Source organism: Nelumbo lutea, chromosome 3, assembly GCF_056320005.1.
Source record: "Nelumbo lutea isolate HS-2025 chromosome 3, American lotus-T2T, whole genome shotgun sequence".
NCBI lineage: Eukaryota > Viridiplantae > Streptophyta > Magnoliopsida > Proteales > Nelumbonaceae > Nelumbo > Nelumbo lutea.
The window spans coordinates 102,284,061-102,356,149 of record NC_142686.1 but is presented as its reverse complement, the minus strand read 5'-3'; the positions used below and the strand labels follow the sequence as shown (position 1 = coordinate 102,356,149).

General features: G+C 39.1%; 3 protein-coding genes across 6 annotated transcripts; 2 read left to right on the top strand and 1 right to left on the bottom strand.

The window, feature by feature from the left end:
• Positions 1-11,060: 11,060 nt before the first annotated feature.
• LOC148867246 (uncharacterized) lies at positions 11,061-13,970 on the bottom strand. 3 transcript variants are annotated; one of them, XM_088980049.1, is made up of 5 exons: positions 12,673-13,083; positions 12,023-12,525; positions 11,861-11,910; positions 11,656-11,730; positions 11,061-11,560 (listed from the first exon to the last, which is right to left on the bottom strand). In XM_088980049.1, exons 2-5 carry the CDS (start codon positions 12,284-12,286, stop codon positions 11,551-11,553), a joined length of 399 nt encoding a protein of 132 aa, XP_088836175.1. In that variant the 5' UTR covers positions 12,287-12,525; positions 12,673-13,083; the 3' UTR covers positions 11,061-11,550. The 3 variants fall into 3 exon arrangements, with proteins under 3 accessions (XP_088836175.1, XP_088836174.1, XP_088836173.1); XM_088980048.1 differs by having other exon boundaries at positions 12,023-12,598; positions 12,673-13,078; XM_088980047.1 differs by having other exon boundaries at positions 12,023-13,970.
• Positions 13,971-20,322: 6,352 nt separating this feature from the next.
• Positions 20,323-30,052, top strand: LOC148867245 (gamma-tocopherol methyltransferase, chloroplastic-like). 2 transcript variants are annotated; one of them, XM_088977954.1, is made up of 6 exons: positions 20,323-20,716; positions 25,398-25,567; positions 26,316-26,420; positions 26,896-27,099; positions 29,529-29,631; positions 29,728-30,052. In XM_088977954.1, exons 1-6 carry the CDS (start codon positions 20,488-20,490, stop codon positions 29,829-29,831), a joined length of 915 nt encoding a protein of 304 aa, XP_088834080.1. In that variant the 5' UTR covers positions 20,323-20,487; the 3' UTR covers positions 29,832-30,052. The 2 variants fall into 2 exon arrangements, with proteins under 2 accessions (XP_088834080.1, XP_088834081.1); XM_088977955.1 differs by lacking the exon at positions 26,316-26,420.
• Positions 30,053-43,683: 13,631 nt separating this feature from the next.
• On the top strand, positions 43,684-51,819 carry LOC148867244 (gamma-tocopherol methyltransferase, chloroplastic-like). The gene is made up of 7 exons (XM_088977953.1): positions 43,684-44,167; positions 46,589-46,758; positions 47,437-47,541; positions 48,318-48,521; positions 51,040-51,142; positions 51,239-51,389; positions 51,584-51,819. Exons 1-6 carry the CDS (start codon positions 43,960-43,962, stop codon positions 51,340-51,342), a joined length of 894 nt encoding a protein of 297 aa, XP_088834079.1. The 5' UTR covers positions 43,684-43,959; the 3' UTR covers positions 51,343-51,389; positions 51,584-51,819.
• Positions 51,820-72,089: the final 20,270 nt, after the last annotated feature.

The following is a 72,089-nucleotide window of genomic DNA, read 5'->3' as shown; positions in this document are numbered from 1 at the left end:
CAAAGGCTGGGCCGAACCCATGTGGCTGAAGTGTAGATCAATTCTTGGGTCCCACGCCATACAAGGAAGCCCAACTGGGCAGTAGTTAGGAAGGTTGAGTGAGCACATAAGCTTAATGGTCCTAAAGCCCATTTCGAACTGGGCTATTTATTTAGTTAATAAAAGGGGCGAATTCTGAGACAGGGAATGTGATTCCCTGTTGAAGGGAGAGAAAAAAAAATTTTGAAATTCGCCCCTTATTCCGCAATCTTTGGGTGTTGGTAATGTTACCACTACATTTCTATCTTAGTATTCTGTCTTATATGTTCCAAAGTTTCCTTTTAATCTTATGTTTGTTAGCAAATTAACCAAATCCCTCAATTGTTCTATCACATTTTATCCTTCTTCTTGTGTTTTTCAGGATCTAACAACAGGGAAGAAGATTGGTGGAGGGCATGAAGCTGGTGGATTTTATTATCTTGCTAATGGATATCTATCTTGTCTACGGTGTTGGTAATGTTACCCTTGCTAATGGATCTCTACATCAAATAATGTTACCCTTAATAAGGAATCTACTTCCCCCATCTACGGTATTGGTAATTTTACCACTACATCTCTATCTTTGTTTTCTGTCTTATATGTTCTCAAGTTTTCTTTTAATCTTATGTTTGTTAGCAAACTAACCAAATCCCTCAATTGTTCTATCACATTTTACACTTCTTCTTGTGTTTTTCAGGATCTAATGACGGAGAAGAAGATTAGTGGAGGGCATGAAGCTGGTGGATTGTATTATCTTGACGATGGAGGCTCAAGGATGGAAAACTCAATATTCTTCATGGAGGACGATGCACATGGGGTCCACTACCCCCACAATGATGCGCTCGTCATGAAGATAAGGATCAACAACTTCGAACTCAATTGTGTCCTCATCGATTCTGGCAGTTTGGCGGACATTCTTTTCACGGCGGCATTCGACAAGCTCAAGCTCCAAGAGAGCGACCTTAAGCCCGCAAATACTCCCTTGGTGAGTTTTAGTGGAGAGGAAGTCAGCCCCTGGGGAGAATTATTATACTTGTGGAGGTCGGCACTTGGCCTAGCATAGTGAGGCCCAACCATGACTTCTTGGTGGGCGCGACTCCCTCCCCGTACAACGCCATAATAGGTCAGCCCATCACCCACACCCTATGTGCGGTGGTCTTACTATCTGGCGATGAAGTTTCCTATGGATTTCGGAGTTGGGGTGGTGCGAGGCGATCAACTTGAGTCTCGCAAGTGCTATGTCGCCGCCCTCAAAGGGAAAGTCAATGTGGCAAACGACCTCGAGCTAGAGCAACTTACGGAGTAGTGCGAGGAGCAAGCTGCACCCACAGAAGAGACCATCTCCATCCCGACTTCAACAGAGAACCCAGCTTGGACACTCTAGATCGGCACTTTAATCGAGGAGCCTCTGTGATTCCAACTAGTAAGTTACTTACTTGAAAATTTAGATGTTTTTGCATGGTCTACGGTAGAGATGCCCAGCATAGACCCTAGCATCATCACTCACAAGCTGAATACTGATCTTGTAGTTAGGCCCGTTAGACAGAAGAAATGCAACTTAGCCCCGAAGCACTGGAGAGCAGTTGACGAGGTCAGGAAGCTCCTCGCAACCAACTTTATCAGGGAACTCCATTACCCGAGCTGGGTGGCCAACACCATTCTAGTAAGAAAGGCTAACAGTAAATGGGGCATGTGTGTCGATTATACCGACCTGAATCGAGCTTGCCCAAAGGACCGCTTCCCACTCCCCAGGATCGACTGTTTGGTGGACACGACCTCAGGGCATGAGTTGCTGAGTTTCTTAGATGCCTATTCGGGCTACAACCATATCAGGATGGACCCTGCTGACAAAGAAAAGACAGCCTTCATAACCGAGCTCAGCCTGTACTGCTACAATGTCATGCCCTTCGGACTGAAAAATGTCGAGGCAATATTCCAAAGACTTGTAAATAAATTATTTGAGCCATTAATTGGCAGAAAAGTAGAATGTTATGTAGACGACATGGTCGTCAAGACTCTGTTTTCAAATGATTTAATATAGGACTTGCATTCTGTTTTGAAATTTTGCGTAAGTTCAATATGAAACTAAATCCAAACAAGTGTGTCTTCGGTGTCACATCGGGTAAATTCCTAGGGTACATCGTCAACCAGCGTGGCATTGAGGCCAACCCGGAAAAATTTAAAGCCATTCTAGATATGAGACCACCCCAAAAATTGAAGGAGGTTTAGAGGCTGAATGGTTGCATAGCCGCTCTAAGCCAGTAGATCGTTGCCTATCTTTCTTTAAGGCAATTAAAAGCAAAGGCTTTGAATGGACTGAAGAATGCTAGCTCGCATTCGATGAGCTCAAAAAGTACCTCGCCAATATCCCGGTCTTAACCCGACCCGAGGAGGATGATGTTTTGGAGCTGTACCTCTCTACAAGTGACGAGGTGGTCAGATCAATACTAATAAGAGAGGTAGATAGAGTCCAACAACCTATCTACTATGTTAGCAAAGTGTTGCAGGGAGCAGAGGCGAGATATCTAGAGATTGAAAAGTTGGTGTATGCTCTAGTTATTGCAGCTCGGAAGCTTCACCCATATTTTCAAGCTCATACTGTCGTTGTCCTCACCAACAAACCTCTGAGGCAAGTCCTAGTCAAGCCCAAGGTCTCTGGTAGGTGAAGGGATAAGAAATCCAACACATGGATGCCCAAAAATTGCGGAATAAAGGGAGCGAATTTCAAAAAATTTTCTCTCCCTTCAACTGGGAATCGAATTCCCTATTTAGAAAATCATATTTTCAAGGATCATTCTTGAACCATAAACTGAACCAGATCTGAACCAAAAGGAGGAGAGAGAGATAATACCTAATACAAAGAAACAATATCTCTCAATGGAGGTGTTCACGCCCAAGGTAGAAACCAAAAACTGCTCCCACTGAAGATGGCGCAGTGCAAGGTTGAGCAGAATCAGCAGTGTCCTTCCTAAGAACTTGATTCTTCCCAAGAATCACCTAGATGGCTTGTGAATACAACTTTTACCAATCTTTTCTCCAAAAGATTGGAATCAAGATCTGATCTTGATTTCTCCCAAGCAATGGAGATCAAACTGCTATAGGCGGCGGCTGCAAGAAGGAGGCGGCTAGAGAGAATTTGTAGGGTGCAGAATTCTCTCCTCTGTGATCTCAACTCTGAAGAAAAAACTGTTGCCCAGTTGGGCTTCCTTGTATGGCGTGGGACCCAAATATTGATCTACACATCAGCCACATGGATTCAGCCCAACCTTTGTTACAAGGCCTGGCCGAATACACTATTATGGACAATGCACCCCCTAAAACCCATCAGATGGGCTCTATGGGCCCAACACTTACCCTAAGTGGTCCATGGGCCAAGCCACCTTGTAACACCCAGGGACTGTGGGCAGATGCAAGATTATCCCATCAGGTATCATCCTCAATGGTCTTACACTTAACCTCTCAGCCCATAATGATCATACACTGCCCGACAAGAGAGGACCTCTCCCTCGGCTGCAAGGAACAGTGTTGCACTCTCTCATATATGGATCCCGGGAATTAAAACCTATTTGCAAACATTTTGAAATCACAATATATATACTTTTATATCTCATATAAAATATATTGTGCAAAACAAATCTCAACGATTGAAATCGGCTATCGGCAGTCTTGGTTTCCATCAGTGAGAGTGCATCCCTGATCATTACCTTTGTCCGACAAAGGGGCTGATCCTGTCATTATGATCACCCACTCAGATGAATTCTCAGACTATCCCAACATACTTAGGTTTTGACCCCCGCTAAGGATCTCACTGATTGGTACATCAAAAACAGCCTAATCCAACACCTAGTGTAGTATCATAATCGAGTCTAGGGGTCGGGTGTAACTTTCCAGTTTTGCCCATCAATCTCCAAGGTCCAGGGCAATACTGAAAATCTAGTCCAGTTCAAAGATTCATTTAATCCCACACTGTATGTGCCTAGGGTCTCACCCTAGTAGCTGAGACAAGCCACCCTAACTGACTTAGTGGCACCACAGTGTCAGCCTTGTCAGGATAGGTCTCCCAAGACCAACCCACTGGTTGTGAACATTCTAAACTAACATGAGTCTCATTAAGTGTCCAGTTTAAGGGTATAACACAGAAACATACCAAGGGAACATGAATCAAATATGCACTTTTATTCATTTACAATAAATTCATAAAGTACATCATTTTGATTGAATCTAAGGGCATACAAAGCTGTCTAACAGTAGGTTGACGAAGTGGGCCATCGAACTCAGCGAGTACAACCTCCAGTACAAGTCGCGAGCTGCTATCAAGGCCCAAGCCTTAGCCAACTTTGTCGCAAAATGTACTTTCAGCACCGAAGTCCCCAGGCCGTTTGAGCCCGAGGTTACTAGGCAGGTTGAGCTCGAGTACCGTGAAGTAGCAACCAATGCAACTTCTCTCCTAGTTAGATCAAACCCGAGCTGGGATGAGGAGCCCTGGATCCTTCACGTAGATGGCTCATCCAACCAATAGGGAAGCGGAGCAGGAATCGTTCTATATGGGCCAAGTGAGGTGAAGCTAGAGTATGTGTTGCGCTTTGAGTTCGTGGCGTCCAACAATGAAACGGAATACGGGGCGTTACTAGCTGGGCTGGCTCTAGCAAACAAAGTGAAAACCAAACACATCGTCGTCTGCAGTGATTCCCAGCTCGTGATTAACCAAGTTACAGGTGAATACGAAGCCCGCGAGCCAACCATGATCACCTACTTAGCCAAAGTAAGAGAGACTCTACTCAACTTCCAGTCACACTTCATCAAGCAAATCTCGATATCAGAGAACGCTGAGGCCGAGCCAGCACCAGTGATAATACCATGAGGACCGTGTACATAGAGAACTTGCCTCAGTCTAGCATTCTCAAGGGGGCAAAGGAGGTCGCTCCTATCGTTCAAGCAGAGCCGAGCTAGATTGATCCGCTCACGAGCTTCCTGCTACACGGGACCCTCTCTGCAAATCGCAATGCCGCCAGAAGGGTAGAGCGTCAGGCAGCCAAATACGTCATAATAGACGAACGGCTATACCGAACATCTTACACACTCCCCTATCTGCGTTGTTTGTGACCTTTCGAAGCCAACCTCGTGTTCCGTGACACTCATGAGGGCCTGTGCGGTGGGCACTTGGGGGGTAGGACTCTCACCCAGAAAGTGCCACGATAGGGATATTACTGGCCAACAATGAAGGAAAATGTGATCGAGATCGTCAGAAGATGTGACAAGTGCCAGAAGTACACCAACATCCACCACCAGCCTGTCGCCACCTAAATTATCTCACCAGCCCGTGGCCTTTTGCACAGTGGGAGATCAATATACTCGAACCATTTCCACCAACGACAGGGCAGAGGAGGTTCTTAGTGGTGGCAGTTGATTATTTTACCAAGTGGGTAAAAGCCGAACCTCTCACGACGATCACAGCGTGGAATGTGCAAAACTTCTTTTGGAAGAGTATAGTGTGTCGTTTCGGACTACTCCAAGTACTAATCTCTGACAACGATAAGCAATTCGAGGATATTAAATTCCAGAACTGGTGTAAAGATATGGGGATTCAACAAAATTTCACCTCGATAGCACACCCTCAAGCAAACGGTCAGGCGGAGGTCACGAACAGAGACATTCTCCGCGGACTGAAGGCACGCCTTGACTGAGCTAAGGGACTCTAGGTAGACGAGCTACTCAGTGTACTATGGGCTTATCGGACCACGGTAAAGACCGCAACAGGCGAGACTCCCTTCAACCTCACTTATGGCACTGAAGCAGTCATCCCAGCCGAGATCGAAGTTCCCAAGCTACGTCTGAAAGTGTATGATGACAAGGCAAATGAAGACGAGCTACACACCAACCTCGACCTACTCGATGAAGTATGGGACCTCGCATACATTAGGACCGCGGCCTACCAGCAGAGAGTAGCTCGGTACTATAACACCAGGGTCAAGAAGCGGAACCTCTGTGTCGGTGACCTGGTCCTTCGTAATGTTATGGTGCCTGAGCCCGGTGTTGGTAAGCTTGGGCTAAATTGGGAAGGACCCTACCGAGTAAGTTGGTGACGCTTTCGTCCCTCCCCTCGGTAGGAAACTGCGGGAAGACAGTGGGGCCAGACTGCGAGGCTGAAGGGTACTGCTCCTAGGGTGGGACCTCTTCTTCTTCGCCGCCTCCCGCGGCTACTCCCACAAAGGGCACAGGTGGGACCTCCGACGGCGGAACAAAAGCAGGGTTTACAACCTCAAACTCGGTGACCCCATAAGTGGACGCCTGGTCGGGGCACGACCTCTTCGCCCTGCGCTTCTGGTTGCTCAACAAAAGGTGATGTGCATCCACACCAGACATGTTGGTGTTAGACAGTTTTGTATGCCCTTAGCTTCAATCAAATTGATGTACTTTATGAGTTTATTGTAAATGAATAAAAGTGCATATTTGATTCATGTTCCCTTGGTATGTTTTTGTGTAATACCCTTAAACTGGACACTTAATGAGACTCATGTTAGTTTAGAATGTTCACAGCCAGTGGGTCGGTCTGGGGAGACCTATCCTGACAAGGCTGACACTGTGGTGCCACCAAGTCGGTTGGGGTGGCTTGTCTCAGCTACCGGGGTGAGACCCTAGGCACATACAATGTGGGATTAATTGAATATTTGAACTGGACTAGATTTCCAGTATTGCTCTGGACCTTGGAGATTGATGGGCAAAATTGAAAAGTTACACCTGACCCCTAGACTCGATTATGATATTGCTCTAAGTGTCGGATTGGGTTGTCTTTGATATACCAATCAGTGAGATCCTTAGCGGGGGTCGAAACCTGGGTATGTTGGGACAGTCTGAGAATTCATCTGAGTGGGTGATCATAGTAACAGGATCAGCCCCTTTGTCGGACAAAGGTAATGATTGGGGATGCACTCTCACTGATGGAAACCAAGACTGCCGGCAGCTGATTTCAATCGTTGAGATTTGTTTTGCAAAATATATTTTATATGAGATATAAAAAGTATATATATTATGGTTTTGAAATGTTTGCAAAAGGTTTTAATTCCAGGGATCCATACTTGAGAGAGTGCAACACTGTTCCTTGCAGCCGAGGGAGAGGTCCTCTCTTGTCGGGCAGTGTATGATCATTATGGGCTGAGAGGTTAAGTGTATAGCCATTGAGGATAATACCTGATGGGCTAACCTTGCATCTGTCCACAGTCCCTGGGTGTTACAAGGTGGCTTGGCCCAGAGACCACTTAGGGTAAGTGTTGGGCCCATAGAGCCCATCTGATGGGTTTCAGGGGGTGCACTGTCCATAACAGTGTATTCGGCCAGGCTTTGTAACAAAGGCTGGGCTGAACCCATGTGGCTGATGTGTAGATCAATGTTTGGGTCCCACGCCATACAAGGAAGCCCAACTGGGTAGCAGTTTGGAAGGTTTAATGAATACATAACCCTAAATGGGCCTTAAGCCCATTTCGAACTTGGCTAATTTGATTAGTCTTTAAGGGGCGAATTCTGAGATAAGATCAGCTGATAGGATTGGGCCCACACCCTATCCACTCAGAGAGTCCAAGATCTAAATGAGATTTAGATTTGGAAACTTCCTAATTAGATTAGGAACTGGCTGATCTAATCTGCAGATAAGATAAGGTTTATCACTTATCTTAAAGGGACTTCTAATCCAAATATGATTTGGGTTAGCAACTCCTAATGGGATTAGGAGTTGATCCCTTTAAGTCTATAAAAGGAAGAGGGGGTGGCAGCCTTTAGACACACAATCACCAGCAACAGTCTTGTCTTCAGAGCTGAGATCATAGAGGAGAGAATTCTGCACCCTACAAATTCTCTCTAGCCGCATCCTTCCTGCAGCCGCCGCCTATAGCAGTTTGATCTCCATTGCTTGGGAGAAATCAAGATCAGATCTTGGTAGGAGTTGTATTCACAAGCCATCCAGGTGATTCTTGGGAAGAATCAAGTTCTTGGTAGGAGTTGTATTCACAATCTTGGGTGTCCATATGATGGTTTCCTATCCCTTCAGTTGGCTACAAGAATCACAAGGCATTAGTCCAGCTCGAAAAAAATAAAATAAAAGAAAAGAAAAGAAAATGTGACCTAAGGGTGACCTACCGAGGCTCAAGTCGGCCTACACGAGCTTGTCCTCAACCAAGTAGTCCCAACAGATGAAGCCTACCCCTGCCCAAGACTACAGTGTTTCCTGAACTTTCGGGTTCAGCTCAACACCCGAATCCTGAACAGCGGCCCTCTAGTGGGTTGGAAAGGGCCACCCCTCGGGGTTGCGAACTACAAAATAACCCCACTTCCAGGCTGGGATCCTATTTGGCAGATCGTGGAGGAGCTTGAAGCCAGGACGAGGGGAAAAGTAATATGAGCGCCTCTCTGGAGGGGCTCCGGGGGAGGCATTCTTAATTGAAAGGACAGTGGCAAAGATGTCAAGGGAAAGAGGAAGACACTACTCGAAAAATAGAGAAATTGTCCCAATCACATTCCGGATTGAGTTCGGATGGAGTTGGTCTATGGTGACATTAAAATGGGTGAGAACCTCCACTATCAAAGGATGTAGAGGGAGTCAGAGACCAGCCACGAGCTGCTCCTCAAAGACCACGATCTCGTTGTGGCCGTGTTCCTAGGGATAGTTACCAGATGGGAAGCTGTAGATGAGATCCCTGGGGAGGTTATAGTAAGAGACTAGGGCCCAAAGCCTCTCCATTGACATGGAGGAAGGGCCGAAACTATCAAGTTCCTGACCTCAGGAAGTGGAAGCCGAGTTACCGAAGGCCTCACAGACTTCTGGAGCCTGCCCTTCAGGGAACCCCCAAGCTCCCCCGAGCTCGAGGGGACCTCACCCTGATTACCTTCTTGGGAAAAGCCACCGTAGTACAGATACCCAGACATTGTTTGGACAGAATAGAGGACTCACCAGAAAAGTGAACTGAGGAAGCGACGAAAATGAAGGGAGCTCATGCAAACAAGGTGAAGGCGCGACCTCAAACTGATAACAAGGCAAATTGGCATAAAGAAAATGAGGCTTAGGGCCCTCCTATTTATAGCCACTATGCCCAAAAAACCAACGGTCTCGATTAAAGCGGATCCAACGGCTTGTAATAAAGCCAACTGCACATCCTTCGAGACTGAAATAAAGCTAACTACACATCTTTCGAAACTTAAGGCAGTTTGGCGCATTTTTTTGCGCCCAAGAAATCCAGAAGTTGCCTGACATCCACGCATATACATCATGCAATCGGTCAACCTAGTTTAAATTATGGGTTAAATCCACCCATCGTTTCATGAACTCCTCGAGCTAGGGTAAGACCCTTAACCCGAGGAGTGGGGGGCAATTGATAGAGGGTGATTTGACCCGACCTCCTAACTAAGGGACACGTGGATATGACTCGACGTAAGTGACAGCTCAGCGTGACAGCCTGGCCACAACTCGGCGTAATGAGCTTGTTGAAACTCCAACAGAACAACTTGCCATGAGATAGCTCGCTATAGAATGGCTTGCTGCAAGGCAGCTCGCTACGAGGGAGCTCTCTACAAAGGAGCTCGCTACTGAGTAACCCGGAGCCTTCAGGAAACTTCTTATCCGACAAGACCATGCTTGTCAGATTGCTCAGGTGACAGGAGCTCGCTACAAAGGAGCTCACACCAACTCTGCATAACGTCTCTCAGGTGACAGGACCGTACCCTGCGACGGATACCTGTGCCAATCAAACCAGCCTGACGAATAACGACTGTAGCAGAGAATCAGAGGCGGTTACACTCGATTTGGCAACACATTAATATATAAGGGCTCCGGCCCCCAAGAAAAAAAATAATTGAATTTTTGGTAATCGAGTAGTGGGCATCTCCAGTCTGCTCGTCATTACTCTCTAAGCTTTTTGCTAAGTTCTAATTTAAGCATTGAAGTGTTTCCGCCGGACGAACTCTCCGAAAATCCTTCATCTTCTCCTTCTCAGGTGTTGTCCGTTGCCAAGAGCGAAACCCCTTAGGAGGGGGCAGATCGCACTACATCAGCTACCATATTCTGGCATGTAGACAACTCTCGGCATCCAAGAGCGACTGGGATTCTTCGCCTTCACCATGTCGACGATTGCTAGTGTTCTGCATGAGCGATACATCTTCATGAGAGAGACAGCTTATAATGCATATCGTCCTCAATCTCAGTCTCTAGAAAAACAGGGGGAAGAGGGGATGATCTTATCTACCGCTCTAAGGGGACGGTGACGATACGGAGGGAGAGAGAAAAACTGGGGGATTAAGGGATGAAAAGAAAGAAAAATCTCGATACGTGTTTGTCATGCAGTGGGTACAGAAGGGATGGAAAGAAAGAAAAATCTCGATACGTGTCTGTCATGCAGTGGGTACAGAAGGGATGGAAAGAAAGAAAAATCTCCAAAAATTTTGGAAAGAAAGAAAAATCTCGATACGTGTCTGTCATGCAATAGGTATACGTACGAACTGAGACAATAAGGAAAAATGGTGAATGAGGCACACATTTGTGAGAGACGGGGAGAGATGTTCACAGTGTTGAACAGTAAAATTCCATTTAGCGAAAAGGGCTACTATAGAATAAAGAAAAAATCTCGAAAAAGGTCTAAGCAATATAGAATAAAGAAAAAATAATTTATATATAAAGAAGTGTCAATAAAGAAGATTATTTATTGGAAAAAGAAAAAACTGCATCCTATTTCTTCTCATTTTCCTCAGAATCAGAACCATAAGCACCATTGAAACAACTACAATTCTTCTCATTTTCCTCAGAATCAGAACCATAAGCACCAGCTTGACTTTTCCTATCAAATGCAGATTTTGCCTCTTCAGTGGATTTGGAGTCCAAAACTGCCTTGTAGCCCTTGTAGATGTGATTATCTGGTGAGTGAGTTTTGTTTCCCCCATCTTGAAAGTATTCATTAACACAATTTGCATTATTCACCCTCATAAGCTGACAAAGAATGGTCTATGACGATGGTGACACAAGGATGCACAAATAGACACACAGAAGTTGAAATACTGGTGGGTGAACTCAAACTGCCTAGCTTCAAATTCATGAATGAAAAAATGTGAATCAACTCAGTGACATCGATGTAAACAGATAAGATGAGGTAAAATCTGAAACAGAAATAAATCATAATTTGCACTCAAATCATATGCACTCTCATATTTTTACATCAGTGCAATTAAAATTGCATTGCAAAAAAGAAAAAAGAAAAAAAATCTAAGGTCTTAGAAATAAAATCTGGGTCATCCTCTTCTCACACTCTTCTCTTGACTGCTCACTCCTCTTCTTCTCCTCCAACTTGAACCCAATGTCTCCTCTTCCTCCTCCACCTGAGTAGACGTTACTACTGTTCCTATTCTTCTGGGAACTGGGATATTTCGACTTGCCTCTTCAGGGCTCCGGCGCTCAGCTTCATGGCTATTCAGCATTCCTGATGCCTTTCTTGCTTCAACTTCTTTTGGAAACAGAAATTGTATCGTGTTCCAAAGAACTATGTTCATTGTGCAAGATCACCCATTGCTGCAAACTCAAAGGAAGATTACTTTTAAAGCCCATACAAGCTCCTAATAAAAGAAAATTCTTCAAATCTCTAATTTCTTACGACCGTCTCGTACCTAATTAGCTGCCTGCATTTTAGGCATCGCTTTCCACATTTATCGGCAGCCGATCGAAGGCATTTCTTGCAAAAGCTGCAAGACGAAAATCTCTATTAGGACAATAAATTCAAAAGAAAATACTCAAAAGGAGGGAATTAATCCATTGAAGAGCAAGAAAATCATGTACTGTTTGAATTTGTTTATTCATCTTTGTTTTCTTTACCTGCGGCCACAAGGAGTGGTACTCGGTTCGAAGCAAATCTTAAGACAAATCTGTATGTCCAGATTACAAAATGAACTCAAATATATATATAGTTTGATCGGTACAAGTGGAAATCTACAACTGAAAACTGGGCAACCAATATTAAGCTTAGAAGTTCCTTACAGCGAAAGAGAGCTTTTCCCTTAGTTTATCCATGCAAGGGAAATATGAACTCGAATGAGAAACATCAGAAGATTCCTCTGGCAAAGCAGCTTTGCCTTCTTTTCTCTGCTTCTCTTCGATAACTCTACTTTTTGATCCACCTTTTCTGCAGATAATCATAACTTTACTTAAAAGTAAAGCCAAGAGCCTTTGCCGATCCCAATTCAAGTTGGGCGACGCAGAGCCTTCGCCAAACAGGGATTCCTGCAAGCTCCTGTTGGGCATATACTCATACACAAAAAACCTCTTCTTCTCAACACAATACCCCAAAAGAGAAACAACAAACGGCGACCGCAGCCCACCGAGAATCTGCAACTCATTCTGAAACTCCCTCTCCGCCTGCAACGAAGACGCATCGAGCTTCTTAACAGCGACAGACTTCCCATCACAGAGAATACACCGAAATCCTAAGTGGCCGACTTCAGCTCCCTATAAGAACCTCTGCAACTTCAGCGGCGAATGGGCTGGTGCGGGAGCGATCGACGAGGGAGTACCATAGATAAAACAGGAACAAGACGAGACTAATAAAGTACAAAACTGAAGCCGAGATGGTAAGAGCCAGGAACAAAATAATCTGATCCAAACTCCTCAAGGTTTCTAAAAGGACTTACCCTCAGGTTCTTCCTGCGAGAAGGAGAGGATAAAAGGAAGCCTCAGCTGCAAAAAACAAAGATGCACGAAGTATGAAATAAAGTAGAATCAATAAGTGTGTAGACACGCGTCATACTGGAAAATGGAGAAAAAAGTTGTCATAGGAGAGAGAAACTTGTCTCTCATGCAACAGGGAGAAGTTTAAGTTTAAAAAAAATAAACAGTACTAAATAATAAGATTTAGTGTATAAATTTCAGATTCTCTAACTATAATAAATTATATTTTGGGAAAGGGGAAGCTAGGCCTGAGGCAACGAGCGAGAAAACTACAGCGCGCGCTAGCAGCAGGCAAGAAAACGGCTGCGCGCTAACGCGCAACGGCTTTCGCGCTAGCGCTCAATATCCTTTCGCTTTATAAGATGTCCTATGGCTCTTTCATATTCAATTTTACATAATGAGACAACCCCCCGGGCCCCCACCCCCAATGAGGGTGTCAATGGCCAACCCACGTGAAGCATGTCTACATCAAAAAGTGACCATCGTGCAGCATGCCTATATTTAAAAATGGCCGTCGTGCAGCATGCCTATATCCAAAAATGACCCACAACAATGGGCGCGCCTCACCCGTACCTCACAGTCACATCTCACGTTATTTTGGAAACATTTCAGATGTTCTGATGTGCGGCCACGACATATTATCAAATCAATGTGAGATGCGTTGTGTGAATAGCAGATGCAAACTCCTATTAACAATGAAAGTTGAGCAAATGGCAAGACTGGTACATGCAAATTGGGTGGGGCACTTCCCCACCCGAGACCAGTTTGGACATGTGGCAAAGGTTCATTGTCGCATTGTGATTAGTTACTATTACGGGTTGAAAACCCCGGGCAGGACCCACAGACTACGAATCGGATCAAACCTGCGCCCGAACCAGATAACCACTTACCAACCACATCAAGATAACCCGCATTACACATCAAGATAACCCACAGACTACGAATCAAGCACGAGGTGCTTGTTTCAAACCATAGAGAGCCTTCTGTAGCATACAAACATTGGAGGGGTATTGCGAATCCTCAAAGCCTTGAGGTTGGCACATATAAACAGTTTCATATAAATCACCATGCAAGAAAGAATTGCTGACATCAAGTTGTCGAATCCGCCACTCCCTTTAGGTGTGGTGATGATTTTTTTGGACTTGGTCCTCTTGCCCTTTAATTTCAAGGTTTATGATGCAGGGACGTTTGCCCAAATAATTTCAAGGTTTAATGGTGGAGAATAGAAGTAAAAGCAATGGTGATGACATAGTACCATGTCTATGTTTCTTCGAACACCCAGCACCCATCTATCTCTGTCTCTGTCTCTCTCTCTTTGTTATGTGTGTGTGATTTGACTGTGTCTATCTCAAATTAATCTCCATTGGTTGCTATTTATAAAGGAAGACATGGAAATGAAGTATTAACTGCTAATGTATTTGCATTAACATTATAGAATTAATCCATATTTCTAATTCGAGGGCGAGTGGATCTCTCTTTCTGTCTATCTCTCTTTGGCCCCAACTTGTCTAGGGTCTAAATTATCTAATGGCATCAAAAGCCAATGTTTATTCCCTTATTATTTTTTGTAGTGATTAATTATTTTTATTAATTTAATTATATTTTTTTATTAATTATTAATTATCTTTCGTAATTATTATTTATTTTATATGATTTTAATATTATTTTGAAATTGGTAAATTATTTTATATAAAATAATACAAATTGAGCTCAAATTTACCAAATAGTCTATTTTAGGGGTAAAATAGTAAAAACAGGGCATTTTAGATGTTAACAGTTTGGTCCAATACAAACAAACCAAAGTATTCAGAGCCTCTGAAAAGTAGAAAAGCATCAATGCCTCTTTTCAGATTTCAGACAGTTTTAATATATTTTTAACTTTTTAGACTTCAGATTTCAGATTTATCAAACACTACTTAATTTCATACTGTAAGGCCTGAGTATCAGGTAACTGGATGTAGGATGAAGGGTTGCATTGTGTTGGAGTGAAGTATTCCTTCAACTTTGTAGGTTGGGCATCATTGATTCCGGCCATTTGATTTCGGCGTTGATGATGGAGGTATCTCTCTATTTCAAGTATAGGTTCTACAGTTTATCTCCTTAAAGATCTCCTTCCCAACATACAACACAGAAGTCCCTTTTCTTTTATTTGAATTTAAAATTTTGAGTTTAATTTCAAATGTGGATTTTGCAAATTGAATTCTGAAATTTAAACTCAACTTTTAAAACTTTCTCTATTTTTTTTTTAATTTAAATTCAAACTAAGCCTTTGAAATTTAAATTCCTAAAATCTAAATTGAAATTAAAAAAAATTCTTTTTTTTCTGTTTTTTTTATTTTTTTTAAGGCAAACAAATCAACCACACAACCTAGGGGCTGACCTAGGGTTTCCTAAACTAGTTGTTCAACCAATGTGAATCCTTTTAGGTTCACTTGTAATTACACCACTTCCTTTGGTTAGCCAGGTAAGAGGTGGGGATGTGGGAGGCTCCTTTTGCTCTCGCAAGGACCTAATTAAGTAACTACAAAACCTGCTTAGGCTTAGCCATTTAACCTCTTTCCTTAGAAACCAACTGCCGGTTATGAAAAATAATTCCAAGCTTTCCTAAAATTCAGTACACCTTTGAACCAAATGTGAGGCTTCCCTAAAGGATCTTGCTATCCAAATTTTAAATTAGGGTTTAGGGTGAACCACACATGAAAGGTGGTGATTTTTTGGCCAAGGGAGGGTGATGAAACCCCCCCCCCCTTATCATATTTAAGTTGGATTGCCCTTAAATAGATTAAGGGAAATAAACAAAATAAACATAACAAATGCAACTAGCTACAATGCATGAACAATTGTTTCTAAAATGCAATTCAGCAATTAAACATACAAGAATAAAACAAACAAACTAAGCAAAAGGAACAATTAAAATAATAAAAAGAATACCTAACACATTCACAACTAATAATAATAATTTCAGAAATTAAATAAACCTATATGATGCATGCTCTAGAATATCATACCCTAAATATTGGAATGAAAATGCAATAAAAATATTAACCAAAAATTTTTGATTTTTTTTTAATTTTTTTATTTTAAAATTTAAATTTTTGGGAGTTTAAATTCAAATTCAGATTTTCAAATTTAAATTCTTAAAATTTAAATTTGAATTTTTTTAATTTTTAACTTTTTTTATTTTTTTTCAATTTATTTTAAATTCGAAAATTTAAAATTTAAATTTCGAAATTTGAAATTCAAATTCAAATTAAAAATTAAATTTAAATTCAAATTTGAAATTTAAACTCAAATTCGAAAATTTCAACAATTTCCTATTTAGAAATTAATTATTCAATTAAACAACTAAAAGAAAAGAAATTAAATAAAGCAACAAATAATAATTGTAAATAGAAAATAAAACAACTTTTTGCTAAACAGAATTAACAACTACCAAAACAAATTCTAACAAACTAATTGCTAATCTAAAGATTAAACTAAAAATAAAATGATCAAAAAGAAAATTATGCAAGAAATAGATAAAATAAAAGAAAAAAATATACTGATTTTTTGTATTTATATTTTTTTCGTTTTTTAATAAAAGAAAAAACAAATCTAAAAATTAATACAAAAATAAAAATAGCGAAAGAAAAATACGCTGTAAAAATAAATAAAATAAAATAAATGAAATTATTTATTTATTTTTTTTGTTTTTTATTGTTTTTTATCGAAATAAAAGGAAAAAATGAATCTAAAATTTAAACCAAAAATAAATAAAATAAAATAAACAAAATAAAACTATTCTACAAGAAATAAAATAAAATAAAATAAGCAATTATTTTTTTTATTTTTCTAAATCTGAAATAAAAGAAAAACACAAACCTAATAAAGCAAAAAAAAAAATCAAACCAGAAATTAAAATAAAGAAAGAATAGTAGACCTAGAAACAAAATGGAAGCAAAATAATACTAAAAAAATCGGATCTAGAAAAAAAATTAATTCAAAAAATTCAAAAATAACTATTCTATAAAAAAAAGTTTGAAAATAAAAATAATAAAATTAAAAATAAAATGGAATGACTACACCTGAAACGCAATCCAATTTCTCTTCTCTTCTCTTCCGTCCCGTAATCCCACAACACTCTGGTACCCCACCTACCGCTATTCCATCCTACAGAATCAAAGAGAAACAAGAACTAAACTAAGATATCAGATCAAGTAATAAAACGAAAAAGAAAAAATAATGAAGCATATCCGAAAAAAGTAAATAAAAATTTTTTTTCGTGTCTCCCCGACAACGGTGCCAAAAACTTGGTGTGTCTGGAAGCGCGTCTTTAAACACTCCGGAACACCAGTTTAAAGATTTATAATTTTTACCATTTCTCAAACAACTACTTACGTAGTAAATGGGTGAGAACGGGTCGTATCCACAGGGAAGTAAGTGAAAAATTAATATATACTTAGATTCAGACAAGAGAATGCATTTGGGAATGGCAAAAAATACAAAAATAAAATCTATTATTGCTGAAAGTAAATGTTTCAAATTTAAACAAGACAATAAATAAAAATCAAAATTTAATAAAGTATGGGAATCAACAAAGGAAATAAAAGAAATAAATAAAAAACCGGGTAGAAACCCCTCCTGACAAGAACCGGGCATTTGTTCTTTCTACAACCTTCGAACCCCTCGAGACACCTTAGCCTTGAACAGCAAGAATTCAAATCTGCAAAACAGAGAAACGAAAAAGAATTAAATTTAAAAGATTATAGAAATAAAAATAATAGAAAAGAAAATAAAGAAAAGAAAAGAATGGTTGATCTGATCCAATGGCGGTAGTTGCAGAATGGTTGAACAGCTTATAGAAACCCTTCCTGACAAGATTTGGACGTCCTCTCCTTCTACAACCCTTGAACTCCTCAAGAAATCTTAGCCTTGTAACTGGGTGAATTGATCGACCCCTTCTCTAGGGCCCTTGGGGTCCTTTTTATAGAGAATGGTGGATATAACTGAAATTATAGAGAAAGAGGGGGGCAACTGTTGGGTTTTAGCAAAAATATGGGTGCCTTAAGGTTTAGAATGAAGGGTTAGGATGGTTCTAGGGTGATTCTAAGGCTGAAAAGAAAAGGAGAAGGCACCCAATATTATGTAAGGCTGAGATTCAATGGCTAAAGACTGAATGGTTAAGATTAGAAGTTAGGTGGATGCTAGGGTTAGAATGCTAAAAAGAGAGTGCCCTAGAATGGATGGTGGAGATTAGAAGGGATGGAATGTGAGGATTTAGCAATTAGGGGTGGTTAGGGTTTGTTAAGAGTGAAAGGAATGGGTTAAAAGGTGCCCTAGGGTTTGCTAAGGCGTGGGGAGCATGCTAATACAGTAGGAGGGGCGCCAAACTAGGTTTAGTTTTTCACAAAAACACCCCCTCTCTTAGTTGGACTTTACACCAGCTTCCCAAAATCTGCATTTCAGCCATGAAAACTTTCCAGTTTTCCCTAGAATTTGTATAGAGACCCTTAGAGGCCACAACATTGCATTTAACTGGGAAAAAGGCACATCTTGACTATTCTAAGTCTGAAAATACCCCTAAATTGATGCCCTTAAGGCATCAAAATGCAAAGTTATCAGAAACACATCAGCATCAAGCATTGGCCCTCTCCTTGGGAGTAGGTTCTTCAGCTTCCTTTGGCTTTGACACTTCAGAAAGCACTGGGGCATTCCCTGTGGCGTTAGCCCTCAGCGTGGAGCTAGTACTTTCATTGGGAGAACCCTTGCCTCGTCGATTGTGCTTAGCTCCTCTAGGGGTAGTCCTCTCCCTCAGTACCTGGACGTTAGGCGCTCAAGGAGAGCTCTCAAAATCACTACAGTCACTTCCACTACTGGATGAGGTAGAAGGGGAACTGCTAGTAGACTCCAATTAGGGAATTCATAGCACTCAAGTCTAGAGTCCGAGAATGACATGGTTGAAGGTGAGAATCCTATACTTAGGGAATCGACTGGTTGGTAGCTAAGGTCCTTGAGATCACAAGTGAAGATTCGAGGATCAAGCGAATGGTGTGGACTCACTCAACCAACGTCCCTATTTAAAGGAAAACGTACGACTCAGATCTCTTTGATTCAACGGCCACAGAACAACTGATCTAATAGCCCAAACCAACGTGTTACATGTGGCATCGAATTCGGGGCAACGAAATGACATCGAGGAACAAACCGGTCTATCCTTCAACTCTGGGTCAAGAGCGACCCAAACCGGATACCCCTTTGCACTGTCTCACGCACAGCAACGGCCGGTCAACACTGGTGCCCGCCCTGTGCTAGATAATGACAAAACTCGTACGAGGCACAACTGGCGTACACAGACGTCCCACACTTGTGCCGGCCACGGTCCTGCTTTCTCATTCCATTGTCATCGTCCAATGAGACAAGAAGCAAACAAGAAAGTAGTTATCACACAAGCGCCAAGAAGAGTCCTAATTAGCCGAGGCCAAGGTTCAAACTATTGGGTTAAAATTCTTCAATTGCATCTAAAAAACATTATTCATATTGGGTTGAACATTTTTAAATTTTGAATGAGCTGAAACCCCAACTTGAGCCCAATGTAGTTAAAATTCTTCAATTCAGACAACCCGATTTAATGCCAGTTTGAGAGGATCGAAGCAGGCCCCACATAGACAATATATTTGGTGGAAAATCAATAGAGTCCAAATTTATATTAGATAAGATTTAGTGTATAAATTTGAGATTCTCTAACTATAATAAATTCTATTTTGGTAAAGGGGCCTGTGGTTCAAGCGGAGGCAACAAGCGAGAAAACGTCTAGGGGCAGCAAGCAACAAAACTACAGCGCAAGAAAACGGCTGCGCGCTAATGCGCAACGGCTTTCCCGCTAGCGCTCAATATCCTTTCGCTTTATAAGATGAACTATGGCTCTTTCATATTCAATTTGACATAATGAGACACCCCCCCGGGCCCCCACCCCCAATAAGGGTGTCAATGGGCCACCTCACGTGAAGCATGTCTATAACAAAAAGCGACCATCGTGCAGCATGCCTATATCAAAAAATGGCCGTCGTGCAGCATGCCTATATTCAAAAATGACCACAACAATGGGCGCGCCTCACCCGTACCTCACGGTCACATCTCACCTTATATTAGAAACATTTCTTATAAATAATAAATACAAATATAAGAGATATTCTTAATGTGCGGCTAAGAAGCGCTGTGTGAATAGCAGATACAAACTCCTATTAACAATGGAAGTTGAGCAAATGGCGAGACCGGCACACGCAAATTGGGTGGGGCATTTCCCCACCTGAGACCAGTTTGGACGTGTGGCAAAGGGTTCCGTGTCGCATTGTGATTAGTTACTATTACGAGTCGAAAGCCCCGGGCAGGACCCACAGACTACGAATCGGATCAAACATGCGTCCGAACCAGATAACCACTTACCGACCACATCAAGATAGCCCGAGATCCATTGGAGACGGACGACCCATCCAATGATCCAAATGCATTATACATTTGTACTTGCACTGTCATCGTACTGTTACATATCCGTTAAATTGTTTTTTATGAATCGATATAATTGCAAGTATGCTGCTATTCTCTATATAGTCTTCTCCACCTCAGTATGATAAACTGTGTTTCGAACGTTAGAACCGCCATTCCTTACTTCCTTCAATCTCCAAGCAAGCCATCAACGAGGAATATATAGAAGAAGGAGGATCAATTCCCCGCCGGTGGGAGTAGATGTTGGCCAATCCACACGTACAGGACTCGCAAAGACGACGACGACGACGACACGGATGATGGCATCATTATCGTCGACGGCGACGGGGACAGTGGAGAGAGAAATGCTTCATCAGGAGATAGCGGAGATGTATGACCAGATAACTGCAACATGGGAGGACATCTTGGGCTGGGAGTACCTGCACCATGGCTTCTATGACCCAAAAGTTCCAACTCCGCTCTCTGACCAACATTCTGCTCATATTCGTATGATCGAAGAGTGCCTCCGGTTTGCCGGCGTTCCAGGTAATCTTTGTCACCAACTTCTCACTTTGTTTATATGTCAGTTTCGATTGCTTTCTTGGACCGGCAATGCAATTGATGAGTAGCTTGGAAATTTTTAGTAAATCTGTGTTCTTCTGTTTTACTCTTTAGGTTGTGTTTCAGTGCAATGTTATTTGCACTAATGCAAAAGTATGGGAATGCAAATTCTAATTTAAATTTACTTTAGGTTTTACATTATTCAGGTCTTATTTTACTTCATTTGTAATGCAACTAAAATTTGAAACAAAAAATAAATCAGAATTTATACCCTAATCATTTACACTATCATAGCTTTGCATCAGTAATCAAATACGCCATTACTACTAAATATGCAATTGCGCAATACGTGGTAATATCACATAATATTAATAATTTTAATATCCTTATTAGAACAGTTTAGAAACGATAATAAAAGCATGGTGTTTTGGTGTATTTAATTAAATTTTATATTCCATTTTTATTGTTAATAAAATCACTATTTATTTAGCATATTTATTTTTGTTTAATATGATAATTATATGATATTAGAGATGCGCACAAATTTTATGGACAGTTTTTTGTTTTTTCTATATTTGTTATTTCTTTCTATTTTTGAGTTTTTATTATATAATTATGACACCATGTGTTTTGACCTATTTGACTTAAAAAAAAACAATCTCATTTGTGGGAAACTTTAAATTTTTTATTCCATTTACATAATTAATTATAAAAACAATACTTTTTATCACATTTATTTTTGTTCGATGTGATAAATTTATAATATATTATATATCTCAAATTTTTCTATTGTGTATATGTATTTTTTTTATTTTTTGTGTTTCTATATATTTTTAAAATTTTTACTATTTAATTATGACCTCATTAGTTAACTCACTTACCCAAACAATTGGACCATTATGGTGCAAGTTAAGTAGGTTGGGATGAATTCCTAACCCTATGCATTGAACCTAAGGCTTCATACCCAAGTCAAGCCTAATCTGATCAACTTGAGCCCAACCTCCAATCTGCATTGAAATTTGATACGATGGGTTATTCTTGGACTTGGGTCTATCAAATAGCCCCGTTAGAAAATTTGACATAAAATGTATGTGAATAATTGTACATACATGCATGTATGCAAATATGTGTTATATATGTATTTATGATTGTATCTATATAATTAAGCTTGACTTTAGCTACATAAGGGATAGGCTTGTGTCCAACCCAAAAAATAAATAAGCCTAAACTTTTGAACTTAGGCTTGACCTTAAACCTATCTAAAATTATGAGCTAGGTCGATTTGAGCTCATGTTAAGCTTACCTAATTTGCCTCCCTATGGACCATTGACCATTAATTTGATGCAAAAACATTTTTCTTTCTAAGTTAGTTTAGTTTTTAATTTTGTCTATCATTAATAAAAATAACTCTTATCTATCACATTTATTTTTGTTTAATATGATGAATGCATAATATTAAAGATTAATTTTGTCTATAATTAATAAAAATAACTCTTATCTATCACACTTATTTTTGTTTAATATGATGAATACATAATATTAAAGATGCACCCAAATGTTTTTTACAAGATCTTTATGTTTTTAATAATTGTTGTGTCTCTATCTTTTTCAAATTTTTATTATTTATCTATGATATCATGGGTTGATTCATTTAACTTAAAAGGATGAATCATTGACCCACCACTTGAATAGGAAAATTATTTTGTTTTTATATTGGTTTTAAATCTTGTATTTCATTTGCATCAAATAAAAACACTTTTATTTAGCATGCTTAATGTTGTTTGATATGATAAATAGATAATTTTAGAGATGTGCCTAATTTTTTTTACAACTTTTTATTATTTTTGTAATATTTTTATTTATATTTATTTTAAATTTTTATTATTTAACTATGAGAATATTGGTTGGCCCATTTGATGCCGATGATTGAACTATTAACTTATTACTTAGACAAAAGAGTGGTTTATTTAATTATTTTTCATGTTGATTCTGAAAATAGATTTTACATTATTAAAATTATTAGATGTAGATTTACTTTGTAGAATTTATTGGTGACAAACAAAAAACACTTCAAAGAAAGTATCCAAGTAGAGTGAATGAGAGTTAATACCTTGATGAGAGGAAATTTAATGAAGTAGAAAGTAATATATGATGCTTTAAATTATATTTTTTTCCTACATAGTTGAAAGGCTGATTAAATTCATAAATAGGGGTGTTTTAATCAAGAAAAGACAACAAATCTCATTTATTTAATGTGCTTTAAATATAAGATTTAAAGAATGGAAATGAGACGTAATACCTTAAATGTAAGATTTAATGATGAGGAATATAGTGACTTTAATAGAAGTAGTAGTTCAAATTATGTTTTTTGCCCTCATAAATATGGGGAGACTAAGTTCAAAGAGTAAGGGTATTTTAGTCAAAAAATCCCAGAATCTCAAATCCATTCACACTTTAATAGCAGTATAGATATAGATATAGAAATGCATGGCGTCAAATGGATAGAAATTTGATGGGAAAGGGAGTGTTGGAGAAAGATAGATTTAGGTTGTGTTTGGCACCATTTCCACTTCTACTTGCAATGCTTTAGGTTGGTTAATACCAATTTTATAAGTATAATTTTTTCTACCACACATGCTTTGAGAAATCAATACAACATTGGGTACCATTGTTGCTTCTCCAATAGATGTCAAATTTGGTGTTTTTACTATAAATGCCAACACTTAATCTAATGCCTATGTTTTTTAGTGGATGTAGACCATGTGGTTATTTGATGTGATGTGAATTTGTAATGACCAACACAAAATGTTGCAAGTAAAAGTGGCAATGGTACCACCCAACCTTAAGTTCTCCTATATGTTTTTTGATAAAATGTGCAAATACATTTCGTACATTAGATTTTTTGTAATAGAAAGGTTAATGTTGTCAAAATGTCCTTATTATCATTAAAATGTATTATCTATACTATATAAGGTGAGTAAATTGTTTGGTTCCATGCATTTTGTAAATGTTAAATCCAAAAACCATGGACTATGCATGGTTAGTACTTATTTGCACACATGCATAACATGTGCTCTTATACTGGTTATACATAATTTAAAATTTCGACTTTACTTTGCCTAACAACTTTGAAAACCTAATTCTTTCTACTATGAAAGGATAGAGTGAAATAAAGAAAAGTAAATCTGTTCTGTTTTGGGTATTTTAGTAATTACACATTTGAGTGAAGTTGGTCAACGGTAAATTTGATATTTTAAAAAATTTAATGCATTACAACAATGTTCCTGCCGCCTAGAAAGTTGATGAAAGGGAGGTATTTGCATTATTTTTCAAACTATAGGGGGGGTTTTTGTTAGGGTCAAGACACAAGAGAGGTTTATAAGAATGTCAAATAACCTAGGAGAGGTTTTTTTAATTTTCTTTCTCTTTTAAAATAGCATTTGCCCACATGAACTGTTGGACGAGGTATATTTTTTTAAATACTTAAAAACGTTCACCTTGTAAATTCTGTCTAAATTCAATTTTATGTTTAGAACAGAAGATGTTTTCTAGAGTTAAAATCCATGGTTTGGAAAACTGGACTAGACCAGATGGTCGGACCAGTTGACCTAGAAACTGATCATGATTTTGGGTCCGATTTTGGATCCCAAAACCATTCGATTTGGGGTTGGACAGAGCAGTCAGACCATTTGACCCTGGCAACCAGTGGCCAAAACAGTTTCATTTTTGGTCTAGTTTTTAAAATCATGTTAAAATTAATAGATCAGAAAATGTTGAACCTTATCACTAAAGGAGTTGAGAGAATACATCATGAATCACATCAGGTGATAAGAATTTAGATGAGAATAAATTTTAGTGGTGATCATGAAAAATGAAAAACCAAAAAGTGAACTGAACCAACAAGACCAAACCAAAAATTCTAATAAACCAAATTGGTCGGTTTGGTATTTTCAAAAAGGCTAAGGTGTCAGTTCGGTTCAGTCAACCAATATAAAATATCAATAGTTAACCAAATCAACCGATATACATGTATGTATATATATATATATATATATAGAATATTTTTCATATATATTTTATATTATCTATATATTATAAATTAATATATATGCATTATATATATTATCAATTAAGAATAATCACCATAACCCATTAACTCAATTCTCACCGGTCATGAAGTTAACTCAGCAACTGGCAAGTTCGGGATGGACCCACACACTTGTTCTCATGCCATATTAATATTTTCATTTCCTCTACTTAACCTACAGCTAACAAAAATGGCCATCTACCCCACGTGGCAGATCTTTTTAGCAATAGAATGTTGAACGGGAAATTAGGTGGACTGAGTCAAATCAGTTGGACTAATGGCTGGAGTAATGGCCCCATCAGTGCCAAAATTCAAATTATTTACACAGTTAGGAGACAGGGGAAGTCAAAGCTCAAACCAACACCATTTATACCTATTTGAATTTATATATTATTTATTATTTGCAACCATTTATACCCAATTGGGGTTTGAAAAAGGATTTGATGCATTGGATTTGGTTTATTTTTCTACTTTGTCACACATTATTGAGAAATGGATTCCAAATTTGCATTCTTTCTTTTATTCAGGTTTTTTTCTTTATTATTATTATTATTATTATTATTATTTGATATGATGCAGAGGATTGGAAGAAGAAGCCGAAAAGCATAGTTGATGTTGGGTGTGGATCGGGGGCCGACACCATGCACCTAGCGAGGAAATATGGGGCCCAATGCCTAGGTATCAACTTGAGCCCTGTCCAAGTACGAAGAGCTCAAGATTTGGCAGCTGCCCGTGGATTAGCAGATAAAGTATGTGAGTTTTGTGGCATTTAAGATTCTTAGTTCTTATTTGCTTCTTTGCAAAATAGTACATGTGTCATGCCTCCTTTATCTATGATATATAAAGCAGATATTTGTCATGGGTTCTATCCAAGTTATAAAAGTTAAACCTAAGGCCTTGTTCAATTTTCAAAATGTCACTTAAGTGCGATTACTCAGGTAAATGTTTTTAGGAAAACATTTATTCGGGTAAATTCACTTGTACATATTCTTTTAATTTTCAAGTAAGTTATATAATAATTTTTTTACCCATAAAAGCCAATGTTAGAATGGATAAATTTATCCCATTATATTTTGTAAACTTTTTCCCAAATAGAAAAGTTAATCACCCACCTGGGAGATGGGTACAAGAAAAATTAACTTTATTTTAAGGCCTAGAGCTTTCCGAATAAAGAACACTATAAGCTGTTCAATGGGAATCACTTTCCCATTGACCAACTTTCCCCCCTCCTACTTCCCAAAACATGAACTGGACCAAATGCCATATATTATGGTTAATACTTGCTTCTATACTAGTTGAATAAAAAGCCAATAAAAAGAATGCATACATGCTACGTAGGTGTTTTTTTTTTTAGAATTTTGAATGTAAGAAACCATCCGGTTATGTGATCTTCACACTCGTCTGTCTCCAAAATGTGTTACTTCCATCTCATGTAAATATAGAAAAGGAGAAAAGAAAGTTTGCAAAGTATACTCAACAGTTGATAACTCTTAGCAGGTGTCATTCATAGTTGGGGATGCTTTGCAACAACCATTTCCTGATGGGAAGTTTGATCTAGTTTGGGCCATGGAGAGCGTGGATCACATGCCTGACAGAAAAAAGGTTCTCTCACTCTCTCTCATAAGTTGAAGTTATTTTATCATCATCTTTCATTCAATATTCTCTAATTAGATGCCTAAATGAACAAAAGAGCAATTCAGTGGTAGTTCTCCATTAGCTTTTAATTGAAAATGAGACACCAATTTGGAACATCGTATGCTTATTTAACCATGTCATCTCATTGTTTGGCATAAATGTTGCATGATTCACAGCTATCGAATTGTAGTGATATTTTATTTCCTTTATATACCCAAATCCGGATACAAAAAGAACTCTCCCCTGTACGTAGTTATTATTAATTGTAAATACAGCACTCAATAATTTACTACTAATATCGTGCACTTGCAGTCTCCAAACATCATCAAATCCTAATCTACAATAACAAAGAGAAATTTCACTTCTATATAAATGAACCCAAGCTTTGATCCTTCATTTATTGCTCTAATTCAATTAGTTTGATTTTATCATTGTCTTGCAGTTTGTGAGCGAATTGGCACGGGTAGCAGCCCCTGGGGGCACTATAATAATAACAGCATGGTGTCATAGAGATCTCTCCTCCCCAGAGGACTTCTTGAAGCCAGAAGAGAAGAAGCTATTGGACAAGATACGTGATTCTACTCATCTACCAGATTTGTGTTCAGCTGCTGATCATGTGAAACTACTTCAATCCTTCTCATTGCAGGTATTCACATTTCCACATGGAGAATCCATTTTCTTTAGCCTTAATTTTCAGAACTATGCATTTGTTATAGAGAAGAGGCCTTCTTTTCCCACTATTTTAATGTCTATAAAGAATATATATTCTCTAAGGCTCTGCTTGCTTTTCAGCAATCCTGGTAAATATTTCTTTTAGGATTCACTTACCCAAGTAAGTGCATTTACCCATGTACTTTTATTTCCGAGGTAAATCAGACGACCATTTTAATCATAAAAATTCATTATTAAAAGGGACATTTTTACCCCATACAAGTGTTGACAATTTTTTTTTTCCACGTGGGAATGCCTTTTACCCACCTAGGAAATGGGTATACCTAGAAAAATAAATTTTCCCTAATCCCCACATAAATCTGAAAAAGGAACATGAGTTTCTTGGTCAATGGGAACTAAAATTCCACTGACCAACTTTTCCCCCTCTAAAAATTCAAAAAGCAAGTGATCCCTAAAAAAAATAAAAGAAAGATAAAAATAAAGTGTTTGTGTAGTTAATGAACTCATGTGATCTCCAATGAAGTAACTCATGCATTCTCTACATTGTGCCTAAGGAAGGATGGAAATGGGCCAATCAATACGAGTTGGGGCTAATATGAAGTCTGAACCAAACCAACTGACTTAACGTCAACCTAATTGAGTCTTCCCTATTAATACAATGAGGTAGAATCCTATATAAAGTTTAGATAGATCATTCTAAAAGAAAAATAGGAAGAGGAAGGAGATGAAGTAGAAAGATCATTAAACAATGTTTGTCCTAGCTATATGGGGGCCTTGGGAGCTACAATTCCTAGATATCAACATGTACACAAAAATGGGAAAAGAGAGATACAACTCTCCATCCCCTAAAATCTTGGTCAAGGATTTTGGTAGGGATTTGCCATATATATATATATATATATCATACTTTTGCATCTAGTTTTGAACTATCTATACATATTTTAAGACTTTTGTCTTGCAAAAATAATTTAACACTGTAACATATAAGTTTTCCTTATAGCATGGCATTGGTATGTAATAGATGTAGGGATATCCAGGTAACATAGCTTGAATGGGATGGAGTGGACGTGGATCTGGATAAAATATGCTTCGACATTTTTAAACATATTTTAGTAATGTGAACTATTTTCAAGGTTTTTAAAATCGAATCGGACAATGAAGTGAACTGTTTTCAAGGTTTTTAAAATCGAATCGGACAATGAACCATTTAGGGTTCTGGTTCCTAGGTCAAATGGTCCAACAGTTCGAACCGAACAGATGGCCCATTCTGATAAAAAAATTAAAAAAATGGCCAAAAACTGTTGGATGGTTCGAACAGTTCGACCACCCAGGTTAGTGGTTTGCTGACCAAATTAATCTACAGTTTTTTGCCAAAATGACGGTTCTGGGGTAAAACGGAACTCGTCAGGTCTCGGTTTTCTGGTCCGTCTGAATGTCCGATCCGGTCCGGTTTTGAAAACCATGCTAAATTAAAGGTTGAATGCCACAAATAAGGTATAAGTAGATAAGAAATGTATATTTTAATAGTATATATGGAGAAATACATATAGTTAATATAGCGAGATACATATATAATCATACAATTTTATTCATAATACATCAATTAAAAATTCAAGAGACATATTACATAAACTTTTCCAAACTTTTACATGGACAAAACCATTATTATGTTTTTATTTATTTAGTCCAAGACACATATTATATGCAACTATTATATTTGAAATACTAAATCAATTATTTACTGTTTTGTTATTTTTACTTTTTAGTGTTAGTAAAATGGTCACCTTAATATTAGATTCTCAAATATTTTGTAAACAATATTTTTTTTTTACTTTTGCAATTAAATTATAAATATGTTGTTATTTAATGTAAATAAAATTATTGATTAATCATTTGTAAAAATATTTAACTAACTTAAAAATATAGCAAATCTATTAGAATTTCCAAGATACATAAATATGACATTTGATAGATTTTTCCATTTTGCTAATGTTTATAAAATACTGATTTTGAAAATTATTATTTTTAATTTTTAGTTAAACACATAAATATACTACTATTTATTCGGGTTGCATTTGGGCGACTTAAGTTCAAATCTCATCAATTACGAGGTTATATTTCTGATAAAAATATTTAATGGCACAAAATTAGAAATTCAAAATTCAAATCCCGGGCTTTGATCCTTGGTTGTAACCTTAACCCCAATGAGCAGTGATTGCTCCACTTTCTCTAGCAAGAATTTGAACCTAACTTGCTTTAGAAGAAGGCCAAAGGATTGACCCTTCCCCTCTCATTTCCATCTCTAAGTAAAGTGTCTCAGCACACATATACATGATTTTTCCTTTTGAAGTACATAGAGGAGAAAAACAGACATAACTTTATTTAGAGTCATCACAATGGCAGGATATCAAGGTAGCAGATTGGTCGCAGTATGTGACTCCATTTTGGCCTGCTGTAATCTGCTCTGCATTATCATGGAAGAGAATCATCCCACTGCTTCGAAGTGGTATGCTTGCATCTCATCACATTCTCTACTTGTAATCTGCCTTTTCCTTTGTTATATTTATCAGTCTATGAAATGTGTGGTTTTGGGTTCTCTCAGGATGGAAAAACATTATGGGGCTGTTTAACTTGCAATTGGCAAATGAGGGATTCAGGAAGGGTGTCGTCAAATATACCGTCATTACTTGCAGAAAACCAGCGTGAATTATCAAAAGGATATCTCTCTCTCTACCTATGTGTGTTTTAGTTAGGTTGGCTTCTTGCTTTTAGTGGATTAAAATGTTTTGGTTTGATTAGGGATGCACTTATCATTTCTATCATTTTATTTTTAAATCTTGTGTTAGAATTATTAGAACTTTTGCTATGATAATTACTTATGTGGAAGACATGTTGTACTCATGGATAAATATGGTTTCTTGGTGTCATTTCAGTTGTAACAAATTACTATAGGTTCAGTCTCTCAAATGACGTTTTTGTTTTACCACCTCATTTTCACGTCTAAACCCTAAATCCTAAATTTCATGTTAAAAATGCAACAACGAATGCTAATGCTATACGTGTCACTAAAAGAAGCAAATTATGGCTGTGCTTGGTTTGAAAGAAAAAATAGGGAAAGGACGAAGAAAAATGTAGGGAAACCCTTACAAGCCTTGTATAGGTTTCCCTATGCATGTTTTCCTTCCTTTCCCTATCTTTTCCTTCAAATCAAATATAGCCTGAAGAGCCACAAGAGGAAGTGAAGTGGTAAAAATGTCCCTGAAATGGAAATGGGAAGAGTTACACAAACCGGATTTCCTGTAAAAATGTCCTATGGCTCTTTCATATATTGAATTTTGCATATTGAGACCTTGGTTTGGTTTGGCCCTTAATCTAACCCAATCTATTAAATGTTTACCTTTACTTTATTAGAGAAAACCAGAAGAGGTTAAGAGAGAGAGAGAGAGTGATAAGCCAAAGCTACTCTATTCGTCCACGGTTTCTATTCTATTTGTTGAAGCTTGAAGATGATAAACAATTTATCAAGGTAAGGGTAGTTTTGGGTTTTAAAAATATTTAAAATGCATGTGACATCAAATGTGAATCTTCTTGCCATTTAACTGATGGAATGCCAATCGCTAGACTCGAAAGTGTTGGAATATAAAGGATATCTAATTATTGCCGGTGAAAATTGGTTTATGGGTTAAGTATCGCTTATCCAATTGAAAGAAAAAAAGAAAAAAACTTAAAATAAATAGTGAAATAAATTATATACTTAAAGGTTAATGGTTAGAAGTCAGACTAAATTACAAGAATACCCTTTATATGTGTGGGTATTATGACTTGATGAGCAGGGATTATCTAAACCTAAACCCCATTTGGATTTTAGGTTAAATAATCAAAATTCTAAACTAACTCCACTCAATTTGGGTTAAAACAAACATAAAAGAAATCATAAGCTTTAAGGTTATGGGTTAGAAGTCAAACCAAATTACAAGAATACCCTTTATATGTTTAGGAGTATTATGACTCGATTGGCTAGGTTAGCCAAACTTGCACCCGATTTAGGTTAAAAGATCAAAACTCTAATCTGACCCCAAGCCCTAATAAGTAGAAGTGAGCATTTGATTTGTTTGGTTAAAAACTAAACTGAATCAGCCAAAATTTTGAAAACTGAATTGAAAAAATAAAAAATGAACCAAAACTGAATTATAGAAAAACTGAAATAACTGAAACTAAGAATATATACATATACATACATATATACATACATATATAATGTATTATATATTATAACATAATATATATATATATATATATATATATATATATATATATATTATGAAATCAAATTTCATTATATTATATATTATATAGCAAACTTCGATTCATTCGATTAACCGAGTTTCTAATTCTAAAAACCGAAACCAAAACTAAAGCCAAAACCAAAATTATCGAACAAAAAAATCCAAAACTGAAATTTTTAGTTCAGTTTTTCGTTTTTAACCACATAATGCACACCCCTACTAATAAGCCTGACTCTAACATGACCATATAGGGGTGAGTCAAGTCAAATTTATAGTTTAACTTGACCCACACCTTTACTAATAAGTCTAACACTAACCTGACCATATAGGGGTGAGTCAAGTCAAATTTATAATTTAACTTGACCCATTGAAATCCATGCACAAAATCAACCACTCTCACTAAGGTTTCAACTTGGTTGGGATTGGAACAGTTAAACGTAACTCAAAAATATAATATTTAAATTAGCTAGGATTAATTGTTTTAACTAGAAATGTCCTATGGCTATTTTATATTCATTTTTTTTTTATAAAATCTCGGCGTGCTATACAGTCGAGGGGTAGCACTCCCCAGAAGTCACTAAAACAAATGCAAACTAAATCAGGAGGTATATTGTCCAGACCAAAATCAACCCATCCATTAGCCGTTGAGAGCGCAGAGATTGCTAACCAATTTGTAGCATGATTAGCCTCCCTGTAAACGTTCTGGAGAGGAGCTTCAAAAACAAGATAAGTAGCTTAGAATCTCCCTCGATAATGACTGGGTTGTTGGTGAAGTTCGTCGCCAAGTTATGAGCCTCCCATGCAGCCTAAGCCTTTGCCAAATTGATAGTAATAGTCCCTAAAATGTATGCTTTGAAGTCCACAATCTCACCATATTAATTCCTTCCAATAGCAGTACTAGAGCATCTCCCATTACTAGATTGAGAGGCGTCAAAATTTATCTTAATAATGTTAGTTGGACTTTGAAGCTTTCCAAGCAACAAGTTTCCATGATTTCTAATGTACAAGATAGTTTTCCTTTCAAGCATTTTCATATTCCTTTTGATCATTTAAGGCTTTCTCCAAAGTCAGGAGGAGCACTATTATTATTAAAGATTTTTTGGTTTTGATTCTTCCATATATTCCATACTATAAAAACACACTTCTCTTTGCAATTTGGATTCACGTTTAAATCTTAGCCATTCACTTTATCCCACCATTCCAACAACGAAGAATCAACATCATTAGGATTAACAATGGAAGATGGCAATATTCTTCATACTTGTCTAGCAATTTCACGGTTTTTAAAAATAGGTTCAATATCTTCATCTTCACCACAAAATATGTAAGCTCCATCGACACTAAATCCTTTATTTCTAAGGAAAACTTTTGTAGGGAGCTTCCTTTTGAGGAGAAGGTACATGAAGGTTTTCAATTTCGGGGGACAACTTAAATGCCAAATCATTGAATTCCAATTTAGGTTATTACTTTCACCCAATGTTTTTAAAACCGAATCGGACAATGAATTAGTCAGGGATTCGGTTCCTGGGTCGGTCGAATGGTTCAACCGTTCTAACCGAACGGATGACCTGTCCTGACAAAAAAATTAAAAAATTAAAAAATAAAAACCAGTCAAACTGTTGAATGGTTCGACCACCCAAGTCAGTGGTTTGCTGACCAAATCAATGATTTTGGGGGAAATAACGGTTTTGGGATAAAACAGAATCGGTCATCTCTGATTCGGTTTGGTCCGGTTTTGAAAATCATGGTTTCACCATTTATTGATGTACATTTTATTCTATAGGCTGAGTTGATAGAAAATTTAGCATCAGTATTTAATCTCCATATTAGATTGTCTTCCCCTGAGCCCGAGGGAATACAAATAGATTTGATTTTCTCCCATATATTGCTGGGGACCAAGCTCCTGATTTTACACTCCATCCAAACATTCCTCTCTCTATCTATAACCTCACTCACTAAAAGATCATTATTGTTAATCATATCTTGAGGAATACTCTCCTCAAGCACCACATCTTTAGCCCATCTATCTTTCCAAAATCTTATTTATTTACCATTTCCCAGCTTCCATCCTATTCCTTTACTAAGGAACTCCCTAGATTTGAGAATTCCTCTCCACACCCAAGAAATGTTCTTCTTTTCTTTCACATCCCCAAAATAATCCTTTTGGAGATGCTTACCCTTTACTACTCTAACCCAGAGGTTCTCTTTTTCTTTTAGAATTTTCTACCCAAGTTTTGCTAGGTTGGATTCATTAACCCATTGGAGATTTTTTAAGAACAACCCTCTCCAGCATTTAGGAGTACAAGCCTTCTTCTAGTCAATTAGGTGGAGGGGTCTCTTATCATTTGACTTTGACCATTAAAATTTTCTTTGATGTTTACCAATTTCCTCAATAATGTTTTGAGTCAATTTAAAGGATCTCATGAGAAACTACGGCATCATTTTGGTAGAGGCATTGAGCAGAGTTATCTTGCCAGCCATAGAAAGGGTATTCCTTTTCCACCCTGCTAGTTTGCAACAAACTTTTTCTTTTAGGCACATAAATGTTTTCTATGTAACTCGACCATTAATAACCGGAGCACCCAAATAAGTTTATGAGTTCCTTTATATTGGGATTTTAAGATTCTAACCAGGATTTTTTGGAATCTATTTGGAATATTTTTTGAGAATTGGATTGTTGACTTAGAGAAATTTGGTGATTGTCCTGAGGTTAGAGCATAAAATGACAAAATTACCTTAATTTTCAGGCAAGTTGGGATTGTTGCTTTAGCAAAAATAAGACAATCATAAGCAAACAACAGAATTTGAATTTTAGGACTTCCTTTAGCTGCTTTATTACATCCAATGTTGCTTACACCATTTATTGATTCTTTTTCTCATTTCTTTGCAAGAGGTTCAACACAAAGGACAAAAATGTATGGAGATAAGGGGTCCCCTTGTCTAATTCCCCTAGAAGGGTTAAATTCTCTCGTTGGGCTGCCATTAATTAGGACTTGATAAGATGCTGACCTAATGCATTCCATAACCCATCCTACCCAGTTATTGTGAAAACCAAATTTTGTTAGCACTTTTTCAATGAAGATCCATTCAATTCTATCACATGCCTTCTCCATATCTATCTTACAGGCCAACATACCTGATTTTCCTTTTTTCCTTCTCATAGTATGTATCATTTCATGAGCAACTAGGATATTATCATTAATATGTATGTTAGGGACAAATGCACTCTGGTATGGAGATATAATTTTGTCAAGGAAGGGCTTTATTCTATTGACCAGCATTTTTGAGATTATTTTGTAAATAACATTACACAAACTTATTGGTTTGTAATTATTAACTATTTTTGGATTTTCATTTTTTGGAATAAGTGCTAGAAAATTTTTATTTATAATACAACACATTTTCCCTGAATGAAAGAATGCTTTGACAACATGATTAGTCGAATCATTGACAGTGTTCCAATTTTTTTTTTTTTTTAAATAGAGCATTTAACCCATCCGGCTTAGGAGCTTTTAAACCCTTGATTGTTTGAAGAGCTTCATAAATTTCCTTATCAATCACTTCTCTTATAATTTCTTCATTCTGCTCTTTAGTGATGAAAGGTTTAATCTCCTCCAGAAACTCCTCAATTCCATCAGTTCCTTCTGATTGGAATCTTTGAGAAAACTTTTCTCTAAAAAAGGTTGAGATCTCTTCTTGATCCTCAATTTTATCTCCTTGATCATCCTTAACTTAGACTATTTGATTTCTTACCTTCTTAATTGTGGCCACTATGTGGAAAAAACTGTTGTTTTTATCACCCAAGTTGGTCCAATCAATTTGAGCTTTTTTAGCCCAATATACTTCTTCCCTTTCCAAAATTTTGTTAAGTTGATTTTGATATGCCCTCTCAAGATTAGAGAGAGTTCTGTTATTACTGTCCTCCATTAACTTCGTTTTCACATCCTCAAGGGATTTGAGGATGTCATGTTTTTTCTTAAAGATATTGTCAAAATGGTTTTTATTCCAATTCCTTAAATTATTAACCACACTATTCCTTTTCTTAATGAACTGTACTGCTCTTGTTCCATCATCTTCAATATTCTAGGCTTGGGAAACAATATCTGTTATCGTGGGGTCAAGACACCACATTGATTCAAATCTAAACGATTTGGGGCCATTAGTATGAGGTACATCAGTTTGAAGAACAAGGGGAGTATGGTCAAAAGGTAAAAAAGGAAGATTTTTTAAAATAGAGCAAGGGAATAGTCTTCTCCAATTCTCATTCACCAAAACCCAATTAAATCGTTCCCAAGTAGTCCTATTTTTCCAAATAAATTGGTTTCCCACCATTTCCATTTCCATAAAACCACTGTTAGAGTCGATTAGAGAAGGGTATTTTGGTCTTTTCCCTTTATGTAAGGTGTTGGTTGTATGTTTCTTCATATGTAGGGGCATTTCAGTCTTTGTAATTTATTTTTTCAAGATTAAGTATATGGCCAATTGGTTAGACGGATAGTCTTCTTAGTTCGACACTTTTTCTCTTCTCTCTTTTCTCAGTTCAACTGAACGCTTACATGGTATCAGAACACCACTAATAGAAGTTGACTGCAACCTTTTCTCTTCTCCTTCTTCTTTCTTTTCCTTTTTTTTTTTCTTTGGTGTGGATGTTGGGTTAGAGAAGAAACCTAGGTCTCTGCGGCAACATCTAGTTCATCGTGACAGTAGGATTTCTGTGGCAACATTTAAGATTTTGTGACAGTAAGGGTTCTACGGCAACATTTTTTATGGTGTGAGAAATTTGGGTTAGAGGACTGTGAAGAAACCCATGTTTCTCGTGATAGTAGACGACTGCAGCAGTTTGAGTGAACAATAAAAAAAAAATTGTGTATGGACTGCTTTCACTATGTGTGACAACTGTGGTGGTCAAGTAGGTGCAGTGGTTGTGGTTTGAACCCTCTAACAAACTGTTTCAAGAGGAATTCTCTGTGTTTTTAAATCTGCCTGTTCATAGATCAATGGTGTTCAAAGTGGTTGAATGCATGCTAGGGCAAGCTAGTGGTGACTATAAGTGTGTTGGTGTGGAAGTTGAAGAACAGTAGTGCAGTAGTTGAAACTTCTCCTTTTGTGTGTGTGATAGGCAGAACCAGTTTTGTAGAGTGAAATGGCATCAATGGGTGATTCAAGTGGTGACCAGAAATCGAGTGCGATGATCTCCTCTGATTTTTTAAGTGTCCAAATGACATCCATCAAACTCAATAGTTTAAACTATGTTCTATGGGCCAAGTTAGTGGAAGTGTTTCTGAAGGCCAAAAAGAAAGTGAAATATGTATGAGAGAAGAAATTGAGTGTTGAATCCTTGGGTTTTAGTGACTGGAACCAAGAGGATGCTTAGATCATGATGTGGTTGTGGAACAGTATGGAGCCTAAAATTAGTGTTAACTTCATGTTTTTAGATACAGCAAGGGATATATGGGAACATGCCAAGAAACTCCATTTTGAACAAGACAACACTACAAGGGTTTATTAGATTTATCAAGAATACTTTAGTTTGTAGCAAGGAAATTAGAATATTGAAGAATATTATGCCAGCATGAAAAATCTTTGGAATTAACTTAATGTCTATCGTCCCTTAACATTGGACGTTAAAATTTAGCAACACTAAATGGAACAACTAGATGTTACGCTATTCTTGATGGAACTGAAAGCAGAGTATGAACCTGTTAGGGCACAGATATTAGGAGGATCTGCTCTCCCTACTCTAGAAGAAGTGTTTTCCCGTCTCCGTAGGATATCTCTTAGACCCTCAAGGAGTAACATAACTTCTGACAGATCAACATTAGTTAGTGCTCGAGGTGGTTCTTATGGGAACAGAGGAGGTTGTCATACAATTAAGGGAGGCTGTGGTTGTTAGACTGTATTGTATGCCCTTAGCTTCAATCTGAATTGATGTACTTTTGATATTTAGTGTAAATAAATAAAGTGCATGTTTGATTCATGTTGTTTGGTATAATTCTGTGTAAGAACCTAAAACAGGACACTTATTGAGACTCGTGTTAGTTTTAAATGTCCATAGCCATTGGATAAGTCTGGGGAGATTTTTCCTGCCAAGGCTGATACTGGTGTGCCGCCAAGTTTTGGGACGGCCTATCTCGGCCACCAGGGTAAGACCCAAGGCACATGCAGTATGGGATTACTCGAATCTTTTAACCAGACCAGATTTTCAGTATTGCCTTGGACCTTGGAGACAGATGGGCAAAACTGAAAAGTTACAGCTGACCCCTAGACTCGATTATGATACTTCACTGGGTGTCAGATTGGGCTATCTTTGATATGCCAATCAGTGAGATCCTTAGTGGGGGTCAAAACCTATGCATGTTGGGGCAGTCTGAGAATTCATCTGAGTGGGTGATCATAGTGACAGGATCATCCTCTTTGTCGGACAAAGGTAATGATCGGGAAAGCACTCTCTGATGGAAACCAAACTGCCGGCAATTGATTTCAATCATTAGAATTTTGTTTTGCAAAATTAAAATAAATAAATAAATAAATAAATAAATAAATACATATATATATATATATATGTATGGTTTCAAAATGTTTGCAAATGGTTTTAATTCCCGGGATCCATGTGAGTGGAGAGTGCAACACTGTTCCTTGCAGCTGAGGGAGAGGTCCTCTCTTGTCGGGTAGTGCTTGATCATTATGGGCTAAGAGGATAAGTGTAAGGCCATTTAAGATAGTACCTGATAGGCTAATCTTGCACCTGCCCACAGTCCCTGGGTTTTTATAAGATGGATTGGCACAGGGACCTCTTAACGTAAGTGTTGGGCCCATAGGGTCCATGTGATGGGCTCAGGGGTACACTGAGTTTTTTTAGTGAATTCGGCTGGGCCTTGTAATAAAGGTTGGGCCGAACCCATGGGATTGGTGTGTAGATCAATGCTTGGGTCCCATGCCATACAAAGAAGCCCAACTGCGCAGCAGATTGGAAACTAGTTAAGCACTGAACACTTAATGGGCCAAAAGCCCATTTCGAGCTGGGCTGATATGATCACCCATCTATGGGGCGGATCTGGGATTAAAGTTAGCAAAAGGATTGGGCCTTTAACCTTTTCCACTCTGGGAGAGCATATTCAAATCAGATTTGAATATGGTAACCTCTTTATGAGATCATGAGTAAGCTAACCTAATCTGCAGATAGGATTAAGATCATCCCCTATCCAAATACTGATTTGGATTGGGATAACTCCTCCTTAGGAGGCTTCTTAATCAAGAAGAAAAGAGGAGAAACCCTAAGAGAGAACATAATCAAAATTCGAACCTAGGGTTTGTGTGCAAGAGAACATCCTATGAATTGAGATTGGATCTCATACACACTCTAGAGAGAAGAGAAGCGATTTCAGCCATCTTCACTTCAGGAGTTCTCCTCCAGTCGTTGCCATTCTTCCTGACATGATTCGATCTTTGAAGAAGAAAGAAATCAAGAAATCGGTTCTTGACATCAGTTCTGCAAAAAAGACTGAAAAGATTTGGTGCTCAGAGTTTCCAGAGGTTTCTTGCGAAGGACTCAAGGTGTATGACGCACTCTGCTAGTTCCATTCCACCTGTTGTTGTGTCATCTTCAGCAGGAGCGGATCTTGGTGTCCTCTTTGGGTGTGAACACCAACTTTGGGAGATACTGCTTCTCTGGATCAGGTATAATCCCTCCCTTGTCTTTGATTTAGATCTGGTTCGGTTATGGTTCAAGTAGGATCCTTGAATATTGTATTCTTAAATTAGGGAATACGATTCCCAGTTGAAAGAAGGTAGGAAATTTTTGAAATTCGCCCACCCATTCCACAATCTTTATGGTGTCCAGACGATGGATCCTACCATCTTTTCATTGGTATCAGAGCCATAGGTTTGAACTTTGAACCAAAAGAAAATCAGATCTGAACCTGCGCAGATGGACAGAAGATGTTCTACCAAAGATTTGCGCAGATTATTTTCTTTTTTTAAAGAAACAGTTTCTTGTTAAGGGTGATTGATCTGAAATTAATTTCTGTTAAATTAATTTTTTTTTATTTTTTTTTATTCGGTCTGTAAATAATTTTTTTTTTATTTTCTAGACTGAATGTATAGAATTTGATCAAGAATGTAATTAATTAATAGAAATAGGATTTCTGTAATTTTTTATTTTCTTGATTGAAGAAGAAGGAAGAAGAAGGTGGCGCTGGAGATTTGTAGATGGAGAGATCGCTTTTTGCGATTTGCAGTTTGTGAAACTGCAACCCTAGTGATTAACCTCTGTTTTGCAAATGGTGTGAACAATCCATATTTGATTTGTGATTGTTTAAAATCAAAATTATTAATTTTAGATCTTTCATGGATTAATTCTTGAATTGAAAATCAGTTTCGGACATTTTCGGACTAAATTTGACCAAAACTGTTTGGACTAAATCTAGGGCTCGAAAGGGACTGTTTTCAGTCCACTTTTCCTCCCTCTTGCAGTTCCAAATCTGATGTTCAATTGCAGGGATTAATTCGACCCACCTATAAAGCCCAGTTTTAAAAGGTTAAAATTGCTAAAACGCACTCTTGTGAGGAAAGTTGTATGGGCTGAACTGCTAACTGCGATTCAGCCCATATACCTAGTCGACATTAATTGTTAATGTTATGGATTTTAAATGGGCTGTTCAAATGGGCTTTACAGCAGTTAATTGATTGGATCAATTCTTCATTTACATATGATGTTTGGATGTTTGATGTGCTGCGACCATGGGCCATAAGCACTTGGCCCATGATAACTCGTTAGTGGCTCTTGCACACACCATGGCTGAATGTACATCATTGCCATGGTGTCCCTTAAGGTCATTGGATGACCTCTCCTTACTTGTTGGGCCCCACAACCCTAAAAAGGGATGCGTGCGGAAACCCTAGTCGATTAAGGCCCACTAGAAATCTGACTTTATAAAAGTCAGTGAGAGCCACTCTGGTTTGACCTAAATATGAGTGCATGTGATAGGGAGATCCATATGATGAACTCTCTAAAGGCCTTCTGTCATTAGCACAATGATGTCTGTCACTGAGAAAGGAGGGAAATCTCATAGATGAACAAATGGGAATGGAACATAGATTAAAAACCATATCTATGTAGGTAACATGAATCAAAATAAGGTTGTGGACTAACATCTTTGTTGTTTTATCAGAAAATGGCAAACGGTCAATTCGCAAAGGTTGTGGACTGCAATATGAACAAGCTAAATGTTAGCATCTAGGAACTCAACAATATGTTGCAGAGGGCCAAGGATTTACTTAAGAAGGATGAGTCTATGGTTATGCTTGCTGAAGCTAACAATTCGGGCAAGAAAAAGAGAAAGGCAAAGAAGCCCAAAAAGAAAGTTGCCAAGTCCAAGAAATAGAAGAAGAACAAGGAATCTGATGTCTGTCACTTCTGTAAGCAGACCGACCACTAGAAGAGGAACTGTCCTGCCTACCTAGAATCTAAGAAAGGTAACATCGAAACTTGTGTCATAGAAACTAATATGTTAGTTACTTCTGTGTCCTGGTGCATTGACTCCGGGGCTTCAACTCATGCGTGTAAATCACTGCAGGGGTTCAAAGTTAGCAGAAGATTGAGTGAAGGAGAAGTGACACTATTCTTAGGAACGACTACAAGTATTGCAACTGCAGCGACCCACTGACTAAGCCACTGAACCTACGGGAGGATGATAGTAATAGGTAGCATTAGCGGAGAATGTGGTAGACCCATTGACTAAGCCACTGACACAGAAAGTGTTTGAGAAACACGTGGAAAGCATGAGACTCCGGCTAGTACCTGATTGGACCTAAGTGCAAGTGGGAGCTGTTATACAATTTTGTATGCCCTTAGCTTCAATCAAAATTGATGTACTTTAAGTGTAAGACCAATTAAGGTTGTTATACCTAATGGGCTAATCTCACTTAAGATCATTGTCTCTGAGACTTCATAGGATGGATAGACTCAAGGACCATTTACTGTAAATGTTAGGCCTATTAAGAGCCCATACTAATGGACTCAGGGGATCATTATGTTTGATAGTGAATTCGGCCAGGATTTTTCACAGAAAATGGGCTGAACCCACTTGGGTTGGATTAATCAGTGAGTCACTTGCTTAATGGGCCTTAGGCCCATTATTGATTGAATTAATCAGGGTGTCACATGACAGTTTAAAGCAATCATACGACATGGGTGAATATGGGATGGACATGGGCTTAGATTAGCAATAGGATAAGAGGATAACTCTTATCCACTTAAGGAGTCCATATCCAAATAAAGATTTGGATTAGGAAGTTCCTAATTGGATTAAGAGAGTTGATCTTTTAAGCTTATAAATAAAGGAGGGCGAACTGCTCCAAATATCACCTTTCTACTCTCAGTTTTCTCCCTCTGCTCTTACCGCCCAAACCCTAGTTCATTCTCCATCTGGTGACTGATCTTGATCAGTCTTGGTTTCTGATTTTTGCAACAAAAATCAGATTTGCATCATGCTCACATCCCTTGCTCGATCTAAGCTGTTGGATTGTAATTCTTGCTGAATGACTGCATTGTTGAACCGGCTTCACCCTAAGTTGTGCCATATTCAGTGGAAGCTGGTTTTGGTATCCTGTTTGGTCGTGAACACCCACTTTATGACTGCATTGTTGAACCGGCTTCACCCTAAGTTGTGCCATATTCAGTGGAAGCTGGTTTTGGTATCCTGTTTGGTCGTGAACACCCACTTTGGGAACTATACATGTGGAATCCATATCAAGTATTTTTCTCCCTTTCTTTTGGTTTCAGATTTGGTCTGGTTCGTTGCAAGAATGACCCTTGAAAAATGTAGTTTTTCTAAACAATAAGATATATGAGAATGCTACCATGGTTGTAAATAAAGAGAGAAGAATCAGAGTTAGAGGCCATAAAAACCAAACTCAACCAATATGGAGCTTAACTTAGAGAACAAAGCACAAGGTGCTTGTTTCAAACCATAGAGAGCCTTCTGTAGCTTGCAAACATGAGAGGGGTATTGCGAATCCTCAAAGCCTTGAGGTTGGCACATATAAACAGTTTCATGTAAATCACCATGCAAGAAAGCATTGCTGACATTAAGTTTCCAAATCCGCCACCCCCTATTTAAAGCAATTCAATGATAGTTTTGATAGTGGTCGGTTTTATCACCGGGCCGAAGTTATCCTTGACATCAATGCCTGGTTGTTGAGAAAAACCCTGAGTGACCAACCTCGCTTCGTAATGTTGAATGGTGCCATCAGAATTTTGTTTAAATCAAAAAACCCAAGTTGAGTTCGTCGGAGCTGAGTTCACATTGATTGTGAGCTACGATTTTAGCAGTAATCAGTTCGCGTCAGAGAGAGAGAGAGAGAGAGAGAACTCACAACCGCTACCGATGCCTATATTCGTCGCCTCACTATCGCTGGTGTTTGAGATTTGAAAGAGAAGTGAGATTTGAGAAGAGGAACGAGAGAGAGAGAGAGAGAGAGAGAGAGAGAGAGAGAGAGAGATGACTCACCGTCGAAGTTGTTGCGCCGGTGAATGTTCGCCGCCTCGCCGGTTGTGTGGCTGGCTGCCTAAGAATGTGAAGACTAAGGATTGAGAACTGTGGAGGATGTAGAGAAGAGAGGTTCGGTTGGAAAAAGAGGTATTTGACTAGGGTTTTTAACTTTAATTATAGGTCGGGCCGGGCCGGGCTCAGGCCGGGCTATTTTGGCAAATCCTGAGCCTGGCTCGAATTTATTGCGGGCCAAGTTTTTTGGCCCAAGGTTAAGCCTGTGGGCCCATTTGCATGTTCAAGCCCATTCGGGGGCCAGGCTGGGCCGGGCTAGGCCGGCCCATTGGGCCACCTGGCCCATGAACAGGTCTAGTCACAAGTGACCAATTTGCCGTACCACCACACACCCACAGCCTGCCATCCAATGCCCCACCCACGACACACACATGGACCCTCGGATGACACGTGTGGGCGTGGTGAAAGCACTTGGTGATGCCACAAATTGGTCACTTGTGACAATGTGGCACCTAGATATGGAGAGCTACTACGGTAAACGGGTCGAAATATTCGGGCAGGACCCACAGACTACGCTATCGGATCAAACCTGCGTCCGAACCAGATAACCACTTTCCCGGAACCCTTATCAATACACAATACAATAATCATGGTTCCTGAATTCTGAATAACGTATAGCCTTAGCTGGTTTCAAGAACCCGAGATCCATTGGATACGACCCGTCCAAATGCATTATACATTTGAATTTGCACTGTCATCGTAAATTTAGCATCGATATCAAGGCACTCTGCCGTCTCTGCGCTCTGCTCTGCTGTATACAATCCTAATTGCTCTTCTCCGCCTCAGTATGACAACTGTGTTTCGACTTTCGACTTACGAACGTTCGAATCGCCATTCGTTGCTTCCTGAAATCTCCAACCGAGCCATCAACAAGGAGTGTATATATAGTAGGAGGATCAATTCACTGTCGTTGCGAGTAGGCCTTCGACGATCCACAAGTTCAGCGGTACAGGACTTTCATAGACGACGCGACAGCTGACAGGTATGATGGCATCGTCATCGTCGACAGCGACGGAGACAGTGGGGATGGCAGAGATGTACGACCAGTTAACGGTAACATGGGAGGATATCCTGGGCATGGAGTATATGCACCATGGCTTCTATAGCCCAGATGTTCAAACTTCGACCTCCGACCTTCGATCTGCTCAGATTCGTATGGTCGAAGAGTGCCTCCGGTTTGCCGGTGTTCCGGGTAATCTTTGTCACCAATTTCTCACTTTGTTTATATCAGTTTCGATTGCTTTCTTGAACCGGCAAATCGGCAATGCAATAAGTAGCTTCGAAAGTGAGTAGTAAATCTGGGTAGCGGTGAGCCTTATTCGGTTAAAACCTAAAAACCAACCGAAAATTTCGGGTTTTAAATTTTTTTTCGGTTGTTTTGCCTTTTGATTAATTCGGTTCTTACTTCTGTTTTCTGATATTTTGGTTTTGGTTTCGTTTTTTAAAATAATTGAAATCGAATAAAAAATTTTGGTTTTCAATTATTTTAGTTTTCTTTTAATTCTATTCTATCTGGATTTTAATTTTTAATTTTGATTTATTCGATTCAATCATTTTTAATCGAACAAACCAAATACTCATCTATTCAGTCATTTTTGAATAAAAATGACCAAATCACTAAAATGGTTCAATGGTTTAGTGAGATCAATGGTTTTGTGACAATAAGGGCTTGGGTTCAAATTTTCACATCCTCAAACTATTTTTGTGTTTATTTCAAAGAAAGTTCGATTCCAACTCCACTAAGGCCATCTCTCTAGGTTGGTTGATTAGGGTAGGATAAATCCCTAACCTGGTGGGGGTGGTTCCAATTACCCAATAATAAATTGGGTAGCGTCGGTACAAACCTTGGATTTTGGGTAAAACCTATCCATTTGCTTGCCCTAATAATTAGACAAATAGCAAAGGAGAAATTGGTGGACTGATTTTCTACCCAATGCTACATAGTTGATTGTATGTATTTGGAGATTTCCCATCTTATTATGTATACGAGGCACATAACAATATGATATCAGAAAATCTTACAGCCAATCAACTGGTCTCAGGTGACCAATCAATTGCTATTAATCATTGTTTTCTTTAACTACGTACTATAATTGAGGGTGATGCACAAGTTATTACTAGGGAGAACTACAAAAACAAGTGATGCAGAATTCTGAATTCCAGCCCCCCTACTACTAGCCCTCTGCCCCTTATAAACCACATCCTGCCCGTGAATTTAATATCAATTCACCGTCAGGATGCATCCCCCTGTACTTTGGAGCTAGAGAATTCTAATCTGGGCTGATTGATACTTCTCCCAAAATAGAATACTCTTCTCACTTTGTTAGATTACTCTTTTTTAGTTTTGCTTTAATTAAGTTGTATAGGAATCAGCTCTAATAGTTTTTTGTTCAATATCCGATTTTCTGCTTTTGGAAATAACAAGGTATTCAAGCGAGAAGAAGAAAAAGAAGAGGGATAGGAGCTCGTCGTTTTGTTTTTCAACTGAACATATCTTATTCAATAATTCAATTCAAGGGAGAGAGAGAGTGTGTCTTGCAGAGTTTTGCTTTTAGGAAATTTCATTGCAAAGAAAATGATGTGTGGTTATATAAGGTAAGCTTTACATTATATTTACCTGTCCTTTAGAGAAACTTTGACTATTGGGTTGAAATAATTTAAACCAATGTTTTAAAAATCTCGGGATCAGAACTGCTTTGGCCACTGATTTCCATGTTAGTGATTTAATTGTCTGGTCCAAACAGACGGCCCATTACAATTAAAAAAAAAATTAAAACAAAAAAAACAACCAAAAACCATTGTGTGAATTGAATGTGTTAACGGTTCAACCGCCCAGATCCGATGACCAAAACCAATTACCTGAATGATTTCTGGGCCGAACGTGGTTAGTGCATTTGATGAAAATAAGCAGAATTATCTTGTGAGATTTATCATTTGTCTTGGTTGGGTAATCTTTATCGTTAACATAAATATCTTAATAAAAAATGTAAAATGCAATAAATGTATTATCAACTTTCTAATCACTTGGCATCGTTATTATTGATTTAGACACCCACATTCGTCAACATGCTCAAGAGTGAATAGGAGAGTCATGAAGTTAACTCGACAATTAGCAAGCTGTGGTTGGACTCATACACACTTGTTCTCATGAGATATTAATTATCATCTTCTCTACTCAATCTGCAGCTAACAAGCATGGCCTTCTAATCCACGTGGCAGATCTTTTTAGCAATAGAGTGTTGAACTGGAAATCAGGTGGACTGAGTCAAACCAGTTCGACTAATGGCTAGAGTAATAGCTCCACCAGTGGTGCCTATTCAATCTATTTACACAGTTGGGAGACAGGGGAAATCAAAGTTCAAACCAACTCCATTTATACCCAGCTTATTAATTATTTATTCATTATTTGCAACCATTTATACCCTGTTGGGGATTGGACAAGGATTTGATGCATTGAATTTGGTTCATCTCTATTATATTTCTACTTTGACACACATTCCTGAGAAATGGGTTTTGAATTTGCTTTCTTTTTCCTTATTCCATTTTTTTCGTTTATTATTATTATTATTATTATTATTATATGATTTATATATATGAGGAGATTGAATTGCAGAGGATTCGATGAGGAAGCCAAAAAACATAGTTGATGTTGGGTGTGGAACGGGGGCCGACTTCATACACCTAGCGAGGAAATATGGGGCCCAATGCCATGGCATCAACTTGAGCCCTGTCCAAGTACAAAGGGCTCAAGCTTTAGCAGCTGCCCAAGGATTATCAGATAAAGTATGTGAGTTTTGTGGCATTTAAGATTCTTAGTTCTTGTCTTCTTGTATGTAAATTCCTTTATCTACTTTATATAAAGCATATATTTGTCCTGAGTTTTTCTTATCTGAGAAATATTTCTTGAGAAACGCTTAATCGGATAAGTTCATTTATCCATATTCTCTTAATTTCTTGGGAAACACTTAATTGGATAAATTCACTTTTCCATATTCTCTTAATTCTGAGATAAGTTATATAATGATTCTTTACTCATAAAAAGCTTATGCTAGAATGAACAAACTTGTCCCGTTATGTTTTATTAATTTTTCCCTAAATAGAAAAGTTATTTACCAACCTGAGAGATAGATATCAAAAAAATAATTTTACTGTAACGTCCAGAATTTGTCGAGAAAAGAATACTATAAAATTGGTTAATGGAAATGATGGACGGGCCCAAATGCCATATATTATAGTTAATACTTGATCTTATACTAGATGAATAACAAGCCGATAAAAAAATGCATACATACTACATAGGTGTATTTTCAGAATTTTGAATGTAAAATGCCATCCGGTTATGTGATTGATCTTCGCACTTGTCTTTCTCCAAAATTGGTTACTTTCTATCTCATGTAAATTTAGAAAAGGGGTAAAGAAAGTTCGCATAGTATATTTAACAGTTGATAACACACTTAGTAGGTGTCATTCCTAGTTGCGGATGCTATACAACAACCATTTCCTGATGGGCAGTTTGATCTAGTTTGGTGCATGGAGAGCGTGGAGCATATGCCTGATAGAAAGAAGGTATCTTATCATCTTTCATTCAATATTCTCTAGTTAGATGCCTAAATGAACAATAGAGCAATTTTTGATCTCATAAGGGTGTATATGGTTCATTTGAGATTCAATGGTAGTTTTCAATTAGGTTTTAATTGAAAATGCATGGGACACCAATTTGGAACATCTATGCTTATTTAACCATGTCATCTCATTGTTTGGCATAAATGTTGCATGGTTCATAGCTCTTGAATTGTAGTGATATTTTGTTTTCTTCATGGTTTTCAAAACGGGATTAGACCGGATGGTTGGACCAGAAAAATCGGGAACCGATTAGGTGATTGGTTCCGTTTTTTTCTAAAACCGGATTTTTGTCAAAAAATGTTGATTTGGTCAGCAAACCACTGATCCAGGCGATTGAACCGTTCGACGATTTTAACCGTTTTTTAAATTTTTTTATTTTTTTGTCAGAACAGGCCAACCGTTTGTTCTGAACGGTCAGACCGTTTGACCCAAGAACCAGACCCCTGACTGGTTCGTTGTCCAGATCGATTTTAAAAACCTTGATTTTCTTTATATATCCAAATCCTGATAAAAAAGAACTCTCCCCTGTATACAGTTATTATGAATTGTAAAGACAGCACTCAATTTACTACTAATATCGTGTACTTGTAGTCTCCAAACATCATCAAATCCTGATCTACGATTACAAAGAGAAATTTCACTTCAATATAAATGAACCCAAGCATTGATCCTTCATTTATTGCTCTAATTTATAGTTTGATTTTATCATTGTGTTTCAGTTTGTGAGTGAGGTGGTCCGGGTGGCAGCCCCTGGGGCCACTATAATAATAACAACATGGTGCCATAGAGATCTCTCCTCCCCAGAGGACTTGTTGAAGCCAGAAGAGGAGAAGCTATTGGACAAGATACATGATGCTTTTCATATACAATCTTGGTGTTCAGCTGCTGATTATGTAAAACTACTTCAATCCCTCTCACTCCAGGTATTCACATTTCCACATGGAGATTCCATTTTCCTTAGCCTTAATTCTCAGTACTATGCATTTGTTATAGAGAATAAGGTCTTCCTTTTCCCATTTTAATATCTATTGAAAATATATAATCTCTAAGAATAATATCTACCCCCCTCCTCCCACACAAGAAAAAGAAGCAAAAAAAGGTAAAATTACAGTGTTTGTGTAGCTAATGAACCCATGCATGTGATCTGCAATGAAGTAGCTCATGCATTCTCTACATTGTGCCTAAGGATGGAAACAGGACAATCATTATTTGTCGGGGCCATGGTTTTCAAAACCAGATGGTTAGACTGGAAAAACCAGGAAACGATCAGGTGACCGGTTCCATTTTCCCCCAAAACTGGATTTTCTCAAAAAAAATGTTGATTTTGATCAGCAAACCACTGAATCGGGCAGTTAATCGTTCGAACAGTTTGAATGGTTTTGACCATTTTTATTTATTTTTACTTTTTATCAGAACGGGCCAACCATTTAACCCGATAACCAGACCCCTGACCGATTTGGTCTTTGAGTCGGTTTTAAAAACTATGGTCAGGGCTAATATGAAGTCGGAGCCAAACCACCTGATTTATCCTCAACCTAATTGAACCTTCCCTATATATGAATAATACAATCAAACATTCTAAAAGAAAGAAGAGGAAAGAGATGAAATAGAAAGATCATTATACAATATGCTGGTCCTAGCTAGCTATCTAGGGCCTTGGGAGCTACAATGCCTAGATATCAACATGTACACAAAAATTGGGAAAAGAGAGACATACAACTCTCCAATCCCTAAAATCTTGGACAATGATATATTGTATAGAAAGATCATTATACAATGCAGAATCATATATCATACTTTTGCATCTAGTTTTGAAGCTATCTGTACATTTTTCAAGACTTTTCTCTTGCCAAAATAATTTAACACTATATAAGATTTCCTTATATCATGACACTGGTATGCTAAGGATGTATGGATAGCCAGGTAACACATAGCTTGAATGGGATGGAGTGGATGTCGATCTGGATAAGATGTGCTTCAACATTTTTGTACATATTTGAACTAAGAGGTGTTGTAAACTGTTGTAACCAATGATCAAAATACGTATTGAATATCATATCAATAAGCTTGAATATGGATACGGATATAGATATACCCGCATGGTTACAGCGGAAAGATATAGATATACTTGTCGATACATTAGGGAAGTTGCTATAAATCCCCCAAATTCATTGAAAACACTAAATTTGAGGTTGAATTAGCCACAATTAAGGTATAAGTAGATAATAAATGCATATTTTAATGGTACACGTGAAGAAATACATCACAGTTAATATAGCAAGATATACATATATAATCATACAATTTTATTCATAATACATCAATTAAAAGTTCAAAAGACATATTATATTACAATTTTACATGCACAAAGTCATTATTATGTTTTTTTATTTATTTAATCCAAGACACATATTATATGCAACTATTATATTTTAATTACTAAATCAATTATTTACTATTTTATTATTTTTAATTTTTTAGTGTTAGTAAAAAATGCCACCTTAATATTAGATTTTTCAAATATTTTGTAGACAACATTTTTTATTTTTGCAATTAAATTATAAATATGTTGTTATTTAATCTAAATTAAAATATTAATTAATCATTTATAAAAATATTTAATTTTAACTTAAAATCTCTGGGATACATAAGTATGGATTGGTAGATTATCCATTTTGTTAATATTTATAAAATACTAATTTTGAAGATTATTATTTTTAATATTTAGTTAAACATAAATATACTATTATTTATTTGGGTTGTGTTTGGACGGCTTATGTTCAAACCTCACCAATTGCAAATTTGTATTTTTTATAAAAATATTTAGTGGTACAAAACTCGAAATTCAAATTTCAAATATTGGGCTTGGATTAGGGGTGAGCGCTGAAACCAGAAAACCGAACCAAAGTTTTGTTTTTGGTGATTTTGGGGATCGATTCGGTTTCGGTTATTTAAATCGATTTCTAAGGTTCGGGTGTCGGTTTTGGTTTTAGAATTTAGAAGTTCGTTTTAACCGAAAAAACCGAACTTCTAAGGACGGATTAATTTTTGTAGCTTGGCAAGTTTTGTTTTCCCTCTGCTTTCACACTAAGCTCAACCGAAACCCTATATTTTCACCGACCAAATTCGAGAAGTACCGCTGTATTAAAACTCCATTTCAGCAGTGACAAGTGAGCTAACAAACTTCAATCCAACACTGAGCTCCCTCCAAACGAACCTTCATCTCTGGCACCGGTAGGCAACAGTCCAGTCTCTTGTACATTAATATAATAGGAATATGGTAGCTTACTAACAAATATTCACTCTAGCTAATGTCATTCCTAATTGTTGAATTGTCCAATTTAATTTTATCCGTGACATAAGCCACATTTATCTACACATTATGTACATGCACATCAGTCCGCACACATATACATGATTTTTCCTTCATCACAATGGCAGGATATCAAGGTAGCAGATTGGTCGCAGTATGCGACTCCATTTTGGCCTGCTGTAATCCGCTCTGCATTATCATGGAAGAGAATCATCCCACTGCTTCGAAGTGGTATGCTTGCATCTCATCACATTCTCTACTTGTAATCTGCCTTTTCCTTTGTTATATTTATCAGTCTATGAAATGTGTGGTTTTGGGTTCTCTCAGGATGGAAAAACATTATGGGGCTGTTTAACTTGCAATTGGCAAATGAGGGATTCAGGAAGGGTGTCGTCAAATATACCGTCATTACTTGCAGAAAACCAGCGTGAATTATCAAAAGGATATCTCTCTCTCTACCTATGTGTGTTTTAGTTAGGTTGGCTTCTTGCTTTTAGTGGATTAAAATGTTTTGGTTTGATTAGGGATGCACTTATCATTTCTATCATTTTATTTTTAAATCTTGTGTTAGAATTATTAGATTAGGGATGCACTTATCATTTCTACTTGTGATCTGCCTTTTTTCTTTGTTACTTATCAGTCTATGAAATGTGTGATTTTGAATTCATTCAGGATGGGAAAACATAAAGGGACTGTTTAACATGCCATTGGCAAGTGAGGGATTCAAGAAGGAGGTCGTCAAATATGCCACCTGTGTGTTATGCTGGCTTCTTGCTTTTGGTGGATTAAAATGTTTTCATTTGATTAGGGATAGGTTTATAATTTCTATCTTTTTATTTTTGAATCTTGTCTTTAACTTATTGGAACTTTTCTCTATGGTAATTTATGTGGAAGACATGTTGTACTCATGGATGTATGATTTCTTGGGTATCACTTCAGTTGTGACAAATCACTAGGTTCGGTCTCTCAAATGATAGAAGCCTTTAAAATGAATGCCCAAACGGCCTTGGCTCTTACCACAGTTGGACCTTTTGTCTAACCACCTCTTCATCTTCATTCACGTCTAAACCTTAAACCTTAAAATTCATGTTAAAAATGCATTTGATTGGGTACATATCTCCATGCCCACTACTCTTTACCCACATTCTATCCGTCATGAATTGCACCCATACATCACTGTCTTGTACTGTGAGATTTGCAGCTGCTGTATACTGAGTAGAGTGTGAATAGAGAAAGTGAATAGATCAAATTGTGTGCCCAAAAAGACTTAAGCTCAGTTGTGTATAAATATATTCCAACGAATTGTAATATATCTGCTCACACCTTAGCCTAAAAAGCTAATGTTGCATTTGACATTCCTTATTTTAAGGACTTATTTCCTTTTTATAGTTAAAATGTTATAGCTGGGTTTTTAACTGTAAAATGGAGATAAGTCCTTAAAATAAGGAATGCGAAATGCAGCCTAAATCTTTTGTAAATGACTAATTCTGGTGGGGCAGCCTTCATAGCTTCTTTCTTATAATATAGTGTTATTTTATCTATCAAAAAAAAAAAAAAAAGAGATAACATATACTATACATTACCTTCTACAATTGGGTGCCTGAAGCAGCCTGGCATTTTTATCTAAATGTAGGAAAATTTAGGAAAGAATGTTATGTACAGTGGTTATATAAAATAAACAACATAATTATGAGAAAAGCATAATAAATTAAACACCTTGGGTTTGGATATAGATGGGCTCCTATACCATTACACCTAATGATGTGTGATCTGAACGTTCCTAGTCAGAAGGTAGTTTGAACATCAATCTGCTATGTGGCTGGTCGAGCTGTAAGAAAATGGTATCAGAGGTCCCAACGTATTTTATCCGGTGTGGGCAATCCGATGTTTAAGTCAACGAAGAGTTCTTGTAGAGATCTAGATTGCTAGCAAGTATGGGAATTCGAGAGCTAAATCGCACATGCCTCACAAGGATGATGGTGGTCCCTTTATATAGGTGAGCTTCTGTAGTCCTCACGAAACACCTTCAAGGTTGTTAGCCCAACAGACTAGGAGCTTGTTTCGTACCTGAAGGCAAGCCCTGTGTGAGTAGATAAGGCTTATCTAGCCAAGTCCATCCAATTTGGGCGGGATATTGATAAGCCCTGTTGACAAGCGTTGTGATCCTGAAGAGATTGGAGACAACTGGTTCCCTTCTAGCAGGACACTAACATGGCACCTTGATAGGTTGGGACACGACAAGCTGCTCGGACCTCAGTCTTAGCCGAAGTACCTGAGATGCCCGAGCTGACCTGGCCTATGGAAGTGTTCAAAAATGCTGAGATGTCATCTAATCAATAGGTTGCTCCACGTATTCGCATGCTAACGACTCGGGCCAAATTACCCCTCATCAACCAAATACGAATGCAACCCTGCTATTTTGTTCTTCAAAATAAATGTTGAATGATGGAGCATAGGCATTGTGTGGTTTAATTTGTTCATAAAAATATTTTCTTATGACAATAGCAAGTAAACCCAAGAAACTTGATTTGGTTTGGGTTCAAGGCTGTAAGTCCGAGTTGCAATTTGAAAAAAAAAAAAAAAACAACTGCATTCGACTTGGATCAGGGTTCAGTTCATCGCAAAGTTGTCCAACTCCCAACTCAAGCCAGCCCTTATCAGTCATATTTTAATTGACAATTTTGGGTTTTAATATCAGTTTGGTCCGGGATACTCCTGTTGTTGTTTGTTTTGTATTCCTTGTATCAGAGTGTGATTTTTGTGTTTTGTTGTTTTCTCACATGAATTATGTCTACATAAAAAAATATCCACATGAATGAATTTGGATCGGCTACCAATACATCTGCTAGCATAAAAAAATACCCACGTTCCTACGCAATCAGTCATTGCAGCCGTACCCCACCCTATATAATTGACTCTAAGGTATTTGAAAAGCATAAGTGTCATATAAGATAAAAAGACTTTTTATGAAAAAATTAATAAAGTTTTATTGATTGACCAGATATGTTTTTTAAATAAATTGTAAAAGTAGTTTATCGGACAAAAAGTTCAATCTTTTTGGCCAAATTATCCCTTAAAACCCCTAAAGATTGTCTTTGGGGGTGGTCATGAGCCGAGCTTTTGATGAGTTATTCAAGATTGGCCCGACTCGGTTTAAACTGAGCTTTGAGTTAAGTTCAAGTCAGATATATAGGCTCATTTGCTAATCGAGCCGAGCTCAAGCTTAGTGAAGCTCAGCTCGTGAGGCTCGTGAGCCTAATCGAGCTTAGTATAATAAATAAATATTTTTTATTACATATTTACATACAATATAAATATACATATAAATATATAAATATATATAATAAATATTTTTTATTATATATAATAATATTTTTACTTTTTATGTATAATAGTAAATAATTTTTATATTTCTTAATTTTTTGTATATAAAATAAAAAATACTTTTAAATTTATAATTTTATTTTTTAGAAAAAAATTGACTTGCAATCAAACTCAAGTCGAGCCGAGCTCGAACTTGTGAGCTTTCAACCAAGTCGAACTCGAGCTCAAGCCTTTAGCTCAAATCAAGCTTGAGCCTAACACAATTTCAATGAGTTGAGCTCAAATAGCCAAGTATTCAGCTCAGTTCGGCTCGAATCCACCCCTACGTATTTGATAACTACTTTGTAATGCATTAACAAGCCACCTCAGACCATCTTTCTCTCTCTCTCTCTCTCTCTCTCTCTCTCTCTCTCGCTCGCTCACTCTCCAAAGGATCCTTAGAAATAAACACATTTCCGTTTCTGGCTTCTATACAGAGATCGTCTCCTAATATTGCAATTTCAATGGTGATATTTTTTTTTCTGCATCTTCTTCCTCTTTTTCTTTGTTTTTTTTCTTGATTTTCTTTAATTATTTCCTTTGTTTCCTGCTTGGGTGACGCAGCGTGGAAGCAATGAGAACCGGAGCTAGCTATGCAAGCACCGGGCATCCGCTAGCACCTAGCAAAAAACACCGATTTCTCTAGGAGAGAGAAAAAGGTAGCGAAAATAGGAAGAAGAGAACTTGAAGAAATTTTGAAAATCTAAAGTATGAAAATTGATTAATAATAGCAATATTTATAATACATTGAGAAATTATAAAAGAACTAGGAAAAGGAATTAGATTTGATCTAAACATCTCAAACTTGTAGATAAGATCGAGCTCTGCTTGACTTGATCTCCCCCGTCCGATCTCCCTTGATCTTATCCATGCATGAATCTTGGATTATCTAGAATTCTTGAATTCTTTGAATTCTTGATGAGTCTTGGATTCTTTGAATTCTTGATGAGTCTTGGATTCTTTGAATTATGGATGAGTCTTGAATTCTTGATCTCTTGACTTATCTTGGACTCTTGTCCTTATCCTAGGAGCTGCCGCCCCTAGGGGTGTGATGGGCCTTGGGCTGGGCCTCCATCATTCTCCCCCACTTGGAGAGAACTCGACCCCGAGTTGTGACGAGGATAAGCAAGTGTTATCTCTGGCAGGTACCGGTGAAGGTCAGCAATGTTGAAGGTCTTGGATATACCCATATGATCCGGTAGGTCCACTATATAGGCATTGTCATTAATCTTCTTCATGATCTTGTATGGACCATACTTTCGAGGCTTCAACTTGTTGTAGGTACCTACGGGGATTCTTTCCTTCCTTAAGAAGACCATAACCTCATCACCTACATCCAACACTTGAGGTCGGCGGTGTTTGTCTACGGCCATCTTGTACTTGGCATTGGATTGCTCTAGCTTTTGCTTCACGGCGTTTTGGACGGACTGGATTTGTTCTGCCATCTGCTCTACTGAGACACTGGCGTTGGGTACCTTTGGTAGTTTTACTAGATCCAGCGCATGGTTAGGGACCTTCATGTACACGATGGAGAATGGGGATCTGCCTATAGAACTATGCACTGCATTGTTATAGGCGAACTCAGCCTGGGCTATGGCGAAGTCCCACTGTTTCGGCCGTTCCCGAAGGTTCGATTTACCACTTCTGTTTGTCCATCTGTCTGCAGATGGGCTGTACTGCTGAAATTAAGTGATGAATCAAACAACCTCCACAGGGTCATCCAAAAGTGACTGAGGAACCGTGTGTCACGATCTGAAGTGATGGTCTTGGGTACCCCATGTAAGCGAACAATCTCCCTGAAAAATAATTTGGCTGTTGCGGATGCATCTGTTGTTTTCTTGCATGGGAGGAAGTGAGCCATTTTTGAGAACCTATCAACCACCACGAAGGCGGAGTCCATGTTCCTCTGGGTCTTTGGCAAGCCTAGCACAAAATCCATGGACAAGTCTTCCCATATAGCAGTAGACACGTCCCTTCTCAATTTCGGCCAGTAATATTGCCCCTTAACTGCTTCTATTGTTTTGTCCCTTCTCAAGTGTCATGCTAATCCACCCCCATGCAAATCCCTGATGATCTTTTCGCGGAGGGAGGTGCAAGGGATACACAGCTGTTCCCCTTTCATAAGGAACCCGTCATAAATAAAGAAGTCTTCTGCTGGCTGCTTATTCACACATTTCTCCCATACCTGTTGGAAGTCTTCATCTCGGGCATATAAGTCTTTTAGGCACTCAAAACCCAAGATCTCAACGCTGAGAGTCTTGATGAGAGCTACACGCCTACTAAGTGCATCAACCACTTTATTTTGCTGTCCTGTCTTATACACAATTTTATACGGGAACTTGTCTAGAAAAGTAGACCATCTGGCATGTAAATCATTTCTTAATTGCTTTTGCCCACTAAGATATTTTAGGGCCTGGTGGTCAGTATAGAGAACAAATTCTTTTGCAATTAGATAGTGTTCCCATGTTTTCAAGGCTCTTATCACAGCATAAAACTCTTTGTCATAAGTAGACCACTTTCTCCTGGCTTCACATAATTTTTCACTAAAGAAGGCAATGTGTCTTTCTCTTGGGACAATACAGCCCCTATGCCAACTCCACTGGCGTCACATTCAACTTCAAATAATTTATTGAAATCAGGTAAGGCAAGAACAGGAGCAGTATATAACTTTTCTTTTATGAGAGCAAAACTTTGCTCTTGTTCTTCTCCCCATTGAAATTTTCCCTTTTTCAAGCATTCAGTAATGGGAGCCATGATACTACTAAAATTATTAATAAAACACCTATAGAAGGTTGCCAACCCATGAAATCGCCTGACATCTGTGACAGTGGATGGGGTCGGCCACTCCCTAATGGCTTTCACCTTTTCCTCATCTACTTTCACACCATCCTTGCTTATAATAAATCTCAGGAATAATAAATTATCATTCATAAAGATGCATTTCTTCAAATTAGCATATAATTTATTTTCCCTCAATGTTTTCAAGACCTCCCTAATATGTCCCACATGCTCAGTGATAGATTTGTTGTATATCAAAATATCATCAAAATAGACTACCACAAATTTACCAATGAAGGGGCACAATACCTCGTTCATCAGCCTCATGAAAGTGCTGGGTGTGTTGGTTAGTCCAAAGGGCATGACCAACCACTCGAACAAACCATCTCTAGTCTTGAAGGTTGTCTTCCATTCATCTCTGGGATGGATCCTGATTTGATGATATCCACTCCTAAGATCTATTTTTGAGAAAACTACAGCTCCGCTTAGTTGGTCCAGCATGTCGTCCAGCCTAGGAATGGGAAATTTGTACCCAATGGTGATCTTGTTAATGGCCCTGCTGTCGACACACATTCTCCAACTGCCATCCTTCTTAGGTGTTAATAAGGCAGGTACTGCACAAGGACTCATGTTGATTTGAATGTGTCCCTTTTTCAATAATTCTACATTTTCTCGTAAAATTTCATTCTCCTTAGGACTCATCCTGTAATGTGAGAGGTTAGGTAGACTAGCACCTGGAACAAAATCAATATGGTGTTGTATATTTCTCATGGGAGGGAGTTCATTTGGTAACTCCTCTGGAACTACATCATTAAATTCATCCAGTAGTCCCTGTATTTCAGCTGGAATTGTATTTTCATCATTAACATCTTCTCCTTTTACTACTAACAAATGCATCTCATGAGTATCCTTACATTCTTTAACAAATTCCACATGATGATGGGTGATGGTAAGGAAATTTTTCTCATGTACCTTTGGAGTATTTGTAATATTTTTTTTCTGCTATGGGTAACAAAGTATAACGTGTACCTTCTTTTTCAAGTTGGTAGGTATTCTTCCTACCCATGTGCCTTGCATCTGTATCAAATTGCCAAGGCCTCCCTAACAAAATATGGCAAGCATCCATATCTACAATATCACAATATGCTTCATCATGGTACTTACCAATTGAAAAAGGTACCTTGCAGCGTTCTTCCACTCGTACGCCGCCTCCTTCCTTTATCCACCCAATTGTGTATGGGTTGGGATGTTTTTCAGGAATTAGCTATAATTGTTGGATGACATCCCTGCAAATAATATTTTCCTGACTACCACTGTCAATAATTAAATTAAATAATTTTCCCTTGACAGTACATCTGGTACGAAATAATCTGTGCAATTGAGAAGTATCCTTATTTTTCTGGGACAACATTAATTTTCTTACCACACAAGTATACTCCTCATGTTCATATGGACCCTCTTCATCCTCCCCATCAGGTCCACAATATACCTCTTCCTCAATATCTTCTTCCTCTTCCCTTTCTACCATATTAACTGCCTTCCTCCTGGGACAGTCACTGGATCTATGTCCAACCTCAGATAAGGGTTACTGGGTTTAGGAGGGTTGGAAGGATTACCTCGAGTATGTCCTCTTGTAGTAGCCTTACCGGCGTTACTTGTACTTGCCGGGTGAGAAGGTTGTACTGCCGGAACTGATTTGTTCCTGTCGACAGTTGCCGGTCTGTTGTCGCTCCCGCTATATCGACGATAATTATCACTGCGTGCCTTGTCCTGGAACATTAATTCTGCTTTCAAGGCTAGGTTCCTTGCTTCCTGCACACTAAGAACCATCTGTACACCAATTTTATCTCTGATAGACGGTCTTAAACCGCTTAGATAACGGGCTGCCTGCTGGTTATCACTTTCAGATAATTGATTTCTTTCAGCTAATCTCAAAAATTCAGATGTATATTCATTAACACTATGAGAACCCTACGCACACCTCTGATAAGATTCAAACATATATTGTTCATAGTTAGGAGGTAAAAATCTACCTCTGATTAATTGTTTCATGCGCCTCCAGGTTCGAACAGGACCCCTTCCTTCTCTCATCCGGGTCTCTCTCATCCATTCCCACCAAACAGATGCGCCTCCCTTTAATCGGAAAGCTACTAATTTTACCCTTTGTTCCTCTGGTATTTCCATGTAATCAAAGAACCTATCGACTTCTGTGATCCAATCCAGAAGTCCCTCTATACCAAGATCTCCACTAAAAGTAGGAATATCTACCTTGAGTTTAAATTCATCATTATTCCTACGGTGGTTGAAATTACCTTGATTGTGCCAATTTCTACCGTTTTTGTCGTTGTCGGGAAGAACTGGAGCACCACCAAATTCGAAATCATCATCACTATCGTCGTCAAGAACTGGACGTCGGGACGCAGTAGCGACGGATGGTCTATCGTGGTCGTCTCCTGTGATTTGCTGTGGATTTTCCCGAATTTGTGGGACAACCTCCCGTAACAAGGTTTGCAGTTGTTCAGTCACCTCTGCCAACTGCTGTTCGATGTTACGTGTGGCTGTACGCTACTCTTTGATTGCTCTCCAAACAGCTGGGAACCCCTGATCTCCATCACGGGGTGGGTTGCGACTGCTACCGTCTGGGTTGGACATGATTGGGCGAATTCCCTGCTCTGATACCACCTGACGCAGCGTGGAAGCAATGAGAACCGGAGCTGGCTATGCAAGCACCGGGCATCCGCTAGCACCTAGCGAAAAACACCGATTTCTCTAGGAGAAAGAAAAAGGTAGCGAAAATAGGAAGAAGAGAACTTGAAGAAATTCTGAAAATCTGAAGTATGAAAATTGATTAATAATAGCAATATTTATAATACATTGAGAAATTATAAAAGAACTAGGAAAAGGAATTAGATTTGATCTAAACATCTCAAATTTGTAGATAGGATCGAGCTCTGCTTGACTTGATCTCCCCCGTCCGATCTCCCTTGATCTTATCCATGCATGAATCTTGGATTATCTAGAATTCTTGAATTCTTTGAATTCTTGATGAGTCTTGGATTCTTTGAATTCTTGATGAGTCTTGGATTCTTGAATTCTGGATGAGTCTTGAATTCTTGATCTCTTGACTTATTTTGGACTCTTGTCCTTATCCTAGGAGCTGCCGCCCCTAGGGGTGAGATGGGCCTTGGGCTGGGCCTCCATCATTGGGTCATACAATGTGACATCGATTTCTTAGTTGCTGTTAGGGAATTAATATAAGGATTGGTTATGGGTTGTTATGATAAGGGTGATGTTGAATAGAATTACATTAGGAGTTCTCAATAAGATAGAATTTGCTATGTTATGACAGAGTTTGAAATGGATTAAGATAGACTACATAGAGTTCTAGATGGAGTCTAAGAGTTTGAGTTTCTATAGGTTTGATATCTGTTTTAATCTATAAATATGATGTAATTATCATATTCAATCAATGCATTCTTTCTAGCCTTCCTTGAATTCTAATTTGGTATTAGAGCCAAAAGTTCAACCTTGAGGTCTTTCAAATTGTTCTCGTATTTCCGGCGGGTGGCTGACATCTTAGTCCCCCGCTAGCTGCCTTCTTGTTTAATTTTAGTTTTCCATTCATATTTTTTATTATAGCCAATTTTAATTTAGTTTTGCTTTTACTTTTACTTTAATTATGTTTCTCGCATTCACCCATCTTCCCAGTTTCCAGCCCATAACCATCACCCACTATTCGTTGTTATAAAATTGCATGTTGAAAGTGAAGACTGTGTTTCCTTCATCACACCATCGCAACTCAGAATCAGTTCTATTACAATCATATATCTGGCTTCATTCATCATGCCATCATTAAGAACCTACAGTATCACACTCATTACTTTTATAGATCGGATTAGGAAAATCGACCTGTCAGTTTTCTTTTACAACTCCTCCCAAATTGGAACCCATGTTCCCTACACCTTTGCATTATAGGTGACTCGGGCCAAACCTACGATTACTAGATGCTAGAGCATTACCTCAACCTGTACTCTTCATCAGTGATCATTCTTATGCGGATACCCACTCAATGACAACAGGGGATGGGATCGAGGGCCCAGTTTGTAGAGAAAAGCACTGCATATCAACCATGGATTTGAGTCGATTTGGCCCGTCTTCCTCCGAGTTGATATCCAGTTTGATGGTCAGACCCTCGTGATCCACCCGGTTCAATTGAGAACCCAGATTGCGTACCAAGGACGCGCGGACGTCACGCGGGTTCCCAAGCCCGTAGACGTCAAAATGTGCGCTCAATTGGTTTCACCTTGAGAGGCGACCAATCGATTTCTACGAAAACCGTAGGATTGCATCAACTTGGACCATCCAAGATCGGTTATTGCAGCTATAAATAGGGGCCTTGGGGTCCCATTTTTGTCGCCTTGCTTTAGAATTGTCGTGATTTGGAGCTTGCACTTTGGTCTCTAGGTCAGTGGTGTCCACTCTTGTTTCTGAGGTCGCTTTCTCTTCTTTTCGGGTAAGCTTTCTTCGCTCCATTTTGATTCCTTGTTCTAGTATGAGTAGTAGTAGTTTCTCCCTTAGTGATAGCGAGTCTGATCGAGCTGAGGAAACCTCCTCGGCTCATGAATATGAGTCTGGTCCAGCCAAAGTAACCTCCTCGGCTCAAGAACATGAGGTCAGTGTGCTAGAGGTGACCACTTCGACAAGCCCTATAGACTTCAGTCCGACCGAAGATAACCCCTTAGTTTGGGAGCGTAAGTCATCTGGTAGAAAGGCGTCGTCCTCCGAAATGCCAAAAAAGACTTTGACCCCCAAATGTGCCTAAGGTCCAAATAGGTTTGGTCCTTCAATTATGTCGCCTGAAAAACTCCAGGCTCTAATCCTCAAGTATAAACTTCCTGACTACCTTGGGTACTCTATCCCCTTGGAGGGATATCCTTGGCAACACGACCTTGACGAGTTCACAGTCTTTGAGAAATAGCTCGTTGTTGGGCTGCGCTTCCCTCTTCAGCCCTTCATTGTCAAGGTCCTCAAGTACTTCAACATTACCGTGGATCAATTGCACCCGAACTCGGTTCGAGCCATAGTAGGGACCATTTCTGTTTTCCATGACTTCGGCATCCCCTTGAGTCTAGATACCTTTAGTTCACTTTGTGGTGTCAAGAAACATGCTACCGGCCTTGTTTAAGAGGATAAGTGTAGTTATTACATCTCCTACCGCCCTGGAAATAAAATCCTCCATGAGTACCCAAACAAGCTCCCCGCTTGGAAAAGGAGGTACTTCACCATTACTGTTGAAGGGGGGTGGCCTTTTCTGACGCATTGGCGGACGTACATTAAGGACCCCGAGGACAAGCTCAATGAGGAATAGCGAGAGGAGATGCACTTCTTGGTTGACCTCGAAATATCGGCAAAGGAGTACTTGGCCGAGAAGATGCTAATTGCAACTGGGCTGAGTCCTCCAGGTAGGTCACCACCTTGGCATGCACATGCTTTATTTTCTCTTTTGATTACTTCAACTAATTTGGTGGCTAATCATTGTAAGAACCATGTCTAACATTCCTTCCACTGAGCTCTTTGGGGACATGAAGAAAAGGAAAAAGAGAACCACATCCCGAAGTAATGCTTCCTGTCAGGCTGCTAGTATGCCAACCATTGAGCCCACAACCAATGGCACCAGGGAGACTCCGGTCATCAACCTAGTTGAAGAAGACCATGGAAGGAGTTTGTCTCCCCCACCTGAAGAGGTCCGATCCCCCACCCGCCAGGTTTCTACTCTCGGAGTTGGCTACTGCAGCGAGGACCCCGAGGTGGTCCCGAGCATCATGAACTTTCAATCCAGCCTTCTAAAGAGTCTTCCCCACTAAGGTCCAAAAGTATATCGGGATGCCTGTTGAACAACTATTGGCCAAGGGCACGCCAACATCACCTTTGGTAGTTGTTGCATTTCTTGATGAGCTCGAGTGCATCCACTTTCATGGTGGGCCAATAATATCCTTGCCTTAGTGCTTTTTGGGCAAGCGCCTTGGCCCCCAGGTGTCCTCCGCAAAGGCTTTCGTGGATCTCATAGAGTACCCGGTCTACTTCTAAAGGCTATAAGCAACGTAAGTAGGGGAGCGTGAAGGATCTCCTGTACAGTCGCCTGTCGATAAGAACATACCGAGCTGACTGGCGCTCTACCCTCTAAGCTGCATTGTGGTCTGTTGGTAGGGTCCCATGGAGTAGATAATCGACAAGCGGGTCGACCTAGCTCAGTTCTGGAGGAGCAACCTCTTCCGCCCCCCCAAGAATGCTGGGTCGAGGCATGTCTTCTATATATACTGTCCTCATCGTGTTGTCAATTGTGCTTGCCAACTTTGATAGTGCGTCAGCCTCATCATACTCTAACCTCGGTACTTGTCGGATAAACCAGGAGAGAAAGGAGGGCAGGAGTTCCCTTTAGCCAGATAAGCCAGCATGACGGGTTCCCGAGCATCACACTTGTTGTTCACCTGGTTCATTACCAGTTGGGAGTCGCTCCATACTACAACGTGCTTCACACTGATCCCCTTTTCAAGTTCAACCTGACTATCAGAGCCTCATACTCTGCCTCATTGTTTGATGCCTTGAATCTGAACCGAAGAGCGTACTTTAGCTTCACCTCGCTCGGCCCGTACAGTAAGAGTCCAACACCGCTTCCTCTCTGATTAGATGAGCTATCAACGTGGAGGATCAGGGACTCCTCATCTCAGGCCGGGCTTTCCCTGGCTGGGACCGGTGTCGCACTGGTCAACACCTCCGACGCGCTAATCGACTTAGCCACCTCAGGGGCTGGTGTGTTGAACGTGCATTCTACCATGAAATTTACCAAGACTTCAACTTTAACCACTAGGTGTGTCTCAAACTAGATGACGTACTCGCTCAACTCGATGGCCCACTTTGTCAATTTGCTTGATACCTCGGGCTTCTGTAGGACATGCCTCAAGGGTTTGTTGGTAAGTATGACGATCATGTGGGCTTGGAAGTAAGGACATAGTTTCCAAGCTGCGATGACTAGTGTGTATGCCAACTTCTCGATACCAGGATATCTTATCTTGGCTGCCTGCAAAACTTTGCTCACATAGTAGACGGGTCATTGGACCCGGTCTACTTCTCTGATTAGTACCAAGCTGGCCACCTCGTCACTTGCAGAGAAGTACAACTTCAGCTCGTCACCTTCTTCAGGTCGGGTTAAAATCGGTGGTGTACATAGGTATTTCTTCAGCTCGTCAAACACAAGTTGTCATTCTTCAGACCATTCAAAGTTCTCATTCTTTTTAATTGCCTTAAAAAAGGGGAGGCACCGACCCGCCAACTTAGACATAAACTGGTTTAGGGCGGCTACCCGACCAATTAACCTTTGAACTTCCTTTATTTTTTGGGGCAGTCTCATATCCAGTATGGTTTTTATTTCATCCAGGTTGGCTTTGATGCCACATTGGTTCATTATATAGCCAAGGAATTTACCCAACTTGACTCCAAAGACACACTTGTTCGAGCTGAGCTTCATGTTAAACTTCCTTAGAATTTGAAAAACGCAGTGTAAATCATCTATTAAAGAATTTGGAAATTAGGTCTTCACGACCATGTCATCAACATAACACTCAATTTTATTGCCAATCAATGGTTCAAAGACTATGTTTACAAGATGTTGGAAGGTCGGTCCAGCATTTTTCAGTCAGAAGGGCATTACTTTATAACAATACAACCCTAGCTCGGTTACAAAAGTTGTTTTTTCCTAGTCATCTAGGTCCATCCTAATCTGGTTGTAGCTAGAATATGCATCCATGAAGCTCAGCATCTTGTGCCCCGAGGTCGCATCTACCAGGTGGTCCATTCTAGGAAGGGGGAAGTAGTCCTTTGGGCAGGCTCTGTTGAGGTCGGTGTATTCGACACACATGCACCACTTTCCATTGGCCTTCTTTACCAGCACAAGGTTGGCAACCAAGATTGGGTATTAGACCTCCTTAACGAAATCTACTTTGAGAAGCTTCCCAGCCTCCTCTTCAACTACCCTCCACCGCTCTAGGGCAAGGTTCCGTTTTCTTTGTTTAACTTATACGACTAAGGGATCCACATTAGGCTTATGAGTTATTATACTAGGGTCTATATTGGGCATTTCTGCCGTAAACCAAACAAAAACATCTAAGTCATTGAGTAGGAAACTTAGTAGTTGTGATCGAAGTGGTTTGCTTAGTAGAGCGCCGATATGAAGGGTTTTTGTCGGCTCGGCGTCAAAGACTGGCACCTAGACTATCTCATCCATTGGGGCAGCTCACTCCTCTATATGCTCGGGGGGTGGCTCTAGTTCAATGTCTTCCACCAACTTTGCCTTGCCCTTCAATGTAGCTACGTAGCACTTACGTGACTCAAGTTGGTCACCTCGTACTACCCCTACCCTATAGCCTGTCAGGAACTTCATGGACAAGTAATAGGTTGAAACCACTGCACGTAGGGCATGCAAGATGGGCCAACCCAAGATAGCATTATAGAGGGATGGAGTCATGACCACCAAGAACGTATGCTCAAAGCGCACTGAGTTGGGCCATGCTCCTACTACAACTAGCACCATGAATTGACCGAGGGGTCTGACCACCTCACTGCTGAACCCGACTAAAGGCGTGTCTGCTAGCTTCAAATCTTTCTGCTCCAACTACAACTTATCAAATGCCTCTAGGAACAAGATGTCCACTGACCTCCCAGAGTCTATCAGTACCCATTTCACCTCGAATTCATTAATTACAAGCTTAACGATGAGGGCATCATCGTGCGAATACTGGATCCCACACGCATTGTTCTCGGTGAAGTAGATGGGCTCCTCTCCCTAAGGTTGCTTTGGTGGGTTCTCATCTTCGTGCTCTAACTCCCGAATTGAGGTTTTCCTTGTTGCTATGCTGCACCCCGCAATGATGGACCCACCAGTGATCATATTGATCACCCTGCGGATTAGCTTGTCCTCTGGGGGTGGTTGTTGCCGGGGTGGTTGCTGATCATTCCTTCTGCTCGATTCTAGAGCTTCCTTTCTCTAGTTGGCCTACCGGTCCGTTGTCTCCCTATCCTCATGTTTGATGAACTTTTTCAAGTGCCCGTGGTGAATTAATTCTTCAATCTCGTCCATGAGATTTTGACAAACTTCTGTGTTGTGCCCGATGTTATAGTGGAAGTGACAGTAGACATTCGGGTTTCTAGTTGACGGGTCTCCTTGCATCCTGGGTGGCCACTTAACATAGCTGGTGTCTTTGATCACCATCACGATTTCACCTCGCTTTGCATTGAGGGGGGTATAGGTGGTCCTCTAGATTGGAGGGGTTCTAGATTGCCGACTTGACCTAGAACCCCGAGGTGATGAGTTGCTTCTCTTGTGTGGGGACTTACTTCTCTTTGGTGACTTTCTCTTCCACCGCCAATGTTTACTACTACTGGTGCCTTCATCATCTCTTTTTTCTTATCTCCTTGTTGGAGCTCTGCCTTGGACCCGAGAGCCTCTTCTATTTGCATAAACTTGTCAACATCGTCGAGGAACTTTTCCATTGTCTTTGGTGGATTCATGCCAAGGTGATAAAAAAATTCAACATGATGAACTCCCTTCCACACTGTAGTGGGACGCATTGCTGGGTCAAGGTCGGGTATTTGCAAGCATTCTTCGTTGAACTACTTGATGTAGTTCCTGATCGATTTGTTTTCTCTCTGGACCATGTTCAGAAGGTTTGTTGCAAGTTTCAGACACTTCTTAATTGTGATGAAATGAGTAGTAAACAAGTTTGCGAACTGCTCCAGCTCTTGATTGAACCTGGTGCTAAACTCCTGTACCAAAACCTTGCCAAGCCTCTGAACGTTGTGGAGAAAGATACACACATGATCGCTTCATCTACTTCGGCAAGCAACATCTGGACCTAGAAACCATCAACATAATCATTGGGTCAAACTTCTTGTCGTAGGTCTCTAGTGTGGGCGTCTTGAATCCTTGTGGCCTTGGGGCTGAGAGAATTTCTAGTGCTAGGGGGGAGGGCTGACTCAACAATACTGGAGCTGGCTGTGCACCTACCGAGCTCACTTCCTCCCTCACCCTGCTCAGTGCCAATGGCGGGTTGCTCTTTGGTGGGTTGTTCCTGACTGATGTCTGGAGTGCTTTGTGACGACTTCACTTCTTTGCGGCCTCAATGTTGGTGCTGTTTACTTCGGTGTTATCTGGCACCTCAACTCTGGTGCGCTCATGTTCTCGAACATTATCGTGGGGCAGGACCTGGTTCTTGTTACTCGTATCTTCATGATCATGAACTGGTTGTTGGCTACTGTGAGGGACAGAGGGGTCTTAGTGTGAGTCCTCACCTCTTGCCCCGAAATGGCAATTATTGACCTAGGGATCATGGTTGTCACATCGAGAATGTTGTTGTTGATCAGTCCTGGTGTGGTGACTATTCTGGGGCCAATCCTTTTGGTTCTCCACCTGAGAAGGTGGGGGTGTACGTTGACCTGTTGGTCGGTCCCGAGGTGGGGTCTGGTCCCAAGGAGGAGATTAGACTCAGGATGTCCTCGCGTTCCGAGGAGGAGATCAGTGCATGTTCTGCTGTTGATTCTACCTTTGGCTCTATGAAACGTTCTGGTTCTAGTTCTGGTTCTGTAGTGGTGGAAACTGCTACTGATACTAGTGGTAGAAATAATATTGTTGATATTGCTAGAATTGGTGGATCTGCTGCATCTGGAGCTACATGACCCGAAAACTTTGGACCAAGTCATTGAACTATTGATGCCCAACCCCAGGAGGAACCATTGAGGGCTCTAGGATCGAAGTGGTGGTGTTCACCTAGGGTAACGGAGCGTGCAACGGTTGGGTGTTGAACTGTTGCTGGCTCTATAATGTCAGAACCCCCAAGATAGTGAGGGGAATGGTGAAGTGGCCAATGCAGACTGTGGGGAACTCTGGATTGATAGAGGTTTGTTCCTACCCCCCAGAGATGGTCATCTTGATGCTCTTTCCAGTGTTGCTTGAGGATGCCATTGATAGTTTGCTAGTAGTAGAAAATAGGAACTTGACTTTTAGTCGCGTTTCCCATAGACGACGCCAATTGATGGTGCACGATTTGGTCGCTCCTAGCTAGAAGGCAGCTCAGACCTCGGTTGCTTGGCAGGCCAGTCAAACTGCAAGATAGATGAAATTAGAGAACCCGGGGTGGATAACCCAGCATGGTTGCTCCGATGCTTAAGTAAGTACTTTGTGGATGTGAACTGGATGTAGTTAATGTGAACTAAAAACTGTGAGTAAGAGCTAGAATGCACAATCGCGCGTACCTAGGTCTTAGGAGTTGATGTCCTTATATAGTTGGGCTGCCGTGGGTCTCACGAAACACTATCGAGATCTTCAGCCCAATCCGTAGGAGTCCGTTCCACTCTAGAAGGTGGATAACATGCTAGCCAATAAGGCTATTAGACAGTGTATGCCCTTAGCTCCAATCAGTATGATGTACATTATGACATTTATTATAAATGAATAAAGTACATATTTGATTCATGTTATTGTTGTATGTTTCTGTGTAATACCCTTAAATTGGACACATATGAGACTCGTGTTAGTTTAGAATCTTCACAGCCGTTGGATACTAATGTGCCGCCAAGTTGGTTGGGGTGGCTTGTCTCAGCTACCAGGGTGAGACCTGAGGTACATATAGTGTGGGTTTTCTTGAAACCCTAAACCGGACCAAATTCCAGTGTTGCCTTGGACCTTGAAAACAGATGGGCAAAACTGAAATGTTACACCTGACCCCTAGACTCGATTATGGTATTGCACTAGGTGTCGGATTGGACTGTCTTTGATATGCCAATCAATGAGATCCTTAGCGGGGGTCAAAACCTGAGTATGTTGGGATAGCCCGAAAATTCATTTGAGTGGGTGATCATAGTGACAGGGTCAGCCCCTTTGTCGGACAAAGTGAATGATCAGTGAAATGCACTCTCTCTGATGGAAACCTAAACTGTCGGAAGTGGATTTCAAATGTGTTTGGAATTTGGTTTTGCAAAATATATTTATATAGAGATATACTTATATATTATGTTTTCACAAATTGTTTGCAAAAGGTTTTAATTCCCGGGATCCATGTGAGTAGAGTGCAGCACTATACCTTACAGCCGAGAAAGAGGTTCTCTATTGTCAGGCAGTGTTTGATCATTATGTTTAAGAGGTTAAGTGTAAGGCTATTGAGGGTTGTAATTGATGGGCTAAACTTGCATCTGTCCACAGTCCTTGGGCCTTTATAAGATGGCTAAACCCAATGACCATTTAGTGTAAATGTTGGGCCCGCTAAGAGCCTATGGTGATGGACTCAAGGGTTCACTATATTCAGTAGTGAATCGGTCATGCTTTGTAAGAGAGGCTAGGCTAAACCCATGTGGTTGAGTAGTGAATCGGTCATGATAGGGTCACACACCATACAAAGAGAGCCAAGCTAGCCAGCATTAAAAGGAAGTGAGTCTAAAAGCTTAATGGGCCTAAAGCCCATTTCGAATTGGGTTAATTGGATTAATTAAATAGGGGCGAATCTAGGTATAGATCAACAGATAAGGATAAGAGGATAACTCTTATCCACTTAAAGATTCCAGATCCAAATAAAGATTTGGATCGGGGAAATCCTAATTTGATTAGGAAAAGTTGACCTTGATATGTAGATAAGATAAGGGATTATCCTTATCTCTTAAAGAATTCAGATCCAAATAAAGATTTGGATCAAGAAACTCCTAATCAAATTAGGAGATCATCTCTTTGAGGCTATAAATAAAGAAGACAACTCAGTTTAACTGTTTCTGTCTTCACTTCCTCTTCTTCCTCCTCTTGCCACTCTACCTTGTTCGATGTCCATTTCTTGGAACTGATCAAGATTTGATCTTGATATTGTTTCTTGCTAGAAGAAACAATTTTGAACTTGTGCTCACTACCCCATTCGATTCTGTCTGAAGAATCAAAAGTTCTTGTTGAAGAACTACCTACTAATCGTACCTCATCTTAAGCTGTATCATCTTCAGTGGAGGGATGATTTAGTACATTCTTTGGGTGTGACCACCTGCGTTGGGAGGAGCAATTTTGTGTGTTCCGTATCAGGTATACATCTCCCTAATCTTGGTTTCAGATTTGGTCCAGTTTGATTACAAGAACGAACCTTGAAAATGCAGTTTTTTAAATTGAGAATACGATTCCCGGATGGGAGTAAAGAAATTTTTGAAATTTCGCCCAACCTTCATATAGGGTTCGGCCATCCATATGATGGATCTCCCATCCCTTCAAAGGCCTTTCATGTCCCTCCGATTCGGGCGGGATGAGGATTAGGCTTACCGTTGCATGACGTAATCCCGAGGGGTTTGGAGACAGCTAGAAAGCTTCTAGAAATCTGCTACAGGTCACTTTGGCAGATTTGGTAATCCCAAGATACCTAGGCTTTGATGCTATCCGATGTGGCCGAGATACCCAAGGTGGCCCGACTTGCCGAAGTAGCCGAGGATGCTGAGTCACGCGTCTAGTCACCAAGTTGCATCCATGTGTCTGCTGCTTAGTAGGTCGGGTCAAATCACCCCTCATCGAGGGTGATGTTGAATAGAATTACATTAGGAATTCCCAATAAGATAGAATTTGTTATGTTATGATAGACTTTGAAGTGAATTATTATTTTTGATCGATACATTCTTTCTAGCCTTCCATGAATTCTAACTGTTGCCAACAAAAATCTCAAATTTCTGTTCATTTATGGTGGTGAATATCGTTACAAGTAATAGCTTTCTTGAGTGACTTTTATCTAACTTTGTTCTTATGTTGGAATGCTCCATCTAGATTAACACATGTAAATTCCATCTAGATTGGTGATGGGCGGCCTGTTCTATGTGATCATCACAAGGTTCCTTTGGAGGTCAGCAAGAATAATAGTGTTTTTCTGAATTATAAAACTCTGAAAATTGAACCCAATTAAGACCAAGTGACTTGCAATCAAATACCCCATGAAAATCTGACTGCATTGTAATCATGACCATGTGATCTACGAAATCATCGACTGATACATCTCCAACATTTCTGTTTGTTGATTTCTTTATCTTTAATCCATAACTTCTTGCCCAAGCTCAAAACAATCAATTGATAATTTATGGGGCATCTACTTGATGCACGCAAATTTCATCTTCACCGTTACCCACCATGGAAAACTTGAAAGAGGATTTGGGGGAAGTTCAGCGAGAAGAACGGAATCGTCCACAACTTTGGGGCCAACCTTTTTGGGTGGAGAATCTTTGGCTCTTTGAATACAAGTTCATGAGTTCGCAGATCACCACTTCATCTCTCCAACATATCGTCTCCAAAAACTCTTACTATGTATTCCTTCCCATTCCATCGCATCGTTAGAGTTTATTCTTTGTTTAAGAATGACAACGCCATTATCAACAAGCTCAGTACTCTTCTCTCTTTGGTCAGTGTTTTAGATTCTTGGAACGTCGCACCACTTGCATTCCCATTAGTAAAAGGGGTTTTTTTAGTCCAGTCCACTTAAAAAATCTGACCACCGTACAGGTCAGATGAATCCTGCTCATCGATTGATGCTAAATTTATGGGCAGAATGCAAGCATCGTTAGAGTTTATTCTTTGTTTAAGAATGACAACGCCATTATCAACAAGCTCAGTACTCTTCTCTCTTTGGTCAGTGTTTTAGATTCTTGGAACGTCGCACCACTTGCATTCCCATTAGTAAAATGGGTTTTTTTAGTTCAGTCCACTTAAAAAATCTGACCACCGTACAGATCAGATGAATCCTGCTCATCGATTGATGCTAAATTTATGGGCAGAATGCAAGCAATATCTGAATTTGAATCTGATTAGAAAATTTGATATTCTAATTTGAATTTGGTTAATATTCAAGATTCAAATATTCAATTCGATTAATTAATTAATTTAGATAATTAATAAATATATAAAATAAATATTTTATTGATATAAAGTATATAAATATATAAATTATTTATATAACTTAATTATTATATATGAATTATATAAAAT

Excerpts from the sequence above, each read along its gene's own strand:
- LOC148867246 (XM_088980047.1), bottom strand. The coding sequence starts at position 12,286 with ATGCCCAACAGGAGCTTGCAGGAATCCCTGTTTGGCGAAGGCTCTGCG. Across the intron at positions 11,911-12,022 it reads GGGAAAAGCTCTCTTTCGCT|ATTTGTCTTAAGATTTGCTT; the intron begins GTAAGGAACTTC and ends CTGGACATACAG. Across the intron at positions 11,731-11,860 it reads ACCACTCCTTGTGGCCGCAG|CTTTTGCAAGAAATGCCTTC; the intron begins GTAAAGAAAACA and ends TTCGTCTTGCAG.
- LOC148867245 (XM_088977954.1), top strand. The coding sequence starts at position 20,488 with ATGATGGCATCATTATCGTCGACGGCGACGGGGACAGTGGAGAGAGAA. Across the intron at positions 27,100-29,528 it reads TTCAATCCTTCTCATTGCAG|GATATCAAGGTAGCAGATTG; the intron begins GTATTCACATTT and ends TCACAATGGCAG. Across the intron at positions 29,632-29,727 it reads CATCCCACTGCTTCGAAGTG|GATGGAAAAACATTATGGGG; the intron begins GTATGCTTGCAT and ends GGGTTCTCTCAG.
- LOC148867244 (XM_088977953.1), top strand. The coding sequence starts at position 43,960 with ATGATGGCATCGTCATCGTCGACAGCGACGGAGACAGTGGGGATGGCA. Across the intron at positions 46,759-47,436 it reads CCCAAGGATTATCAGATAAA|GTGTCATTCCTAGTTGCGGA; the intron begins GTATGTGAGTTT and ends CACACTTAGTAG. Across the intron at positions 47,542-48,317 it reads ATATGCCTGATAGAAAGAAG|TTTGTGAGTGAGGTGGTCCG; the intron begins GTATCTTATCAT and ends ATTGTGTTTCAG.